This window comes from Camelus bactrianus, chromosome 21 (assembly GCF_048773025.1).
Source record: "Camelus bactrianus isolate YW-2024 breed Bactrian camel chromosome 21, ASM4877302v1, whole genome shotgun sequence".
Classification (NCBI taxonomy): Eukaryota; Metazoa; Chordata; class Mammalia; order Artiodactyla; family Camelidae; genus Camelus; species Camelus bactrianus.
The window spans coordinates 8,671,579-8,732,526 of NC_133559.1; the positions used below are offsets into that span (position 1 = coordinate 8,671,579).

At 51.1% G+C, this 60,948-nt stretch overlaps 1 protein-coding gene and 2 long non-coding RNA genes across 8 annotated transcripts in view; 1 reads left to right on the forward strand and 2 right to left on the reverse strand.

Annotated features, from left to right (window-relative positions):
• Positions 1–11,002, reverse strand: part of LOC141574365 (uncharacterized) — a 24,937-nt gene extending 13,935 nt beyond the window's left edge. The window contains exons 1-2 of the long non-coding RNA XR_012501335.1: positions 8,608–11,002; positions 4,529–4,642 (exon numbers count right to left, since the gene is read on the reverse strand). This is a non-coding gene — a long non-coding RNA (uncharacterized LOC141574365). The remainder of the gene's footprint in view (positions 1–4,528; positions 4,643–8,607) is intronic.
• A 3,913-nt stretch (positions 11,003–14,915) lies between these two features.
• Positions 14,916–47,841, reverse strand: MEF2D (myocyte enhancer factor 2D). 6 transcript variants are annotated; one of them, XM_074349581.1, is made up of 12 exons: positions 47,559–47,841; positions 31,121–31,307; positions 30,355–30,558; positions 28,586–28,720; positions 27,538–27,748; positions 27,323–27,379; positions 25,530–25,720; positions 25,008–25,028; positions 23,655–23,784; positions 19,910–20,147; positions 19,146–19,452; positions 14,916–18,812 (listed from the first exon to the last, which is right to left on the reverse strand). In XM_074349581.1, the coding sequence occupies exons 2-12, from the start codon at positions 31,172–31,174 to the stop codon at positions 18,801–18,803; spliced, it is 1,560 nt and encodes a 519-aa protein (XP_074205682.1). In that variant the 5' UTR covers positions 31,175–31,307; positions 47,559–47,841; the 3' UTR covers positions 14,916–18,800. The 6 variants fall into 6 exon arrangements, with proteins under 6 accessions (XP_074205682.1, XP_074205679.1, XP_074205681.1 ...); XM_074349578.1 differs by lacking the exon at positions 28,586–28,720 and adding an exon at positions 28,777–28,914 and having other exon boundaries at positions 47,559–47,835; XM_074349580.1 differs by lacking the exons at positions 28,586–28,720; positions 47,559–47,841 and adding exons at positions 28,777–28,914; positions 47,363–47,385.
• A 136-nt stretch (positions 47,842–47,977) lies between these two features.
• LOC123616578 (uncharacterized) lies at positions 47,978–49,236 on the forward strand. The gene is made up of 2 exons (XR_006724579.2): positions 47,978–48,156; positions 48,754–49,236. It is a non-coding gene; the product is annotated as an uncharacterized LOC123616578 (long non-coding RNA).
• The last annotated feature ends 11,712 nt before the right edge of the window (positions 49,237–60,948 follow it).

A 60,948-nucleotide genomic window follows, 5' to 3' on the forward strand; every position in this document is an offset into this window, starting at 1 on the left:
ACCTTGCCCCAGCCCATTTTTGGTCTCTTTCTCTCTAGTCTCTTCGAGTTTCTCCCACCTGTGACTGTAGGGAAATAATTTTTGAAATCTAACTTTCATTCCTCCCTTGGCAGAACTGTGGGGAAGACGACACGAAAATCCACATAAACACTAATTTGATTCCATCTAAAAGTCATTTCTTCTATAGGCTTTTCACGTTTATTCTCTTATTTGTTATTACTCCATTGCCAAAAGGGGCTTCATAAATGGCGGAGAGAGAGGCTTAGGAGGAGCCTCGTGGGAAGTTTATGGCTGAACCAGGAGGAATATGTACGTGCAAATCGGCTCCAGGAATTAGATCACACAAGTCACATATTAAAAGGTGATAACTGCCATAGAAAATAACTGAAATATAAAGCAGGGTAAGGGATTGAGGGGTGGGGCCTCATCAAGAAGGTAGCATTTAAACAAAGACTTACAGGAGGTGAGAGAATCATTCAAGAGGAAATCAGGAGGGAGTTCCACACACAAAGAATAGCCGGTCTCTTCCCACAGTTTCCTGTGTCTTGGCCACTATTCTCCCATTCTGTCTCTCAACCATTATTTCTAGCTGTTTTCTAACCTGCTCAAGAACCTAAAGGGGCTCCAGCAGCCTGTCTTATCCTCTGCAGGACAATCCCCAGCTCTGCTAAACAACTGCCATAGCTGCAAACACGCTCGGTCTTCAGAAGGGGCACCTGATTTACTTTAGAAAGGCAGCATACTGACAGAAACGACACAGACATCGGAGTCAGAAGATCTCAGTTTGAATCATCCCAGCTCTGCTGCTTACCAGCTAGATAATCTTGGGTCTGGATCCTCAACTCTGACTCCATCTTCCTCGTTTGTAAAACAGAGATCACGCCTACCTCACAAGACTGCTATGAAAATTCAGTGAGATAATACACAGCTCCTGGTGGGTGCTCTGTACAAACCACTGTGCTAGACAGAGCAGGTACTGTGCCCCAGTGCTATAGAGAAGTCAGAAAGTGTTTGCTCAGGAAATTTAACAGCAACATGTAAAGCACTTAAACATTTAAGGACGCAATGTTAGTTTCCCAGTTATAAGATTTGTTCATTTGGCAAGAGTCACTGGATACCTCTCTGTACAAAGCACTAAGAGACACAAAGGGGAATGAAGTGTATGCCCTGGTTAAAGAGTGACTACAAGGAGAGAAACTATCGGCATTCATAGTAGGACATGATATGTGCTCAGAAAACTAGATAGAAATTCTATAGAGAGAGCAAAAGAACATTCAGTTGGTGTAATGTGGAATCAGGAAGGTTTCGCTAAGTAAGTAGCATGAACTGGATGGGCCCTGAAGGATGGATAGGACCCGAACATGCAGAATGTAGGAAAAAAAATAGAGAATGGGAGAGATGGTGCTTGATGGTATTGCATATCAATAAGAGCTGAACATTTAGGTAACCATAAGCTCATTATGAGGCAATACCATTGTGTAACCGTTAAAAGCTAATGTGGTCTTTGGCTCTGTGAGGGGAAGAATCACATCCAGATGAAGAAAAATGAAGAATGTTACTATTCTTTGAACTGGCTTCATCTGAAGTGCTGAGAAGAGGATTAGCCAAAAACAGTGAGGGGGCTCTGTGATATGTAAGGGGTGTGACCATGGGCAGGGTACTTCACCTGTCCCATCTCGGTTTCCTTATCAGTAAACAAAGTGTGAATGATATTTACTGCACAGTAAATGAGGGTTAAATGAGATTACATGAAAACCCCTATTAAAGTACCCGGCACATGGAAAATACAAGACATGTTATCTGTCTTGAACTATTTAATGGGCCATCATGTACAAGAGGGGCAGACTAATCAGTGAATGGAAATAAGGAAACAGACTAGGGTTGGCATGAAGAAGAACGTACAAATGACCAGAAAAGGCCAAATATAGAGAATGTTTGGATAAGAATGGGCTACCCATCAAAGATACAGAAGAAAGGATTTCTGTTTTGGATAAGTGATTGAACTAGTTGTTTCTAACTTTCCTTTCAATGCCAAGATTCTAACACAAAGCAGTGGATGTATCAGTTTAAATTTAAAACCATAAGCTTCCTTAAAAGCTCCCTGAAGGCAGGCATCATGCCCACTTGGTTCACTTCTCTATCAAGTGCCCAGAAGAGTGTAAGTCATATAGCAGGCATTTGATGAAAGTTTGTTGAATGAATGAGTGAATAAATGAGAGTTCTGTTTCAAGGGTTTTATACGTATTATTATAAAGACAGTAAGTGTTACAGTTCAAAGGAAAAGCATGTGAAGAAGTGAAGTCTGGAGGAAACAGGATGGACCAGAGAGTCATAGCCCATAGACAGAGAAAACAGGATAAGACAGTGGTCTTGGTTCTATTATGCTAAAGGAAACTGGGAGAGGCATCACTGGGCTGCACATCCACGGATGGCTGCTAAAATAGGAAGTAGAACAGAGCAACAGGGGAAATGGAAATGATATAAAATGATATAATTTTGTCTTAGAATTACAAAACCAAGCAGAGTGAAGCTAAGGAGAGGGCAGTGTCTTTACAGTGGGACTAGGTTCATGATACAGAAGACTTGTATTATTGTGGCAAAAGTGGCATGATCAACACCCTATTTTGTACCACGGTAGCTTTTTAGGGTTTCCTGGCTGACATGGGGGTTTACTTAATGGCCCCTGGCTTTTGGTAGAGCCTTCTTTGCTGTAGCAAAGGACCACTACTTGATGGAAGGATAAAATGAAGAGTTTCCATTAACTACATGCCTGATTTCTGCTTTGCCTTTGTTTTGCTGAGAAATGCTACGGGCTCTCAATCTATGGAGAGATCTATGGAGAAATTGGGGGAAGAGATGTCTGAGGTGTCCTGAGGCAAGAATGGATGAGGCATTAACTTCCTCAGGGTACCATTATTTGATTAAATTTAGAAAAAAAAAAAAAAAAGATCCTGCCACCAGTTCTTTCCCGAATCAGTCTAGATTGGGAGCTCTATCGCAATGCCTCTAATGAACCTAACCCAGATTCCTCATGCAGGGTTCCAAATTTTCCTTTTTTTATGACCCTTTGAGAGCTGGAAAACTCCAACCCCAGAGGCTATTTGAAAACAACTCTAGGTAATAAATATTTGGCTCTCCCTAGATTTTCTCTTCCCTGCCTCCTTCAGTGCCTTTACCATTACAGGGTGTCACCATTCGAAAGAATGTAGGTAAAGGAAAGGAAAAGGTGCTCAAAGTCAGGGGAATACAGATGAGGTGCCCCTGCTCATCTCTTGGTTTGTTGCCTTGTACTGCCACCTAGTGTCCCCAATCCTTAAATACCTTACCCTTTGGAGGGACCACATTTCATTCATTCATTCAACTCATTCAGATTCATTTATACATTCATTCTTTTACTCACTGATTCGCTTAACCTTTTAGCAAAAATACGCTAAGCCTTCCCTCTGGCCAATTATGGAACAAGTCACTCCATCCCTCCTTTTGTTTCTAGGTATCCCCAGACAGTTCCCTCTCTGCTCTTTTCTCCCTGTTAAAAGAGGCTCCAGGCTTTCTCTGGATATTCCAGATAAACTCCAATCCCTCTTGCTATGGCTCAAATCCATTCCTTTTTGTTAGCAGAAGTAGAGAAACAGTGCTCTATAATTCCTTCCTAACAATGAGTCTCCAATCTGAGGCACTAGGTTGATGGAAGGGAAGAGTGTAGACCTCAAAGACAGAGGAAGGGAGAGATGACACAGTATGAGATTAGACAAAGGTGTGGCCCTTTTGGCGTGTTATAGTTAATAGTGTCAACATATGTCAGGATACGTGATTGTTACAGCAACATAGGGAAGCTCACAGAGCAGGTATTAGCATGCTCATTTCACAGGTGAGGAAGCTGATGCTAAAGAAACTCAAGAAGTTAGCTAATTAGTGGCAAAGCTGGGTGAGTCGCAGGTCTGCTGGCTCCCATCTAGGGTTTGTTCCTTTAGAGCAGGCCATCTGAAAGAAGAGAATGGAAATGTAGAACTAGAGAGCCCCATGGACATCTGGAGGAGGAGGGGACAGGGAGAGGAGGGGACAGGGAGATGGCAGTGGTGGCATTACAAAATAGCACACTACACAGCAACATGCCCTAGAAGGGAGTGTATGTGGTCAGGAGACTCAGGGAGTTTATGTGACAGGCTTTTTCCTTCAGGAGAGTTGGAACTCTTTCTTTGGCATAAATGCTCCTCCTGGTGGCCATGCCAGGCTATGGCAATATCCTCCTCCACAAAGCAGGAGAGTGAGGAGAGAGAAAGGAAGAGAGGGCTGGAGGGGCTGACCTGGGCCAGGAAGAGAAGCTAGGAAGTAATGTCATTTAATCTGCGCTGATGTGGACTTCCAGAAAGGCAGGCATGTTCATACTAAAGTATAAATAGATAAAGACTATTTTGAATGTGTTTTATATATTCCTATATTTTAAGCTCTTAATCTTTTTTAGGCACTGTTCTAAGGGCTTTACTTGCATTATATCAACTCCGCACAAGTCTATGAGGTAAATACTCACAGAGACTCCAAGAGGCTAAGCGACATGTGCTGAGTCCAGTAAGTGGTGGGACCAGGGCTGACTCCAAAGCCTGGAACACTGCTTCCCTCTACCCCAAATTCGGTATGGAACTGACTGCAAAAGTAAGCACAGTTTATTTATATCAGAATCCAATGGGAGAAAATGATCTTTCTTCTTAGGGATATCTCTGATCTATTCCTGTTTCCAGGAATCACTCTCTCCTACAAGGCCACTCAGTTCAGAAACACAGCACAACAGCTCACCTGACAGAGCCTGGAATGTGGAAGTTGAAGGATTAACAAGAATAAGCTAAGTGTTTATTTGATTGGTTCAAATCAGCCAACCTAAAATTTATACACAGCACGTGACTACTTTGGACACTGCCTAGTGGAGGGGGATAAGGTGAGATACAAAGTTAGCTAAGAAATAGTCCATATCCTTTGAGAATGTAAGAGACTAGTTGGGAAGACAAACATTACAAAAATATCTCTGAGACTAGGAGAAAATATGATAAAGAAAAGCAAAAAATACTAAGCGCAGGGGTTGGAAAGGTTGAAGGTCTCTTTAGAGGATTTGAAGGGGTTTTATGTAGGAGGTGGCATCTGAACTGGGCTTTAAGTGTGGGTAGGATTTCAACCGACACATATGAGACGGGAGTTTAAATAAGGAAGAAAAGAATTAAAGAGGGAAGCAATTGCAAAAACAAAGACTGGGTCAGGAGTGCAGGACACATTCTGAACATGAAGGCTCATGTTCTTAGCTAGACAGAATATCAGTTCACACAGGGCACTGGTAGGATGAAAGGCTGGCATTAGAGGGTGGAGAGCCTTGGATGCCAAGCTAAAGGGTTAGACCTTCATTCAGCACCAAGAGCCATTTAGGATTTTTATTTGCAAGGGGTGATATGTTTAAAACTATGCTTTGGAATGAAATCTGTCGGTGATAGTTGAAAAGGGTTTGTTAATTTACAGACAAAAAAAAAACAAAGGCTGACTGAAGGAGTTGGTGGGCAGATGAAAGGGGCAGATGTACAGTGAACATGCAGAGATACATGGAAACTGGCTGGTACAGAGGAGCAGGGAGAGATTATGTGGTGAAATACCACACAGGCTTTAGCACTAACTAGGCTCATTGAATACCACCACTTTCTAGTAGTTGTCTCATCTGTAACGATGGGAATAGTAAATCAGCCTGACACAATGATTGTAAAAGGACTGGATTTGTGTATGGAAAGCACCTGGCATATAGCAGGGTGGAAGCTATAGATTATGATTTTGAACATGATGACTAGAAGTGTGGTGATGGCATTAACTGAAATGGGAAACAGGATGGGAGAGCAGCTTTCTCTGTGTGGGGAGGGGAAGGGGAAGGGGTTGTTGGCTCACAAATTCAGTTTGGGACTTGTGAAATCTGAGGAATCACATCCAGGTAAAACTGTCTAACAGGCAACTCTATCATTTGGGTCTGGAATTCAAGATACCACTGAAGCCCCACAAATAGGCGAAAAAGCCCAAAGAGAGAGGGGAGAGAGAGAAGAGGTGAGGGTTGAGGCACACAAAAATTTGGAGGCCATGAAGAATCACAGGCACTCTCTTGGAGAGGAGAATCAGGAGAGGGCAAAACCACAAAGCCGGAAGGCGGCCTCAGGATGGAGGGCATGGGCCTGCATCACAAGCTACTAAGAAGTGAAGGAAGAGGACAGAGACCAAGACGTTAATGTGGCTTTGAGGTTGTTTGGAACCTTGAAGGCTGCAGTTTCAGGAGAGAAAAAGGGACTGGAACACATAATTCAAGAGGTGAAAGGTAAATGAGAGTCAATAGACACTTCTTGGTTACTCTTTGGAAAAGTCTGATGTGAAAAAATAATACCTTCTTTGAGAGGGTAAAAAGGTTCATGGTACTCTTTTTTTTTTTTTTTCTTGTATAGGAGAGATTTAAGTATATTTGCTGGCAGAGGGAAGAAGTTATTATTCTAGTAGTGGGAGATAATGTTGACATAAGGCAAAGGTTCTAGGAGAGGAGGGAAGGGCAGGAGTGCTTTTCTAGGGTCAGCTTCAAGGAGGGAGAAAAAACAACTTCTCAGAAACAAGACTTTAGGAAAAGAAGGAGATAAGGGAAAACAATAAAGAGTCACCAAAAACATATTTTGGAAGAACATTCAGAATAGCCTAGAAGCCACTGTGCATGAGAACAGCAAAAGTGAGGCTAGAGGTTTAAGAAAAGGGCAGATGGTCAAGAACTATCTCTACAGGAAATGTGGTGTCACTCTTATGTAAATTACTTGCAACTCAATATTATAAAATCATTGAGTACTGGAGCTGGAAAGGAATTTAGAGATCAGATAGTTCAATCGCCCCAATCCATAGAACATAGGTGGATAACAGACTTCTATAACTCAAGAGAACTTTAAAGATTAACTAGCTTAATGTATAAATAAGGAAATTTAGGTCTCAGATTAAATAATGCTCTATTTCACTACACAATTCCGTACAATTCAAGACACATCTACTGAGCTCCTACTTTGTGCAAGACACCATGGGGGAATATAAACTTGAGTAAGGGAGGGTTCCTTCTCTCAAGTAACTCACTTCTAGCACATGCACACAAAATAAAATGTGGTAAGTCCTAGAACGGAGAAAGAACATAATGTTATGGGACAACAGAGGACAACAAATTCCAGTGATGGGTATCTGTATATTTAACTATATGAGCAAATCTAACTAGATCTTGAAAAGAGGATAGGGAACATTCTTCTTTTTAGTTCCTGTTGTGTTTTCTTTACTATCTGAGAATACAGACTCAGACAGGTTAAGTGACTTGTCTAAGGTGACCCTGTTAATTAAAAGCAAGCCCAGGTCTAGAAAACAGTCCAGTGCTCTTTCTCTTACATCTCAGTGTGTCTTCAGCCCTTATTTCTCTTGAGCACTATCCTGTATTATCAACTCTCTGCTAGGCATTTCTAAATGAATATCCAGTTCCTTGTTTCACTTAGTCAGTAGCATTCTTCCAGCTGGGATGGATCAACATCTTGTAGCCACATGCAACATACAACAATATACATAACAACAACTACAACCCACCTCAAACTTATTCTGGCAATAGGTCCTATTAATTTGTCCCTCTAAATGTGTCTCCTTTATCCAGGCCTTTCTATGGAGACCACTTCCACTACCCCAGTGGAAAGCATTATTTTAACATGGTTTTGCCTTCAGTCCCTGATAAACTCATAGCACTTTAAAAGTTGACAAGAATCTTAGAGGTTATCTATATTCAACTTTTACCTAGAGAATCACTTCTGTGGTACTCTTAACCATGACAATGATCAGCCAGCTTCTGTGCAGGTATTCAACAACTACCAGGGCAGTTCATTTCACTACTAGACACCCAAGTAATCACTCACTCAGCAAATGTTTACTGATCATGTTCCCTGTCCCAGGCACAGTGTTTAGCACATTGGAGATTTAGCTGCACAGGGCTCCCCACAGGACTTCTGCATTCCTACCTTTCCTATCTTTGTTCACTGGCCTCAAGTAACTTTCAGTTGAATTTCTTCATCTCTAATATGAAGATAACAACTATCTTGAAGGGTTGTTGTGAGACTCACCTGGTAGAACACGTGTACAAATGCTCTGGAAACCAAGTGTAATACAGGTAAGGATTTCCCCCCTCTTTCCAACTATGTAACGCATTTGCGGGGGCAGAGGAGATGATTCCGCTATCATCTTTTAAATTATATTTTATACATGCAAAAGAAGAATTGTTATATGTGTATTATAACATAAAATATAATGAATACCTACGAATCTACCATTTAACCCAGTAACTAGAACATTACCAATCACATCCACTATTCTTCCCTACCCCATCCCCAAACTCTCTCCAAGGTAACTACTAATGAATTTTGTGTTTATCACCCCTCTGCTTTTTAAAACGTTTTATCATATATATCTAAACAATATAGTTTCATTTTGCTTCGTTTTGAAATTTATGAAAATGGTTTCAATTATTTGCAGTGTTCTGGGATTTCTATTATCATTCAACAACACGTTCGTTAAGATTGTCAATCCAATTATACATACTTTGAAGTTGCATCTCCTTCACGCAGCCTCTTCAGATCAGAAGAGCACAAAGGGACCTTTCCAGCTCTGAACGCCTCTAATTGACATTGTCTGTCTTTAAAATGGGTCTGAAATTTTACCTTCACTTTTCCTATATCTTAAGTGCCATCACCTCAACTAGACATAAACTTGGAGAGCAGGGAGGCAGCTTATCATGGTAGGAGAGCACTGAACGGGCGGCCTGGGTTCCAGTCTCGGTATCACCCCCTCAGGCAGTGTCCTTGGCCTCGTCCCTTCCTGAGCGGATTCCACTTCTTTCTTTACTTTAGCCTAACTGGAGGGTATCTTTGTGAGGAACTCCTGTGACAGTGAATACAACGCGCTTCACAGACTGCGAATTAATATTCACGTCACCGTTGGCCCACAGTTTCCAGAGAGGCCTCTGCACACAGGGCCAGGCCAGTGGATCTCTGCTGTGTCTGGGGACGGCCGTGTAGCCCCCGAGGGCAGCGGCTGGGATTCTTCCTTTCTTCGGGATCCTCGAGGCAGCGCCAGGTCGGGTTGCAGTGTTGACGAAAGCTAAACGTCTGGGGAAACTGCCAGGAGGCCAGAGGGCGCTACCTCCTCCTCGAATCGGGCAGGGAACGAGGCGGTTACATTTACGCATGCGCATCCCTTTCTCTAGGCCCTGGTGAGACCCAGCCAAAATTGGTGTGCTTGACTCTGGGTTTTTCCCATGTACGGGCTCAGACTCTTGTGTGCGCATGCGTCTTATCCAGGCTGCGGTTGGTTGATGACCCCATCCTTCATTGGAAGAGCCAATGGAGTGAGCCTCAAGGTCCACTTCCCGCCCTACGGTAGAGGCGCTGGGAGTGGATTTGGGTCTTTGTCCGCACCCATGCCGGTGTGGACCAACCCGTTGAGAAGTGTCTGGGTGGAGGCAACAGGCTTGGAAGTGTAGGCTCACCCGCTGCCGAAAGATGGCCTTATTTGCTGTGTCATAGCGGGCAGGGCAAATGAGGGAGGAAGGGGCTGGTGTAAAGGGCGGCGTGGTCAGCGCAGCTTCCGGCAGCGTCGGAAGGGGTAGTTGCCCGTCAACCATTTACTGAGTACCGACTGTATGCCAGACACTGCTCAAGGCGCTTTGGAACGGTGATTTCTGCTTCGATGGGAGCTTACAGTCTAGTGGGGCAGGTTAAACAAGTGGCTTTATTGCTTTGTACCTCCCTTCTTTCCCTTTGCCTTAGATGGAGATCCTTTTCTTCCCGAACCCTGTACCATTTCATCGTCCCCACCCAGTCATGGGTGGCAGCGCAGGGATTGGGCGCCAAGGCGCTAGGGCCAGCCTCCACTTCCAGCTGAGGGTGGTGACTGGGGGAGAGGACGGGCGCCGCGGTCTCGTGTGGGCGGAGGTAGGCAGGGCCCTTACTCTTCCCCTTCCCCCTCTGGCCCGCGGCGTCGTCACCTGCTTTTATTGGGCACGTGGCGGCTGAAGCGCAGTAAATAGGAGTGACTCTGGGCGGCCACGCTGCGAAGGCGGGGGCCGCATTTTTACAAGAGACCAAACTGCCCAAGTGAGGCCTAAGAGGTGTAAACACGTAGAAACGATTACAAAGCTAACGGGGGTAAAATGCAGATCAGTCCAACTGGAAGCAGTAAATCCTGGGCCCCCAGGCTGATCTGAACTAGATCTACCTGGGAACTGCGTGAGGCGCTGTGGAAAGAACCCGAGAGCCACCTCTTCCTATTGGGCCTCGAGTTAACTAACTGTGAAATAGAATAGGGGGCTGGATGCGCCCCCTTAGCCGGGCAATGACCCACAGTGATTGAAGTTTGCAATCAGAAACAAGCAGTCTGTATCGGCTGAGTAGGAGCCACTTTGGAGCCTGGGGTGGGGTCGCCTTATGTCCCTTTCACATCCGCTTGCTGTTCCTGAAACAAGTTTCCACAATCACAAGGCTGGAAAACTTACTCAGCCCATGGGACTGAGGGGTGAGTCACAAGAACATGAGCTACGGGGAACTGCCTGGCCTCTTTGGCTGGAACAATCAGATAGCACCCTTTGCCTCCCGCCTCCCAGAAGCCTCTTCTTTGATGGTAAGATCCCACTGGGTGCTAATTCTTCTGTGGAGTGATAACTAAACACAAGAAACTGAAACCCACACTCCTCAGCCCCGTTGGATCTGATGCTGGAAAGCAGAAGAGAAGCTGCAGAAAGTCACCACGCCCTTGAGAGAGAAAAAAAGTGCTTTGTAGTTTGTAGAACTCCACAGTTTACGAAGTGCACTTTCACATGCATTATCTCATTTGAGTCTGATTGAACACGTACTGCGCCAGGCACTGAGCCAGACATAAAAATGGGTGAGGTGGTGAATTTTTAAGAGGAGCTTTCAGTCCAGTTGTAGGAGAGAAAATAGATGCGAGTACCTACATTTTCAGGTAGAATGAAGTAGGAGCTATAAAGAAGGGGCAGATTCCTAAGACACCTTATAAGAGAGGATATCATAGCTAGCTGGGTAGGATGGGGGAACTCAGGAAAAGTATTATGGAGGGAAAGTTGTCAGAGTTAAAGCTTGAATGGTAAGAAAAATTTCAAAGATAGAAATATGGGTGTAGAGCAGTTTTTTGCCCATAGACCTTTTCTTAACCAAGTAAGCTCATCTATTTTCATGTCTTTGACAAGTAGCAGTAATAAAAATAATAACTAAGAAAGAATAAAAAGAAAAATTTAAAAAGATAACTAGCAGTGATTGAGCACTTGTTTTGATTAGGAATAGTTTTAAATGATTAATATGTATTGTTTATTTAAACTTCACAGCAACCCATTTTACATGGGAAGTGACTGAGGCGTGGAGAAGTTAAGTGCTCTCTAGGCTGATGTCTAATGAGTCTACTCGTATCTCTGTCCTAGGCTTTGTCGTGAGCCTCAGCTTCATCTGTCTAGCTGCCTATCAGATATTACTCTTGAATCTCCTCCAAGTATCTGGTAAAGAAGTGTCATCTTCTCTTATCAAGGAAACCAACGTCCTCTAGGGTTGCACTGGATCCACCACAGCTGACCCTGCAATTACCGCTGGGGAGCAAAGCACTCCTCCTTCCCCCTTTGATGCCCCAAAGAATGCACCAGCAAGCTTTCCTTTGTTCAAGGTTAGCACAATACCAGTGAATCAAGAAAGCTTTTAGTGAAGTTAGGAGATCACAGATAGGAAATACATTTCTGGTTCATCTGACCTACACACCACTACTATGCAGATGCAGCTTGGGGCCCTCTACATGAGTCTCTCCTTGCCACGCCCGCCAGCCTTCTTCCATTGGCCTTGGAGTGCCCACGTCCTGAGGATGACTTCTTCACGGGTGACCAGCACTGTGAATGGCTTCCCTCTTCAGGAAAACCTTCTCCCTACCCACGGGTGACCTCATCCTGCTGGCCTGGACATGATGACCATCTGTCAATACGATACAATGGCTGCCACATACACCTCCAGCTCAGTTCATTTAAAATCAAACTCAGCTCCTCCAGACAAACCTGGTGGCCTTGTCCGGAGCCACACCACCATCCAGTTAGTAGTCCAAGCATGAGATTGGGAGTCATTGACCCTCCTTCCTTTCCTTCCTCCTCTACCCTACTAGGCAGTTTCCAAGTCCTGTTATTCTACCTCTTAAATATTTACTAAATTCATCCTCTCACTTGTAAAGGATCCTGACTGGGCCTCCATTCCGCATTCCTTCCAGCTGGTTTGCAGCATTACTTGTCAGAGGGAGTTTGTACTGGCAGGAGCTTTCTGAAATGAAATCTGATCAAGTCCCTCCTCTACTTAAAATCCTTTGGTGATCAAATATCTCCTGCAGAATAAAATCCAAATTATGGCAATCAAGGCCCTTCACAGTGAGGCTTCTGCCTACCTCTTCAATGTTATCTGCTATTCTTTTGACCCACACCACAGTATTTGATTTCCTGAATGCACTGTTCTCTCTCCATACCTGACATCCTTCCTGTACCTGCTACCAGGAATGCCTTCCCTGCCGGCATTTGTACTTATCTCCAAAATCCAGCTTGAACACCTCTCCTAAGAAGCCTCCCTTGATCTGTACTGTTCAGATATGGGTGTGCCCCACCTCTGACCCCACAGTCCACTTTCATCCTTCCTGTGTGCCATTTAACCCAGCCTGCTGAGTCAGTGCCAACTGTTGGTTCACTTGTCTCTTGTCTGCACTCAGCTGTGAGCTGAGGGCAGGAGCTGTCTTGTTCCTCGCAGTATCTCCAACACCTAACAAAGGGTTTCACACAGAACAAGTGCTTAATAAAAGTTTGTTGCATTTCAGATAGAAGGATGGCATGAGTGAAGATGCAAAGGGTCCAAAGAAATGGAGTGCGCTGCCTGGTTGGCTTAGAGGCCAAAGGATGTGCAGTGGAGACACATGGACTAAGCCTGAAAAAGAGGTTGTGTTGGTTCTTTGAAGGCCCTGGGAGCCCTGCCAAGGAGTTTGGGCTTATTTGGTGGGCGGTGGAGAACCAGGAGGTGTTAGATGACCAGCACTGTGCCAAAGATGAGAGGAGGGATTGGAGAAGGGGAAGGCTGGGGTTAGAGAAAACAGGCAGCTATTAGCTCTGTCTTGCAGTTGATGAAACAGTGGCTTGGACAGACTGTGACTACCCAAGGCCACACAGCTGCTAAGCAGCAGAACTTGGGGTTGAACTAGTTTTAGACTATGCCACGTCCAGAGATCTTTGTACCACACCACGGCGCGTATGCAGTAGATGGGGCTTCAAGGCTGTCCCAGTGTGAATGGACACTCCATTAGTCACGATGGGGTAGGTTATATTGCAGACACAATACTAAAATCTCTGTGGCTTAACACACTGCACTTATTTTCTATTCACATGAAGACCACTGTGGTGCTAGACAACGCCTTAAGGCAGCTTAGCAATCCAGGCTGCTTTGATGTGCTTCCACAGTTTCCACGACAGGGCAAGAGCACTTGGAGAATCACATCCCAGCTTTATTTTGGAAGTGACACACATTACTTCCAACATAGTCCGTTGGCCAGAACTAGTCTAATGACCTCACTTGACTACACAGGGACTGGGAAATAGAGTCTTCTGTATGTCCAGGAAGGGGAAGAGGACAGGAAACATTTATGGGCAATAGTAATGCCTATGCAGGACATCAGGGGCCAGTGCCTATAGAAAAGGAGAGTGCAGGCCGAACAGTCTGAGGAGCAGCTATGGGATATACAAAGGAGAGAGGCTTTGCTCAGGATTTGTGTGTTTGGTCAAAGCTGCTCTGGTCATAGGCAGCCAGCAGAGGAGCCTCATCTGGAGGATGGTGTCTTCTTAACCCCTTCCCGCTCAGCATCTTCCACCTCTGCTCCAGCTATGGGAGAAGGCAAAGACTGTAATGATCTTGGGAGGCAGGTGGGACTGGCACAGATCACCGCAGTCTGCAGATGAGGAACCCAAGGAACAAAGACTTTCTGTGATGTGCCCGACCCCCAGAGGCTCTTGCAGCAGCCTGCGTATGTAGCAAGCAAAGTACAAACCGTACATTGCGGACTTCAGGCATCTGTAGCCCTGTCTCTGTCAATTGTATACAGGCCCCTCGTACTCCATCTTTGCTTCTGCAGCACCCAGCTTGGGCCTGGGACAGAGGAGAGGCCAAACCCTGTTAGTAGTGAGCCAAGTCCTCCCTATGCACTTCCCTCCACAGGCCCTGCATCTGGCCCACAGCACAGCCGTGCAGGGCAGGGGGATGCGGGAGTAAGAGCCACCAGGCCTGGCAGAAGGGCACCAGGTCAGGGAACCCTGAGATATGGGGAGGGCAGGGAGAGGCTCCCTGGCACTGTTAAAGCACTTCAAAAGGGAGGGGCAGGGCAAATATCCCTGCTGGAGGGAACACTGTGGGGGCCGTGAAGGTGGAATCCATCTGTGCCTAATCCATAGTGCCAGGGCAAGTTTCTGCTGCTGAAGTTTTTTCAGTAGTTGAAGGTCCTCTATCACACTATTCGTTCTCCACCACACACCCCATCCTGTTCCTGACCTGTTCCTGGCCTTGAGTGGTATTTCTGCTTTTCTTGTGTCCCAGGATCCTTCCTCTGGCTTCTAACCAGACAATCCTCCTTAGTCCTGGAGCTGACTCTGCTTCTGACAGAACAGCTGGAAGAAATTCTCACCTGAAAACCCCACCTCAAACATCTCAAAGTGCCTACCTGGCAGGCTAACCATCATTGTTTCCTGCTGAGGTGAAGCTCTGGCCTCTCAACATGGCAGGGCCACACAGTCCTTCCTTCCCCACCTCAGCCAATCGCACCAAAGAAACCAGAGCCCAAGCCAAAGTATCAGAAACGTGTATTTTTTTTTTCTTTTAATAGTAAACCTCTTTACAACAAATATAGTGAAAAGAGTTTTCAAACAAAACTCATAAGAATCTCGAGGACTTTGTCTTTTCTTATTGTGTAGAATACTAAGAAAGCATCACCATACAGCACGAAAAGAAATATTGAAAACAAATCAACAGCCACACACTTAGACTCGCCCTGCCCAGGACCCAGGAGGAGCCCCAGGAGTGTGGGTGATTGTCGGGCTTGGGGGATGGGGCCCCTCCATGGCCTGTCCCCCACTCCCTCTCCCCTCTCTTCCCTCTGGGACTTGAATGGGGAAGACAGAGAGAATCCAGATTCTCCAAATAACATTCCAGCCCCCCTCCCCCCCATACAAATCCCACTCCTACCAACTGCTTAGGGGGTGGAGGGAGGTGGCAAGAGGGGAGATGAGGTGTTCCCAGGCTCCATGTCTCCTCCCCACCATGAAAGCCTAAACTCACCCCTCACCCCACCCCAAGGGATTCCAAAGAGTCAGTTAAAAATATATAGATATAGATATTTCTAGATACACTTTTACATCATTTCTGTCTCTCCAAACAAATAAATAATCAGCAAGAGAAGGTGCATTACTTCCTTCCTGTCCAAGGTGTGGAGGGCTGGATAAGGGTCAGGGGTCAGTCGGCTGGATTGAGTGCACTGCTCAGGGGAGGAGAAATGTTGTGTTCCACTGGGGGCTGTGTGTGTGTGCGTGTGTGTGTGTGTGGGGTCCTCTTGCCCACTGTCCCTGAAAACTGTGGGAAACCTGGGGAGGGGAGGGGCATTGGATGACTCCAGTGATTACTTTGGCAAATGCCCAGATTTTTGGAGGAAGGAGTGGGTGGAGGCAAATTTGGCTTGTGAGAGGAAGAAGAAGTAAAATCCCCACTTGAGGTCTGGATTCCCAGGGACCCATTCATCTGGCTGGCCAGGAGCCCCCACCCCCAAGAGAAACCCTGGGACACTGAATTGCAGAAATGTCACATATTCATTCACAGGCCACCCTTGCCCCCAGGGATAGGGGAAAAAGGACACACACACATCCACACATGGTAATCAAAAGCCAGGTTTGCCATTACAAAGCAGAGGGCAAAACTGGTGAATATTGCACCATGAACTGCAGGGGCCTCACCCCCACCCCATGTTTAATGGTGGCCAAACCCAGCCTAGGAAGGTGGGCAGACTGCGGGTATAGCCTGAGAACGGAAGGCCAGTCCTTCAACATTTATTGAGCACCTATCATTCACCTTTCACCCACTCAGCATTTATTGAGCGCCGGCTATGTGCCAGGCACTGGGCAAGGCTCTAGGAATGCACACATGCATGCACAAGACTACACCCTGGCTTCTTTCAAGGCCCTGATCAAGTCTCATTGATTCTTGAAACTACCTCTAGGAACCTGCAGGAAGACTGGACATGCTATGTGCCCAATCAGCAGGTGGGGGTAAGCTGGCAGGAAGGATCACTGCCTAGGTGGGGAAAAAGCTTTAGGGAGGAAGAGGAACTTTTGAGTGTCACCCTGAAAGCAGGGCTGGGGTCAGGGGAAGAGGGTGCTCCAGGAAAGGGAGCTGTGTCTAAAGGGGTGGGGATTGGGTGGACAATTGTGCGTGGAACCCTGGGAGAGGTAGGGCTGTAGGGAGAAGCAAAGAGAGCCAACTGCCAGATCCTCCCTAACTGCAGTATAAACATATTAGAGCTGAGGGTGGGAACACGTGATGGAGCAGGGAAGAAAAGAGTGGGGCTCAGGAGGGAAAATCATGGAGCTGGAAGCCAGGGCTGTGTGGCTGCAAGAGCCACCTGTCCCTCTGTAAACACACCCAGGCGCACGTGCACACAGACACGCCCTCAGAGCTCAGTTCATACAGATTCACATACGTGCCCAGACGGGCTCAGAGACACACAAAGGTACACTCGTGCAACCATACACACACACATAAATACAAAGGTACACCCAGACACATAAATACCAGATGCCCTCATAAACACACCTGGGTACCTGTGCGGTCACCCGCACCCCTCTGCTTCTGGTTTCCTTCCCTACATCGAGTGCTGGAATACTGCAAGTGGCTGGATCATAGAGGTGGGCAAAGACAGTCACTTATCACAAAACCGGGCCTTGTCTAACTCTATTTTCCCACCGGGATGAAACCCCAAGGGAGAACTGCACCCCTTGGGCAGAGGAGCTGGGCTTGTGTGAAGAAGTGGGGCAGGCCCCAGTCTGCCTGCCCAAGTCACCCCAGGCCAGGCCCCTTAGGGCAGGGGGTGGTGGTGGATCGTGGGCTGGGGGCCTGCCCCCTCCAGTTTGATCTGTGATCCAGCCTGAGGTCTCAGGCCCCCACGCTTTGGCTGCCCCCACTGTGGAGGCAGCAGACAGGGTGGACTCGGGGGAGGGGAGGGGAGCAAGAACAACAGCAGAAGAATCTCGTCTGTACAGTACGGGCCGTTTGAGTCATTATTATTACAATATACTTTGACAAAAATAGAATCTCATTTCATATCAATACAACAACAACAAAAAAACAGTTTCCTGGACTGTTACACTGCTAACGTTTTCCAAAGGTTGCTATTTACAATTACAGTAGCCAAGAGGGAAGGTGGGATGCGGCCTGGGGGTGGTGGGACAGGAGGTAGCAAGACAATGAGGGCGCCAAGAGCAGGGAGGTGGGGTCAGGAGCGGAAGGAGCTGGGAGGAAGGCTGGGGAGAGGGGCCAAGGAGGAAAGAAGGAAGGCTTTCTTCAGACCTCCTCCGTCCCCTCTATCCACCCTCACACACCACCCCAATGTCCACTCCGCTGGGGATGTGTACGTGCAAGGAAGAGCAAGTCCCCTCACTCACACTTGTCCCTGGATGCAAAGGATGCAGTCCTCAGGCATCTCGGGGTGCCCAAGGCCGGTTCTTGCTAAGCCACCTCACTCTCCCCTGTTCTCCCTGCACTTTATGGCCAGCTTTACAGGGCTGGTGTCAACTGAGGGATGGGGAGCTATTGCACTGTATTATCTTAGAGAAAACGCTGGGGAAGGGAGGAAGCCCCGATTCACCCCTAGCCCCAGCGCTTCTGCCCCTCCTCAGCCCTCTCCTCATGGCTCTCTGTCTTTTTCTCCAATGTGCTTCATAGAGGCCCCCACCTCAAACCCCTCCCGATCAAGCCTCAGATTCCCAGGCAGCCTTCCCAGCCCAAAAGCTTGGCCAGCACCCCCACATGTTGGAGGTGCAGCTCACATGAGAATTAGAATTAGTGAGAGTGTGTTGTGTGTGCGCAGGGGCCTCTGGGGCCCAGGCTTAGGTACTCTGCCCCTTGTGCCTGTGGCCACAGAACAGCCCAGAAGCAGAGACTCTTCAGAACCTCTGCCTCACATTCCCCCTGAAACACAAACCCACCCATCAAGCCAACTTTGGGGTTTCAGTCTATTGTAAGGGGTTTTTGTTGTTTGGTAGTTTTTTTGGTTATTTCTCTCTATCTGGGGGATGGGGTGGGAGGGCTCCGCATGCAGGGCTCGGCACCTGTCCTTTCCCAAGGCCTATCGGGCCCCCCACCCCCTCCTGCAGCATATGTGTACAACGTGCAAAGTGTCCCCCCCTTCCCGCAAAAAAGAGCTCCCCCAGCCAGTGAAAATGGCAGGGGGTGCAGAAAGAGGGGATGGGAGCATCCCCCTCTCCAAAGCGAGAATCCAAATTAAAAAAAATATAATAATAATAATAATAATATAATAATTATACACAAATGTAACCGTCAACAGGACACGGAGCACAAGAAAGGAAGTGGGGGTCGAGCGGGAGGAGCCCAGGACAGGGAGGGGTGGGCGGTGAGATTGTCAACTCTTCATCAGGGAGGCTGAGAGGAGGGGAGTGGGAATCGTCACTTTAATGTCTGTGAAGAGAGGAGATGGAGAAGGGGGTGTGAGGGGTGGCCCAGGCTATGGGGTATGTGCCCCCCACGCCCCTCTCCCCATAGGGCCAGGATTCTAGTGGCAGGGCCAGCTGGGAGGGGAGGAAGTCATTGAGCGGAAAGACTGATGCTGGAGGGATGGTAGGTGGGCCTTTGGCAGGGGTAAAAGGGTGTCGGTGCTGCCCTGAAGGGCTGCTGAAAGGGCTAGCTGGCCACAAGGCCTCCGAGGTGGGAGATAAGACAGGCTGGGGGGCATATGGGGCAGTCCCTGGGTGTAGCAGACAATGGCAGACAGGAGGGGTAACGCTACAGTACCCAGGTATCGAGCCGCATCCTCTTCACAGCTGAGCCCTCAGCCTCAGGCTCTGGGGCTGGGCGCAGCAAGCCCAGCGTGGGCCCGAAGTCCCCCCGTCCATCATCCCGGTCCCCTGTCTCATAGGAGCCCCCAGCCGGGCTGCTGAGACCGTCGCCAGGCTCAGAGCGGGTAGCCGGAAACACAGCTGGAGGGGGAGGCGCAGGGCTGCGCTCACGGCTTGGGGACACTGGTTCCGACTTGATGCTGATGTGGGGATGGGTGGTGACTGTGAGAGCAGCACCCACGTGGGGCAGGGGGCTGCCCGGGCTGGAGAGAGGCAATGGGCATGGGGTAGAGGGGACAGAAACAGAGGAGGTGAGTGACAGAAAAAGTGATGGGAGGTCACAAGACAGAGAGGACATAGGATGAGAAGATGAAGGACGGGGGTGGGAGGAGACAAGTGGATGGAGACAGAGGGACCAGAAGAGAGAGAGGGCCAAGTGAAGGGGAAAGAAAGGAAATAAGTCATATTAGCTGTCTTTCCATCTGAGGTCCTCTTCTGCTGCCCGGGGACCCCCACCCCATTCCTACTCCAGGGCTGGCTGGGGGAAGGGCTCAGGGTGGGTCTCCCAGGCCTGTACAGGGGACTCCAGGGCTGCCTCTTAGTGGCTCACGTGCTGTCCACTGATGACAGACAGCCTCAAAGAGTCCCTGCTCTTAAGAGGCCCCTCCTTTTCCCAGCCCTCAGCTCTCCCTTCCCATTCGCAGGCCCCCGAGGACTCACATCAGGCTGCTGAGAGACACAGGGACCAGGTGGGGCTGCTGCTGCGGCGGCGGCTGCTGCGGTGGCTGGGGCGGCTGGGGCTGCGGCTGCGGCTGCGGCTGGGGCTGCGGAGGCTGTGGCTGGGGCGGCTGCTGGGGCTGTTGTGGCTGTTGCCAGGCGGTGACGTTGCCTAGCGACAGCCCCCCAGGCGAACTGAAGGCTGGTAAGGAGGAGAGCTCTGCACTGGTCAACTGGTAATCTGCGTGGGGAAGGGGAAAAGCGAGGATGAGCCTCCTGCCATGGGAGAGGGAGGACCAAGGCTCCCACAGGGAGCCGCCTCCACGAGGACTGTCAAGATGGGGAAGCTGTTAATGACAGATGTGAATAATTAAATAAAACCATACAAATTCAGTGAAGATGGCACTCAAAGAAACACAAGTCTTAATAACCACGAAGTGCTGTTTTTTAACAGGATGTAAAGAGAGGTGGTTTTTTAAAATGTGTTTAACTTTTTTTTTAAAGCCATGTGTAGGTATCACTTTTAGAACATCAATTTAAAAAAAGAAGAGGGGAAAAGGTAGATACAGAAAGTCTAATATATATCTAACTGTCGTCTCTTCAACTGCCAAGTCTTCAAATGCCTTTCTGAGATGGAGGGGAGTCATGAGGAACACTAGGTGTTCACCATTCCACCTTCCGCAAAGTCCCCAAGTCTCCTAAAGACTGCCAACATGTAAAACAGGTAGCAGCAAGGGTTTGAGTTGCCCCCCCACGCCTGCCCCAGAGGGCCTGAGAGAGCAGAGGCCTGCAGTGCAGCTGGCCGAACTGCTGGCAGATTTCCCCATGAGGTGGCGCTTGCTGTTTTCTAAAATTTCTGTCTTAGTGAAGAAACCGTGATGTTTGTACTGTCATAGAACAAACAGAACCATGAAATGTTTCACAATTTACACAGCTCTGTTGTTTCATGCTGCATCCTGTTTGGGACAGTTCAGAAAATGTCCTCCCTGAGGAACACAGGCCGACCGCACCATGGTGTGAGGAGGGCCGGCCGTCCCAGCTCCACAGCAGCAGCTCTCACTCAAGGGGGCGCCTGCCCCTCTGTCTTTATGCAGGGGAGACAGGATTATCTGTGCAACAGAACAGTAAAGTTAAGGGGATGAGCAATGGGGTCACACTTCCTGGCTACCTCCACTTACAGGCCATGTGACCTTGGGCGAGCTGCTTACTCTCTGTCTATAAACTGGAGCCACTAATCCTGCCTGCATCACACAGCTGTTGTGAGGACTGAGTGAGTTAATACACAGGAGTATGTAGAACAGTGTCTGGCACAGAGTGAATATTCAAAAGATTTACCTGCTGTTATTCTTAATGTACAAATGAGGGGGGAAATGCAGCCTCAAGTTTGAGGAATTCACCCCAGGTCACAGAGAAAGCCAATGGCAGAGCTAAGACAAGACCCCAGGCCTCTTTATTACCTTTCAGTCTCACCCTACAGATGGCCCAGGGTTGCCTCTGGTCTCATAACAATGTTAGCCAGAAGCTTTGAGATACTTATATTTAAAAAGCAGACCAAGGGCAGACAGGGACCTCTGGGACCAACTATTTACAACACTCATAAACAAGGGAGCCAACCCAGAATGGTGCAGTGCCCTGACAAGTCCTTCAGCCAGTGAATGGTAGAGATTCAGCCCCCAGGCCTGCACTTTCCCGCCAGTCTCCAGCCCTGTCTACCTGGAAGCCTGGCTCCCTGGCAGCCTTGCTTCCTCCTAGACAGAGAAGCATGGCCCACAGGCCGCCTGGCAGCCCCCTCAGCCTGCTCCTAGAACAACCACAGCCAGACCTCTGCAGCCAGTGTCAACAAGGGGCCAGGCCTGCCCCTTACCCATGACATTCCCATAGACAGATCACCCCCAGCCAGAAATCGAACTGGGGCCAAGGACTGTAAATAGTGAACAACTAAACAACAATGTGTTCACTGGGGTTTTGTTTATATATGGAGGGTCACCTGAAAACACCTGCTGTTTAAACTGAGGTCTGCTGAACTACCCCTGCAGTAAGAGAGCCCATGGTTTCTGAGAGGATGTGAGAAAGCCCACATACTTCCCCGCAGGGCTCCAAGGCCAGGCCCAGGGTCAGAATCTGCTTTTACACCAGACTGACAAACAGAGTCTAAAGTCTGGCCTTGCTGAGTGCCTGTCCTAGGTTCACTGACACTGCCTAACCTCCCTCCTGCTTCAGAGACTGATGGGAGACCTGAGAAGATGGCAGAAAACCACCACCATGGGATGCCCAAATAAACAACAGCTCCTGAAAAGTGGTCTGCACTGCCCTCTGCCAAACGCCCCGCCGGCCCTCAGGGAGCCAGCTTTCCTAGCCAGGCCCCAGAGCCCCACCTGGCAGAACTGGAAGGGCCTCAGAGCCTTCCTGTCCACCCACAGCTCTTACAGATGAGAACACTTACACGGGTGCAGCCATCTGAGGCAGTCTTCTCTGAAGCTGCCTAAGGACATGATAACCTGGCAGTGGGTACACACATGGGAACACACACAAGGGACAAGGGACTTTACAGACACCTGGGTGATAAAATCTGGACACCGACACACATACCAGAGTCTGGCCCCTTGACACGAGACAGTTCCTCCAGCCCTTACCTGCACAGAGAGGCTTTCCTACACACAGGACTGGGTTCTGGGTTTTCACACACAGGGAAGTAGTGGGATTTTGTGGACATTTATACTGGTGTCTGGGACCTAGCATGGTTCAATTCTGGAAGAGGGGCTTAGGCAGTGGGGAGAAGTTGAGGGGTCTTTTGGTCTAGCCAGATCTCACCACAGAACAGCCCTGATGCAAGCCATTCACAGGTAAGAGAAACTGGGGAACGTCAGAGGCCTCTTCGGTGGGCAATAGACAAGGTTCCCAGCCACATAAATGCTCTGAAACAAGGTGACATGGCATTTCTCCACTGGGAAGTCCTTCCTGACACTGTAGCTTAGAATGCAGGCAAGGATGGCTGAGAGTGTCACAGACTGTTCCTGGGAGGGTGTGAGTGGGTGACAGAGGTCAGGACAGCCCTGCGGACCCAGGACAACCCAAGCACTGGGTGTCCTTTCTCAATTCTTCTACCCAGAGACCTCTCCCATGTCTCCAAGTGAGTCTTCACCTTCAGATCCTCCTCCCCCACCTTCATCAGACTCCCTCCTCCACCCCGCCTTGGAGCCCCTACTTGGCTTCCCAGGAAACTGGATAACTCTTCCCAACCATGCCTCCTCTTGGGCCTCCTCAGCTTATCCTTCTCTCTCAGCCCTCATACCTCTCCTCTAGGAAGCCCTGCTGACCTGAGCATGCTCCCCTCCCCACTCCCCAACCCTGGTTGTCCTGAACCATCCAGCTGCTCCATCCACCTCAAACAGGAAGCTCCCCAGGAACAGGGCCTTCTTCTCCATTAGGTCCCGTATGAAAAATAAGGGATACCCATACCCACTTAAGTTTGAATTTCAGACAAAACAATGCATAACTTTTTTAGCATAAGTGTATCTTTGAGACATACTAAAAAACAATTACTCATTTTGTCTGAAATTCAAATTTAAGCAGGAATTCTATGTTAGTATTTGCTAAATAAATGGCAACTTTAACTAGAAGAGAGCTCCCCCAAATTAATGGCCTTCCTCAGATTGGGGCATCCCCCAGGGAATATCTCATGTTCCCTCTCTGGTCCCTCCCCTGACCCAAGGCCAACTGCACGCAACCACGTCACATGAGAACTTACCTGTGTTGTAGGCGGTGGGCATGGAAGAGAAGGGGAGGCCCTGGCTGAGTAAACTTGGTGTTGCCACCGAAACCACTGGGGTGGTGAGCGAGTGGGTAGACTGGGAGACCCCAAGGCGTTGGGCATTATTCTACAGGAGAAAACAGTCTGTCAAGAGGTAGAAGATGGATGGGCTGCTTTACCCCGGCCTCCCATTCCAAGGACAAGCTGGGGTCCCTGAAACCCAAGGCCCAGATGGGATGCCTCAGCATGGAGGCCGCCGTAGATACACAAACACACTGATGCACTCAGACACACTGAGATCCACAGAGAGAACATGCACACAAAGATTCACTCACACCTACACACATGCAGAGAGGAAAGTACATATGCTGGCCCTGTGGCCCCAAATCAACGATGAGCCCATCTCCATTCTTCTCCTGGCTGGTCCCTCTAGAGGCCACCCCCCAACCGTCACACTGCAGCACACGCCCTGGTAGAAGCGTGCTGGCATCTGTGAGGGGAATGCGGGGCCTGGCGTGGCGTGTGCCTGCGTGTATGCACACACGTGTGTGGGGCTGTCAGCTCCATCTGCTGCTGAGTCACTTGTTTATTCCAACTCCACGCTGGGGCCGAAACTGCCGCCGTGTTGGCCGCCAAAGCCTGCTTGCCTTTTCCAGCCTCTCTGGCCTCCCATCAGGGAGTTGGGGAGGGAGGAGCCCCCGCCCCACTCCTGGCTGAGGGTGAGTATATAAGTGTGTGCATGTGTGAGAAAGAGCGGCTGTAGATGTCTCTGGTGCCTGTGAGATGTGCTGTGTGCATGAGGGAGCAGAAGGAGTCAGAGGGAGGTGGGGAAGCCCCTGACCAAGGACAATTCTGGCCTTGCCTTGGGCCTCAGCTTCCCCTGGAAAACTGAGTTTCCTGTCTGGCTGGTACCCCACCTAAGGAGGTCCCTGTCCGGGGTGTGCCTGAGTAGAGACAGAGGGCAAGTGCAGTGCAACCCCTGGTCCCAAGGCCTAATCCAGGCATCCTGGGACACATCAAGATGGGACCTCGGAGGCCTGGGGCAGGCCCACTCCCCTTGTACACACACATACACAGATAAAGGTCTGTCTGCATGAACTCAACATCACACAAAGACATCCATGGACACCCAGGTACACACACATGCATGTCCAAACCCTCACCCCCTGCCCCGTTCACCTCTGTATCCCACTTGGCACTGAACACAGCTCCTGGCAGACCAACAAATAAACAAACAACACACACAGGCGAAAGGACAAAGGCACACACACTCTCCATGCTGGGGGACTGCAGAGCAAGGGGCTGACCCAGGATTCAAAGCCACAGCAAACATCTCATAGCCTCACTTACCAGATCTAAATGGTCCTCAGTCTGGGAGCAGAAATAAAACCAAGGGGATGGTTCAGTCTCTGGCCTCCACTCTCCCTTCACACCCCTGCCCCCACAGCCATCCCATCTATCCCTGTATCAGAGTAGAATGGCTCTCCAGCCTAGGACAGAGCTCTTCACTGTCCTTACTCATTTCCAGAAGATGCTATATCCCAATGCCCACCAGTTAGAAAACCCTCACAGTCTACGCCTCACCCCTCTGCTGTAATGGCAAATCCCTCCTATCATCCTATCATCATCACAGAACCTTCTCTCCCACCTCCTGTTCCTTTCACTGCCCTTGAGGCTGGTACTTCGGTGTTCCAACCTCTTGTAAGGCCCTTTGGGAGGGAAGAGCTCATGAAAAGCCGTGATTCCATGGTCTCTCTTGGGAAGTCTTAATTGCTGGTTTACTTCCATCTCTCCTGTTAGAGGCTAGCTCTTTCCTCCCTCCTCACTTCCCCATTCCCTAGCCCCGGCCCCTCAGTCCAGACACCCACTCACCAAGTGATGCATTAACCCCTTTCCTCCCTGGGAAGTGATGACCCTCAGGTCAGGCTTGCGGCTGGGGGCTCCAAGCTGGGCGCTGTGGGTGGGCGGGGGCGGAGACTTGGCAGGGATGACCTTGTTTAGGCTGTTGCCATTGGCCACAGGGAGGAGGCCAGGGGAAGCCCGAGCACTGACATAGCCATTCCCTGAAGAGGTAAAGAGATGAAGGGAAAAGGGAAAACAGACCACCAATGAGCCCTAGTAACTGCCCCATACCAGTACTCCTGTCACACAGAACTTCTCAAATCATGCTTAGGCTTTGAGTAAGTGCTGAGGTCTCTAATTTTCCCCTAAAACCACCGTGTCTTGGAAGTAAGGGAGAATATCCCTTACTCCCCAATCAGCAGGTTCATCTCCCTGCCTCTAAGCCATATGTGATGGGGCTGGGTGGCAGGAGCTGGTGTCCAACAATAAGAAGTCCAGCACCTGCCCCTGACTGGGCCCCCAGTGACCCAGCCTGGTAAAGGGTGGCAGCCTAGAAGCTGAGTCTCAGTGAGGATCCTGGTCACACCGCAAATCCACCACTCAGATCACCTTCACCTTGAGCTGGGGATGCTATGATTTGGATGAGCACATGACAAGATGCCTGTAGTTCTGGGGAAGATGAACCACTTACTCGTGGTAGTGGTGTTACTGGCACGGGGGGACTGATGACAAAGCCACTACCATAATTAGACTGGTAGTAACAAGCAGGATAATCATCTTTCACATCTGTTCCACACTCCATAACCAACACAGGGCCTTCACATGCGTACGGCCTTATTTAATCCTCACACTAACCCTGCAAGACGGACAGGACATATATTGTTAGCCCTATTCACAGAAGAGGAAACAAGGCCTGGCTGGCAGAGGTGTGATGACTTACCCAGGGCCACACAACCACATTCTCCATGCTGGGCTTGAGGGCCTATAAATATCACTATTTCCTTAAGGTCTTAGGCATTTCTCTGGCCCTTTCCTTAGAGGGAGGAGTATTCACCCATTCCCCCACCTTCCTGCCCCCATATGCAACTACTGCCAAGGACGTAGTGCAAGGTGCCCAGGCCAAGCTGGGGAATTCTAAAGCCCAGAGATGTAGGGGTGACCACAGTCAGTAGTATCACCTTGCTCTGTCCCCTGAGAGCACACTGCTGCCCTGGAAGTGTGTGGCTGCCTCCATCCCAATTCCCAGATCACTCTGGGAATGGCAAGAATGTCAGGGTGACGTCAATGGTGACATTCGAAGTCAGAGTCACCAGCCGGACAACGGCGCAGGGAAAGAGGGACTGTCAGCTCTGCTGGGGGTGGGGGAACATGGGGAAGCAGCCTTTCTTCTGTGGCTCATAGACGGGTGCTCACCGGTACATATTTAATGTCTGGGTTATTTCCATAAGGGTGAGAACGTCTGTGTGTGTGAGTCTGTGCCTCTTGTCTGTCAGCAACGCCAGATATTTGGATCCTCCAGATCTTAACCACACACCCCCACTCAGCTGGAAAAATCTGGATCTTCTTCTCCAACTAGAAATGTCGGTCAATTCTCATAATTTGCCCAGAATTCCCTGAGCCTACATCTTTGCTGATCATCTACATCAATCACTGCTACAGACAAAAAAAATCAAGGGGCTTAAAGAAATCTTCAGACTGTATAGCCAACTCAGGCCCTAAGATCTTCCTCCCCTCTAGTCTAGGTCCCTCTTGGTCCCTGGACCCGAGGCCACCGAGAAGGCAGACCCTGGCCCACCTCCAGGCAGAAGGGTAGCTGCACTCACCAACAGGGCTGGGGCAGGCTCCATTAGCACTGTTGAGGTCTCCCCCCAGCATGGCCCCTGGAGGAAAAAGAGAACCATGAGCTGACAGAACACCCCCTTCCAGAGTGAGTCCTGGGGACTGAACAGGCAGGGGAGTCATAGCCCCTTCCCTCAGAAGCCACATAATTGGGAGAATGCTGTGGTGGCTGAAGGGAAACAGTCACCAGCCCACTTACCTGCACTGGCTGGCCGCTGGGGCAGGCCGGGAGACACACTGTTCCTCTGTAGTGCTGGCTGCTGGGGGGACAGGAGCCGTGGGTCCGTGAGGGATGACGTCACCAGGGAAGGGGTGACCAGGGAGCCGCTGGGATTGCTGAACTGCAGTGAGCTCTGATTGGACACGGGCACCGTGACAGGCATGGCAAAGTTGGGGGCCGGGACAGCTGACTAGACAGAAAATGGAGAGGCAAGGTCAGGCCAGGGTGACCCCTTACCCTGGACCCACTCACCTGGGAGCACAGGCCAGGGTTCCTCTAGTCTCTGGTCTGGGCATCCTAGGGCCAGCAGCTCGGGCTTTCTGCCCTGGGCCCTCATGGGGTCATGCCTATCACTCCCACCAAGGAAGTACATTGGTGGGAGTGCTTTGGGATCCACCTCTGGCCCAGAAGGCTCTGCTCACTGAAGACAGACCCAGGGACACCTGGAACCCCCCTAGCGGAGGTGGGTTAGTCCTCAGCCAGGCAGGACACACAGGGAGCAAGTTAGAGGCCCTGGGTACAGACCCAAACTCACACACACAGCTGTTAAAGGCGTGCGCATGGGTCAGGGCGTCACCTGGCTTGTTTCTCACCCGTCTGGCCTGCTGCAGAAGGTGCTCACCCCGCCTCACTGCCTTCACCTGCAGCAGTCTCTGCCTCCCCTCATCAATGCTAGCAAGTCTCCTCGGCTGGGGGTGCCAGAGCAGGCCCAAGGGGACTCTCCCCCAAAAAGACCTGGACAAGAGCACATTCTCTACTTTCCTGTTGTCTAAGGAGCTCACATCATCTACACACTTCTTGCTGGTGAGGGGAACACTCCAGGCCTTTCCCGGCTTATGCTCCATCCAAGATGAGTCTCAGCAAGTGTCTCGGGTTTATCATGACCAAGGTCAGAGGTTCCTCAGTGGTCACCAATAGCCCCAGCATGGCTTGAGCGGAACACCCATCAGAGGCAGCCGAGGGCCGGGGCAGGGCGCGAAGCCACACCATGCACCACAGGGAGGCTCTCCTCCATGCGACTACTCACGGCCAGTCTATAACTCTGCATCATTTTATCAAACTCCTCGTCTATCTTTTTATATTTCTCTTCCGTCTGGGGGGTCAGGGCAAACACCTCGTCCACCTCAGGGCTCTCACATTCCCTGTGCTTCTTGTGCAGCGCCTGGGGGGAAGGGGCCGGAAGGGGGGGCCAACAGAGAGAGAGTGAGTGGGGCTCACCCCGTAGCGCCGGAAGAGCCCGTCCAGCTCCTCGCTGGCGCGCCGGTACTTGTCCTCCAGCAGGGGGCTCTGTTCCAGCGAGTCCTCCCCGTCGGGCTCCGGGCTGTCGCAGCCGTTGAAGCCCTTCTTCCTCAGGGTCTGTAACCGCACCACTTCCATCAGCAGGGGTGAGGGTCCTCCCCCACCCACCTCCCTGATGTTCCTTCCAGTCCTCTCCTAAGGCTCCCCTACTTTCCCCAACCTCCTTCCTCAGGGTTCCCAGCATCTCCCCTGCCCTCTCCCTCAGTGTCACCCTCCCCTCCTGGGGCACAGTGTGACTGTGGCTGGTGGGGGAGGCATCAGAATACCAGGGTCACGTGGAAGCTGGGCAAAACCCAGGGAATGCACTGGCACAGAGACGCATGCTTCCAAGGTGACAGGTGGGGAGAGGGATTTCTGGGGGATGGGCTGAGGGACTGGTGCCCTAAGCCAGCCCCTGCCTGACCACCCTTAGGTAAGCCCCAGCCAGAAGGCACAGAGCATTCCCCAGGGGATGGCAGTCAGGGCTGACTTTGCCCAGCTCAATCCCTGGGCTCTGCTTAGAAGAAGGGGAGAAGAACAGAAATGGAAAGAGGGAGAAGAGAAAGAGAGAACGGCAAAGCATTTCTTTGCACTTACTGAGTTCCTACTATGTACAACCTTGTAGGCTGTCCTTGCCCAGAGGTCAGAGCTTCTCACATGCATCCACACAAAGTAGGGTATGAACACCTAGCGGGCCTGAGGGAGACCCCAAAGCTGCCCTCTCCGTGCTCAAAACATCTTCACAGATGCTTTATTCGTCTTTAAAATGAATACATTTCTTTTCTAGTCAATAGTAAATCTGTTTTCTTTAATATAAAAATAAAGGAATTTCCTCTACATCTGGTAGGTTTAAGTCTCGCTCCAGGAAGGCAGGCCTGTGGCTTACCAGGCAACCTCTTCATCGGCACAGGTCCCATACCCCTAGTTTAAGAAGCAGGAACTGGGCTGGTTCATTCAATTCACCCTTCAAAGCAGGCACTGGCCCCATTTCGTGGAGGTGGGCACCAAGGCTGCCCAAGGCCACATGGCCAGTAAAGGCCACAGCTGGGTTCCAAGGCCCATGTCCTTTAACAGTTCACAATGTTGGCTCTCTTTGAAACAGAAAATAGAGCCACAGGGACCCACAAAGGGACAGAGAAAGAGCAGGGGGGATGGAAACGAAGAGGGAGATAGAGAAAGGAAGAGTCAGATGCAGAACCATACCAAAAAATGGAGAAGGAAGGAAAGAGAGAGAATTTGAGAGAAGATAGGGCAAAGGTGTTATGTTGCACCTGACAGCCACGAAGAAAGGGTCTCAGAAATGGGTGGGCAGCCCTGACATCTACCTCACTGCCCCTCCTTCCTTCTTGAGCCCAGGATTTGTGTGAGGATGTGGGTTTATGTGTGTGTGTGCACAGGTGAGGGGCTTCGAGGGGCAGGTGTACACATGTGTGTGCACGGGTAGCCCTGAAATGCAGGCTGCATAGGCACGTGATGTGCAGCTGCAGGCAGGGGTGGGGTCGGTGTGCGTGGGCCCACCTCGATGATGTCGGCGTTGGTGCGGCTCTCATGCGGCTCATTGTACTCCGTGTACTTGAGCAGCACCTTGTCCATGTCCGTGCTGGCATACTGGAACAGCTTGTTGGAGTGGTTGAAGATGATGAGCGCTATCTCGCAGTCACAGAGCACGCTGAGCTCGTATGCCTTCTTCATCAGCCCAAACTTCCTCTTGGTGAATGTCACCTGTAGGTGGGCAAGTGGGCGGCCAGGTCTGGCTCAGTCAAGGCCTCCCCAGGAGCCCCAGCCTACAGGCAGCTGAACATAGCCCCTTCCTCAAGGTGACACAGCCCTGTTCTCAGGAGCCCCTGATCTAGGGAAGGAACAGGCCAGCATCTTTCTGCCAACACATGGCTAAGACATTGCCCAGAGCCAACTCACTGAAGGCAGAGGATTTAGATGGACAGAACTTCACACCTCTGAGCTGGGGGCTATAAACAGGTCAGGGAAGGAGAATAGAAGGGCTTCCCAGCTCTTCCCTTAGGGGAAGGATTCATCTTGGGAAAGGGAACTGCCTGGGCGTGGCCAGGGGCTTGCATATTGCACATGATGGGGACACAGGTCTGCCTGGGAGTTCTAGGACACAGGGTTCTAAGAGCTGCAGGGAGACGGGGGTTTCTCTTCTCCCAACTCAGCCCTTGCCCTTCCATAACAGACTCCAGAGACTTCTTCCAGGAAGCCTTCTTGGAGTAGCTGGAAGGAGTGCTCCTGCCCTCATGCACTCTGTGAGGCTCCAAGAGACCCTCACCTGTCGGTTCCGCTCATCGGTGATTCGCTGGATCTGAATCTTTTTCCTCCCCATCTTCTCCGGGGATCCTCAGTGCCGGGGAGGGGATCGCTGGGTGGCGGGTCTCCGGATGCCTTACACTTTGATCATGAACGACTTCGGACCAGCATTCAGTTCATGGTCTGCAGGACACCTTCTACACAGCCTCCTGGTAGGGGAGGGTCACAAGAGAACGGGTGAGCCCTGGCAACCCTCAGCCCTGCTCCTTAGGCACATGGGCCAGGCTAATAGCACCCCTATGAGAGGCTGGCAGCATGTAAGTCCCATGATCAAAATGAGGAAATGGTGATGACCCGAGGTGATGGCATGCCACCTCCAGGCACAAGCTGGAATTCACTCAGGGCCCAGGACTCTGGTCCAGGCTCTTTCCACACCATCACTGTTGTCCTCAGGGTCTAGGTCAGACAGGGAATATACAGGGAGCTCCCTGGCTTCTAAGGGTCTGGGTCTTAGGGAATACCCGACCCTCTCTCTTCTCCCCAGAGCCTACCTGGAGTAGAACACCTGAGCCTGCCAGCTGCCCCACTGGCCTAGGATGATGGTTCCTGTACAGAGCCTGGTGTACAGAGTGTGCTGAGCGAACACCTGCTCAGGCTGTGAACAGCTAGCACAGGAACAGGGTACCTAGCACCAGAATGGGAGTGTGCTTGCACCCCTGGCTAAGGAACATATCAGAGCGGAGTTCCTTATACCTGATACCTGACTCGTGGAACCCAGGAGCCTGGAGTCCCAAGGGAGGGTCTGGGCTGCAGAACCCCTTTCTCCCCTTAACCAGGGCTCCTCCACACCAATCCGTTTTACTCAGTGGGCCTTGCCTAAAATTCTGGTTTGAAGAAAGTATTCTGCTGCTCTAAACAAACAAACAGACAAACAAACAAACAAACTACCCCTCTAGACCAGAGGTCGGCAAGTTTTCTCTGTAAAAGGCCGAACAGTAAGTATTTCAGGCCTTGGAGGCTACAAGCTCTCTGTTGTAACTGCTCATCTCTGCCACCGCGGCATGAAAGTACCTGTAGACGACATGTTTAAAAGATCAGTGTGGCTGTGCCCTCAATGAAACTACGTTAACAAGAACGGGCATGGCCAGATCTGGCCTATGGGTCACAGTTTGCCAACTCCTGCCAAACTGTAGCTCTAGAGGAATGGGCTATGCCTAGAACCCAAGGCTCAGTCTAAGACCAGTGCTTCCCAACCGTATTCAACCTGAAGCATGCAGAGAAAATACAGAACCACTGACATACAGGAAAGAGGCCGCTGGCCAGCAAGGGAATGCAGGCACCAGGTGGAGGGGTCCCTGTATCAGTACACCAATAAACCAGTCATGGCCCACTGGCTGAAGAGCTCCAATTCTAGAGCCAGGAAGGAAAATGGCATCCCTGCACTGCACAACATGAAGTTTTGTGGGACAGATGGCAGCCCAGCCTCAGCCAAGGAAGGTGTGGGCAGTGCCTAAACAGGCTGGGTGAGCCCCCAAGGACTGAAGGGCCCAGGACGGAAGTATGAGATGACCCCCAGTGCCCTTCTGGCTCTGTGAGTCCAGAGAAGGAATGGTGGGAGATGGTGGAGGGGGCAGTGAGCGTGGGGCCCATGCTTTCTAGAGCCACTCTGACAGGGTCCTGTGAGAAGCCTGGGCCACAGACTCCCAGCCCTCCCTTTCACAGTTCCCTTTCCATGTATCTCCTGCCAGAGACCTCCCACTGCAGAGTCCACAGGGGTGGGGTCTCACCTCCCACCACCTAACCCGGGGACAGAGGCACCTCCAACTGCAAACCGCCTGCCCAGCCCCTGTTCCCAGTGTGGCTGCTCAGCTTCCCTGAAGCCTTAAAACATCCGCTCAACTGCAGCCACCAAGGTTCCACAGTAGGTGCCAAAAGTTAGCTTTCGCATCCTGGCCACAGAGGGAAGGAGAGAGGGGAGGCAGGGGCTCGTGGGCTTGAAAGGAGTCAGGAACATCCCTCCCTACCCTCTCCATACCAGGACTTTCCCTCAGACGTTCCCTGGCCTAGCTGGAAAGAGAGCCTCTGCTCCACCCAAGTATCTTCAGAAAACAATGTCATTCCTTCCCCACTCCTAGAAGGACCTTCTACCCTTCTTTCTCTCTCCCCAGAGAGGAATCCCAAAACCCTCTTCCTTACCCTCGAGGTGTTCAATGGCCTCCTACTGTCCACCCTCACACATGCCCTAGGAATCACGAACACCAGTAGAGCCAACCCCAAGTTGGCTGAGCTGACACCTGGCCCAGAACCAGCTCCAGCTACCCCATCCCTTGCCTGTGACCCCAATCTCTGCCAAACACCCACTGCAAAGGCTCTAGCCCAAGGATTCCAGCTCCCTTGCCTCCCAGTGCAATCCAAAGGCTGTATTTTCCAGAGCTGCAGTGGTATGGGCTTGGCAGGGAAGGTGGAGAAGGCACATTGAGGGCGAGGGAGGGCTAAGAAGAAAGCTTTTTAAATGGGATTCTCTGGCCTGGTCTTGAAAACCCCCATCTAAATTGGTAAATGCAGTCACTATTGTCCTCCTCTGACTTACAGGGTCTATCTTCCATCCCTCTCCCATTTTACTATCTTCTTCTCACCACTTTTTGTTCATCAGCAAATCTTTGCTGAGATGTAAACTCCACCAGCTTATGGCCAATGGTATCTCTTCCTTCAGGGTGGGAGAGATCCCTCTCTTTGCTCTCATAATCCTCAGAAAAGTCATTCTTACAATCTAACTTCATTCTTCTGGTTCTCCCAAATACTGACTCCCAGGGTACTCTTCTTTCTAGCACTTATCAAGATTGTAAATAATTACAAGTCTGTGCCTCTATTTAATGCCTGGCTCCCCTATGAGACTGAAGTTCCATGAAGGCAGAACCACATGTGTCTTCTTCACTGCTCTATCCCCTGTAAGGAGGGGCTCAGGAAATGTCTGTTGAAAGGAAGAAAGAATTGTTCCATCGCTGTGACCCTGTGAGAAGTCCTTCCTGTGGTCTAACTTCCATCAGTCCTGCTGTAAGACCAGCTCCTCTCATGCCATCCTCTGTGGAGAGAGAATTCTTCCTCTCCCAGCTGTGCCTGCAGCTTGTCTGTTTGGACGCCACCTACCCTCCAACCACCCCTGCCGCTCCAGTCCTCAATCCTCCCCACCCTCGGGTTGGCTGGTACAGAGGGTGAGACTCTAAAGTCTTCTAAGGAGCAGCCCTGAGCACATGGAGATGGAGAGGATGGAGTTGCTTAGGCAACAGTCGCCTGGCAACCAGCTCCCTGGCTGATCTCCTACACCGCCCCCCCCACCCCCGCCTCATGCTGGGGGAGCTGGGATGCGAGAGGGATCAGGGCTGAGAAGACAGGGAAGTCACAGAGACCCACTGAGCATCCTCTGACAGAGGAAAGTCAGGGTTAAAAAGACCAGGCCTCATCTATCCCCAGTCTCTGCCAAGGTAGCCCAAAGCAATTTTTATAATTCCATGTTCCCACAGCCCCTTCCCCATTGTCACTCCTACCTCTGGGCCAACACTGCCAGAGGACGAGATGCCCCTACCCTGGGCAGTCCTTCCTCCTATCTATCCAGGAGCCCTCCTACAAGGCAGGCTCAGTCTGTACTAATCCCTTTCCCCTTCTGCTAGCCATTCTACATTGCTGCAGTGTCTTGGAAAGCCCAGGACACAAGAACACGAACTCATCCCTTACTTTGGAAGAAGGGGTGGCTGGGGCCTGGGTGGGCACAATGAACCCTAAACTGACCCCATCCAAGGTATGAAGGCCTATCCTGTCCAAGCTTCCTTCCTACCCAATTAGGGAGATTTTAATGAACACCTGGACCTCCTTAATTAGCCCTCTGCCTAATTACCTAGCCAACTGCCAGGAGCCAGAAGCCTGGGCATCTGTTCTCCAGATGTGAGCCTTTTCTTTCTCGCCTGGCTTGGCCCCATTCCTCTTTTTTTCCAGCTTGCTCCTCCTCTAGGAAGCCCTCCCAGATGACCTGGGTTTTGGCTGCTTCTCCTGGAGCCCAAAGGCTTGGAAGGACTTAGGGCTACCATGGAGACAAGGGGTTATCCAGGATGGCCTTCCTGCTCTGATGGCCTCAGGGCCCACTAAATCCTGACCTCAGGCCACAGCTATGACTCCTTGGGCTGGCAGCATCTGTGTCACTGAAAGTACCCCCTCAAAGGCTCTGGCTGTTTCTGATTCTGATTCACCCACTCAAAATAGTGCTGGCAGGACAGGATTGGGCAGGGTGGACCTCCTCAGGGGTGGGGAGTGGAGGAAGGCAGAGTTAGGGCCTCCCTCAACAGAGACAGAAGGAGCAAAGAGGGAGGGAAGATGGCAGCTGGGCTGAGCCCCAGGGAGGCAGGCGCAGACCCACTGTCTGTGGAGAAGGGTGGTTGAAGAGAAGTCTCTGCAAATGTAGAGCAGAGAGGACACAGGGCAGGAGGCTCATCTGACAACACTCTTGACGATGAGAGGCTGAGTGAGGGGACCAGAAGCAGTAGGGGATCCAGAAGGACCCCATGGACAGCCATTTTTCCCAGCTGGGTTATGAACCCAATAGGAACATATGGGTTGTATTTACATGTAAATGAAGTGCGAATAATATATAAAATGTATCCTAAAGGGGGTCTTGGTTTGGAGGGGGCAAAGCAGAAGTAACAGGCTCCTGCCTCCCCCAGTGTAACACCTCTGGGTACCTGAGCAATATTCAAACCATTCTCGGGTTTCAGAATGATGCTATCTCAGTTCCTGTGTGAGGGTGGCCTGGGGCCAGTGGGAGGAGTGGGGGGAGCGGTCAGAGAGGCCTCCTGGAGCTGCAGTTGCAACAGAGCTGCCCTTCCTGGGGGAGCTTCAAGAGAAGTGTCTGCCAATGGCTGGCCTCAATCTCCTCTCTCCTGCTGTTGTCAGGGGAGTACCTACCTCCCCTTCTCCCCTACACCCTTCCAACCATATCCATCCTCTGTCCCAGTGGCCCAGAGGCTCAGAGGAACCGCAGAGCATCTGCTTTCAGAGCTGCCACACCAGTGTAAGTCAAAACGGAGCAGCTGCCCAGAGAGGCTGAGTGAGCAGCCCTCGTCACAGAGCAATGGGCTTCAAACCCTGTTCTCACATACAGTGAGAAAGGCAACTCTCATTAAGCAGGCCCTTCATCCCTTCCTTCCAGGCTGCTCAGGGCTGCAGGCTGTGACTGGAGGGGAAGGCAGGAGGCGCTGGAGACAGCTGTCATACCTTCTCCCGCCCCTTCCCTGTGGCTGGGCTGCAGGGCATGAAATAAGCAGCAGGCGCTGGGGGAGGGGGTGACAATCCAATCCACCTGTCACCCCCACAGTCAGGCGGCCTCAAGCAGCTTGCTCACTAACGAGGGAGCAGGCGTGGGTGAGGCAGACACAGAGGAGGGTGGCAGAGGAGGACAGACACACAGACACAAGAAAGGAGACAGAAAAATAGGTAGAAAGGCTGAGAGGAAAGCAGCGTGGGGCAAAGGCAGACAAACAGAGGGCCAGAGGAGACGGGAGAGGCAGGAGACCAGAGAGAGACAAAGATTCAGAGAGAAGCAGGTAGAGGACAAGAGGCCGGTTCAACAACCGCTTGCAGGATCCTGATGCTAGGCCAGGCGCGTGGGCATAACTCGACAGGACTCCATCCCTGCCCTCTGAAAACTTGCAGTCCCGCCAAGAGTCAGACAAGGGCAGGGCAGGTCCCACCTAGGGCAAGGGCAGGGAGAGGCAAGGGGGCCCTCAGGAACCTGGACTGGGCCCAGACCCAGCCCAGGATGGAGCATCTTGGCTCTTGAGGCTTTGGCTAAGTCCAGGCTGTGGGCAGGCAGGCCCTGCAAGTAGGCAGAAGTGAGCACAAGGCTCAGGGGCTGTTTCAATCCCCTGAGTACTGTCTCCATCTACATACCCCCACCCCAGGGCTCACAACCTTCCTAGTCACTCTCTCTGAACTGCAGGCCCTTTAAGCAGAGACACACTGAGGAGCTCTGGAAGATGGGGGGAAGGTGAACTCAGTGACCACCAAGAGATGGGACCCAGGCAAGAGACTCAAGGGGTCTGCTATCCCTGGGGTGTACATGGGGAGCCCTTCTTTCACAAACACTGTACTAGCTCCAAAGTGGGGGGCACTACACCCCCCGCCAAAGTCTGAGCAAAGGCAGTGCCAGGGTCTCACACTGCCCCTCTCCCACAGCCCAGTTCTCACACCCCCAACCGTTCTCCGCCCGCTGCTCTCTGGTTCCTCTCTGGTCTCTACTCTGTCTGCCCCCTCCCTGCTCCCCTCTCCCACATGGCATCCTCTTTTCATTCACCCTGGAGTTCTCAGTCTGCTCTCAAAGGTGCAGGCAGGTCCACATCCCCATCCTCCTCTTCCTCCCGTCAAAGTTCCACTTGGCAGGCTAGCTACCCAAACCCCTGGTTCCCACCATCTTCCCCTCCCTCAGGGACTCCCCTCCTCCAGCCCAGCAGCCTCAGGGTTGGGCAGGGGCTATTTTTAGCCTGGGCACTGAGCTAATTTTAACTCACCGACAAGGGACCTGGGGGTGGGCTGTCAGGCCTGGGGGAGGGGGGAAGGATCAGTCCAAGAAAGCTGGACCTGGGGCAGGGGTGGTCTCAGGTCCTAGTCGCCCTAGGAACACAAGCGGAGGCAAACACCACAGCTTCAGCTTAAGGGACAAGAATAGATTTGCCAAGAGGGGCACCTAGTGTGGGGAGCAGGGCTGGGAGCCCTCCCTCAGCTTCCGCTGGGCAACTCTCCCGCGCCCCACCCTAGGCTTCCCACCCTCCTCTCCTTGGCAAACCTCCTGGGATGGGGTCATCCTGTTCTCTGCCCAGGAGATGCCACTCCAGTGAGGGTCTGTCTCCTGAGCCACCTCCACTGCTTCCCCACCCCAGCTTGTCCTTCCTGTAGTCTAGCTCTCATCCTTCCTGTAGCAGCTGTGAGGCTGTGTGGCTCCCTGCAGACAGCAGCCCCCCACCCCCCAACCTCCAGCACTTCCCACCCCAGCTTCGGCCGTCTGGTGGCCTCCAGGCTGGCTCCTAGGAACTACCCCAATCCCCACAAGTTCCTAAAGCCACTCAGCCTGACCTCAGGAAGAATCTGGGGTAACAGGAGATTGAGATTTAGTAGAAAGGGGTAGATGAGGTAGGGAAATGAACAGCTCAGGGAAATATGAGGACTATGGGTCGTAATTCTGGATGCCTGGGTTCTAGTCCCTGCTCTGGCCCTAACTCACTGTGTGATCTTGAATAAGTCACTGCCCTCTCCAGGGTTCACCCTACGGGCCAGTGCAGTGGGTAGGTGGAGTGGAGTAGGTACCGAAGTGTCTTCCAGTCTAGACATTCTGTTCCTATGCTCTTCGTATAGATGCAAAAGGAAGAGAGGTCAGGATTGACTGATTCCATGGAGAGGTAACAGAAGAAATGGCCTGGTTAGGTCCACTGTCCTGTAGCTTAGGAGGGGAGGGCAATGTGGAGGACAGAAGAGAGGAGGAACAGGCCTGATGAAGATGGAGGTGCTTTCTGAGCGATAACCCGCATAACAGATAGCCACAGGTTGACAGAGGTTAATGGTCAGCCAGGGTGGGTGCCAGGCAGGGCACACAGGCCCTGGCAGCAGAGGTTCTGCTATCCCAATCCCCTCACACACTTGGAATGCCTATCAGACCCAGGGTTTGGGGTCCTGCTTCTGGTTAGAGTAGTGACTGGCCCAAGGTCACTGTCATGGTCATTAGTGGGGCCAGCTTTGCAATCTGAGCCTGAGCCTTCCTTCATTCTCCACCCAGCAGGCCGATCAGTAATGACTCACTTCTGCTCATTTGCATGGGGATTTGCATAGTGTCTCTGACCTTATTCCATCAAGTTCTACTTCTCATTCCAGTACTTAGGCCACCCCTATCCAGCATCTCTAGGCACTTCGGGACCCCAAGTGGAGTTACTGGCACTTCAGGTCTCCAGTCCCATCTTTCTCGCCCAGAAAACATTCCTGAATTGATCCACTGGTATTATATAGAGCTTTCAATCCAACTGAGTCCTCCATTCTTGTCCAGGTCCCCTGTCCAGGCCGGGATTTGAGGGGAGAAGGTGTAATTATGAGGAACAAGTAAGAACTCCAGCTAGAGTAATTTCATACGATTCATGCGGTAGTGTGATGGCTCCGAAACTGCCTGGGGGTTCTCCAGGAGAAAAACCCTATTCCTATCTGTAGTGCCAAGGCGGGGGGCAACAGGAGGATGGAGGTGGATTGTCCTTTACCTCTACCCCTGTTTCTAAAATCCATCCCCAAGAGTGCAAAGCCAGAGAAAATGGCCTCGTACAGCAGGCAAGATAGATGTAAGACTTCAAAGAGGACTTCCCAGGGCTAAGTCTTTGGACTCAAAGTAGTCTCTGGGGCTCAAGTTTGCTTTGTTAGAAGTTACCCGACCAAGTATGGGCAACTGGTAACATTAGGGAAGGCATGGCGGCTCCAGAATTATAGTCCAACCAATGCGAGCTAGAAGACAACCAATCCCCTGCCTACCTTGAAGAGGTCAAACTGACCTCTCTTTGTTCATTGTAATATCTACACTTCCAGCCACACCTTCTGAAATAATGAAGCCAAAGCAGTGGTCTCCTATCCTGGGAAGTCTTTCCTGCTATCTAACCACCATCCCTCCCACTGTAGCCAACCCTTCCCCTGCAACCTAAGCCCATTCCAGTCATCTAGATGAGAGGGGTGGACAGGGGCCCCTGGCCATCCAAAGCCTCAGCTGAGGAGAGGTAGGGCGGTTGGGACGGTTAGTGTGTCACCTTCCACCTCCCCACCCAACTTCCCTCTGGGGTCTCAGGAGACAGAAGTGAAAGTGGCAGCTGGGGCCTTGGGGGCGGGTCAGTTTGAGAGCCGTTGGGACGAGCATAATGCCACCAGTGCTGGGTCTGGGCTGCCTGCCACTGCAGCAGGCAGGCTGATGGTTAGATCAGGAGAGGGACTGCCCATGGAAATGAGGGCTTGAAGTAATTATGGAATATGGGCCCCTGGCCAAAAGAAGAGCAAACTGAAGAGAAAAAAGTAGAGAAAAGCAGGCAGCAGACAGTCTCAGAAGGGCACTCTCTTCCAGGGCATTGGTTTGACCCTTTTTTTTTTTTTTTTTTTTTAATTTGACCCTTGTTTAAAGCAGCAAGATCCTATTTTTCCAACCACAGAGCAGGGCTGCTCTGGCTGAAGCAAATGAAGGATGTCTAGGTCCTGACTGCTGGGATGTGAGGACAAGGAGAGAGGGGAGGGGGCCTGAGGCCTGAACCCTCAGACTGGACAGCACCAATTCCGACAGGAAGGGAAGGTGGAGGATCAGAAGTGTCCACCTACAATTACAGACAGCCCCTCATCCCATCCCCATCCCAAAGAGGCCAATCCAATCAGGGAAAGCAAATCCTCCTAGAGACATCATGACCTCGGGAAGCCACCAAGGATTTAAAGGGGCCGCACAGGGTGATGGCTAGGTCTCCTTCTGACTCGAAGGACAGTCCTCTAAGCCCCTGGCAAGGGAGGGCAGGCAGTGCGGCTGCGTGGCCCTGCGGAGGCAGCCAGCCAGGCAGCTCTTACAGGATTAGCTTGCTGCTTTCAGGAAAGGTGCCAGGTGAGGCTAAGATGCCCAGCCAGATGGGCCCCCCCTGCCCCGCCCCGCCACACTAGCAGGCAGTGCAGTTGGTGGGGAGTACCCACACACATCTATGCAAATACTTGCCCCCAGATTTGTTCATGCCCTTCACCAATACTTAGTTTCTTGCCCTTTCATGAAGATACTGTGCAAAGACCCCTCTGATTTCTGCCAGGTAGGATCAGGGTCCCTGTCTACCCAGCTTTCTCTGCCATTCCTATGATCAGGAGCTATCAACCTTCCTCTGAGTGGGAAATCCTGCCTGTTGTCTATTCTCAATCCCTCTGCTACACTTTACAACCAGGGCCCCACCCCAGGGAGCAGGTGAGGAGGCCAAGGGGTTCCTCCTCTCTGCTCACTGTCAGCTCCCCACCCTCTGGGCTGACAGGTGGGGGAGACAAGAGGGAACAGCTGGGCCAGGACACCTGTCCCCACCCAGTCAGCCCGGGCCCCATGGGCCTGCCACGGGTATGCGTAGGGAGTCAGCAGAGAAGCAGGCAGCTGTGGGGGATGGAGGAAAGGGGCTCAGAGGTCAAGGAGAGATGTGACTGGGAAGGCCTGAAGCACCCCCTTCAAGCTCAGCCCTTCCTCCTGGTCTACCCGCCCCCCCAATTAATATATACCCTCTTTAAAGGTTCGAGGTCATTTGCTCCATCCCCTTGCCTCCATGTTACTTGACCTAACTGCAGTGGGAAGACTACAAAAAGAGACCAACCCCTCCTCTCCCCACCCACACCCACCGTATGTTTTCCCTTGAGGTTTGAGGATGAGCTCTCATTCCTTGTTCTCCAACTCTCAATCCTAAGGATTTGCTGGCAGTCTTAGGGGCAGGAAAATCATGAGGAGTAAGTAAGCATGCAGCCAGAGGGCTCTGGTAAGACTCGGGGGTGAAATGTGGAAGGGGTAGGTTCTGAGACAAGGAGACAGCTGGATGGAGGGCAGGGCTAGGCTCAGCTTCCCAAGCCCATCTAGGGTCAGACTGGGCCTAGGCCTGGAAGTCCTCTCAAGGCCTCCTCAGTGCCCCTCACCTCAAGTCCCCACCCGGGACCCTGCCTGCCCCTACCCCACCTTCTGGGCAGCTGCCTTAGCAGGTACGTCCTGGGCCAGGTTGGAGCTAATGTCTGGAAGAAAGGATGTAGCCACTTTCTAAGCACTCACTCTGTGTTTGCATACTACACGTTTTCCCACAGAGCCTCCTTCCTTTCCCAGAGGCGGCATCTCTGTTTCACAGAGATGGAAACCAACCCAGAGATGGACAGAAACTTGCCCAAGGTCACCAGGAGTAAGTGACAAGAGGTGAGCTGACTGCTGAGCACAGCGCTTCCCCTCACAACCTGGACTGCGAGCAGGCAAGGTCTCCCTCCCTGGGAGTAACAGTAACATTTCCGGGGCAGTTCCCTAATATCTGAGCCTGGGAGGCTCAAGTTAGCCATGCCTCTTGCCTTCATACAAGCCCAAGACTCTTGTGGCTCAAGTCTTTCCAGATCTAGTCTCTCTCCTCATCCATTTCATATGGCAGCCCAAGGGGGTACAAATGGGTACCCAAAAGGGTTCTCTAAGTGTTACTCATTCCTGCCCTCATGCCCCTGCTTTGGAGGCTTTCTCCCATGGCACTCAATCAGAATACAAAACTTTTGGAGGGAACCAAGGATGCCCCCCATCAACTTGCCACCAAACCCTAATCCTCTGCCCTCCTGCCAGGGAATCCTACTGAGTTCGTTCTCCCCTTCAATGCATCCTCCTCCTCTCAGGTCTCCCTAAGCCTCCCTTTTCCACTGCGCCTCTTGCAGGGCAGGATCTTTCCCTTAACCTCAGACAAAAGCCCTAACACTTCCTAAGTGGGAAAGCTTGAGCAAGTCACTTATCTCTGACTCAGTCTCCCCAATTATTGAAAAAAAAAAAAGCGTGGAGAGAAATAAATGAGTCTTCCTATGTTTCCATATCCAGCACAGAGGCTGGCACACAGGGACATGACAAATGAGAAGTTTCCTTCCTCCAATCCCCAGGGATCTCAAAAGTTTTAGGTTTTGGTCTTCAAAGTAAATTGGAAAATAGGGTGAGAGGGGCACTGCCTGAGGGTATAGTACTCTTGACCAGGGGACAAAAAAGCTCCTTCTCTGTATGCTTCCCTGGTCTCTCCAACTCCTATGGGAGTGGCCAGAGCATCCAGCCAGAGGCACCAGGCCAAGGTCAGTGACCAGGCCTAGAGCCCAGAGCCTCCTGGGAGGGTGAGTTTAAATGAGTAAATATGGTCCCGCCTGGGTGAGGCCAGCAATAGGCCAGAGCTCCAGACAAGCCCCTCCTTTCCCAGCCTACAGCAGAGGGGAGAGACATCAGACAGCAAGCCCAACTGTCTCCCCCACCCCCAGGCTATCAGGGTTCTGTGCAGAGTCAGTGAACACACTCCCTGTCTCCATGCCAGGCAGGACCAGCCAGAAGCATGGCTAGGCTCCCAAGAAGGGGAGGTTGTGTCCATAGCCTCAAGAAAAGGAAAAATCAGATGCAAAAGGTCTTAAGGATCACCCAGGCCAAGGACTGGCCCCAAAATGCTTGCAGGCTCAAATGCAACCTTGATACCTCAGAATGGCCTTGCTCATCAGGATGAGTGGGAAGGGCAACAGAGACCAGTGACAAACCACCAAAACACCCAGGTGCTCTGCTCACCGCAAGGCTAGGTGAAACTCCTATACATCTGGAAAGCTGACTTACCCAAGGACATGCAGTTAGTGTGACAGGCAAAGGCAGGCTGTGCCAGGGCCACAGAGAGGGTTAAATGGTGGTGAGGGTGGAGTGTAGTGTTGCAAGGGGCAGTGATGGAAGTCAGCCAGGGCTCCCCAACTCACACGCCATGCTCTAGGTCCAACTCAATCCCTCTTGCTCTGCCTTCTTGCCTCTAGTCCCCTCAACCTGTCCCTAGTCTCCAATCTTTTAATCATCTTTGCCTTTCACTACCCCCACCCCTAACAAAGTGCAGCTGCTCCATGGGTGTCTACACACCATTGTGTGTCTACACACCCGTGTGTGTATGCAATGTACACCTCCATGCATGTGAGCCACTAAATGCTGTGGACCTGCCAGGTGCATCTGGGCACGTCAGTCTGCACAAGAGCCCTACGTATTCCCACTGCCAAGGGAAAGGGGCCCAAAGGCGAGCCAGCCACAGCTCTGGGACAAACTCTTCAGGATACTTTCAGGCCCAGGCAGCAGGGGAGAAGAGAAAACAAATACTCCAGGAGCCAAACAGCACCATCCCTACTAGGCCAAAGTTAAGGCCTCTCAGCAGAGCCACCAAGAGTCACTGGAGGAGAAAGTGCTTTGAGATCCTCATCTTTCCCAGGCCAAGTTCAAACTCACTCTCTCTCCCCCCATCTACCTGCACTGATAAGTTCTTCCTGAAGTCTAAGGTTCATTCTGCCTGCTGCAGTTGTGGACAGACAGGGGGACATTAACCACAACACAGAAAGGTGTTCAGCTCTCAGAACAAAACTACTAGTACCTAACACCTCCTCCATACTCCATGAGTAAGTTACCAAGCTGGGACAGAAGGACAGACGGTTGGCCGGACTCCGGTCCCATGACTGGCTCATAAAAGCCACCAGCGATTACAGTGATGCTGAGGCTATGCTGGCCCCATCACCATCTCCTTCCCTGTAAAAGGGAGATAATTGCCTCAAACCAGTTGGCCTCAGAGAGCCTGGAGAGTCCCAGCCATGATCCCGAGGGGTGGAGAACCTCTCACCACAGTGCCACAAGACCCAGAACCTGACCCCTGATGATGGGTTCGAGGCCCATGTCTGACCCTCATATCCACTTATGGAACCCAGGTAAACACCAAGAGACTTGTTCCCCAGAGATCGAGGCTTCTATTATCCATCCCCCACCAACTCCCTTTCTCCAGTAAGGCCACCACCCTCTGGACTAGAGGGTCAGAGGAGCAGAGAGCCTGGCTCTGAATACAAATAGGAAAATGCTGGACCCACCCATTTGTCCCTGACTCCTCTTTCCCCCACAGAGGTACAGAAAGTTTTGAACACAAGGCCCACCCACACCAGTCAGGGTCAACACTGAGATTCTGGACCAAAAGTCAACTGGGGAGGGCAGGGGGCCCAGCTGGCCAGAAGGAGACTGAAACGATAAGCAGAGGGCATGGCCTCTCTAAGGGCACAAGGGCCAGGGATACCCACAGCAGAACCTTCCCAGAGCATGGTCAGAGAAGAGGGGTGGGAGGGGCTAGGTCACAATCAATGAGGGCCTAATCACAAGGCCTCCTCTTTCCCATCCCACTCAGGGGGCCAGGAAGCCTCCCCCAGCCTCCTAGCTACTGGTCCTCCAGCCTCAACCTGAGAGATCTACCCTCCACCTTCTCCACCATCACCCCTCCCAGGAAAGACCCAGTAAAGATTTAAAGGAAAAAAAGAAAAAAAAAACCCTTCTGGAGATATTATGTAACAGCAGCCAGAAAGACTATCATATCTCCCAGCCTATGAGAAGAGCCAGAAGCTAAGAGGGGCAGAGCTGGGAAGTCCAGGCTCCTCCAGTCCAGGGACAGCAGGTACAGAGTTGGGTGAACAACAGGCAGCCCCCACCACCCTCCCAAGTCCTCCACTACTCTGTTCCAGGCACTGGGTACAGCAGACAGAAGCTCTAGCCCAACCTCCCATGCCCATCGCCAAATAAGAGGGTCTTGCTTGTCCCCTCAGACCAGGGCCTCCAAAGGGAAGGATTGTGTTTTTCTTCCTATAATCTCTCCCTAGTATGAAACTGTGTCTGAAAAGAGTGGTGGTTGGACTAAAGTTCCGACAGAGATTTGCTGTGTGACCTCAGACAAAAAATACTCAACCTCTCTGATCTCTAAAGGACTGTGAGTGAAAGCTCCTCCTTTTCCCAGAGAAACCAGAGACCCTCCCCTTACAAATGCATATTCACACTTACACAAACACACACACACACACACACACACGCGCACACGCACACACACACACACACACAAACACATACGGGCTGTGTTGGGGGAAGGTGGGCAGGGGAGTTACAACAAACAGAATATGACCACCAAGACCCAAGGGTCCAAATGCCTGTACTGGGGCAAGTGGGGAAAGAGCTACATATGAGCTCCAGTGATCCCCCCATCACCCAATATAAACGGGTCCTCAGCCACCCTCACACTGATCCCACCCCACCCCACCCCCATCTCCTGCCTAACACACTGGGAAACCACAGGAAGGAAATTCATTCCCAGGCAGGCCGTGGGAGCTGGGACAGCCAGGCTAGGTCCTGGGGCGGGTGTGACCCGGCAGCCACAAGCGAGTGGACATCTGTGAACACTGACATGTGCCTTTTCAATGCTCTCCTTGACTACTAAGAATTCTCTGTTGGGGGTTTGGAGAGGAGTGGGAGGTGGACAGCTCCCTAACTTCAAAACACCCAATCTCATGCAGGCCTGGGCTCCCCTGCTATCTAGAGGCCAGAGCAGCCCAAGGTCACCGCCCCAGACGGTAAACTTCCCATAGTCCAGGTTGGCCCCCGAATTGCCTAGGAGACCCACTGAGGTGATGGGGGTAGGTGCAGGGGAGGGCCACCCCCAAACCAAAGAAACCAGGCCTACAAGGAGACCTCTAAAGGGGGGCTGGGCACTGGGAAGGGGGACACAGGACCCACCCACTGTCCCCTCCCCCAACCCAGCAACAATGCAATGCTTAAAGGGAGGCAGAAAGAGCCTCCCACTCAAAGGATAAACCCAGGATAACCTAGTCAGTGGCTCCAAGCCTGCCTACACTCGAGAGCCCTCCTTTCATAAGGAGAGACCTCAGGAGGCTGCTAAGAGACAATCCTGAATTACTAGGGGAAGATAGACCCTGTAAGACCAAATCTGACAAGAAAGGGTCTGGCACTGGAGTGAGAGACTAAATTCATCTTAGCCTCCTTGGCCCTCCCTCCCGCAACGCCCCCCCAACAATTCTCCAGACCCCCAACTCCCAGCCCAGTTCAGCCTGCGAGAGAGGTGGAGAGAGGGACTAGAAAAGTCTTGCCCAGATGTTGAACAGCTGCAAACTTCTGGCCGGGGGTTCTCCAGCTGGGGTTGCTGACAAACCAGATCAGGTCTCGAAACGGGCTAGGAGGTCCCAAGGAAGGGTCCTGCGTGCCCACCTCCGTGGTGACTTCGCGTTCCAACTCCACAGGCACCGGGCAAACCCGGGCCCCGGACACACACACACTCACACACCCCAACCCACCACCCCGGTGTCATCTGAACAACATCCCCCCTCCCTCCCCCGCTTCCCAAACAGCTGCGGCTCCCCCCGCCCCCACCCTCCCGCCGCCCTCCCAGGCCCCCTTCTGCACCATTTCGGGCCAAGGAGGAGGGAACAGGCGGCGTGAGGAGAGAGAGGGAGGGAGGGCCGGCTGTTAAAATGTCAGTCGCTCCCGGCTGTCACCAGAGACCCCCTGAGGATGGCGCCCCTTCCCAGACCACTCGGAGGCTGCCGTAACCCCGGACACCAATAGACCGGCGAGACCACAAGCCGCCCGTCCCCACCCCGACCCCAACACCCCCGGGAATTACAGCCCACTCCACTTGTCCCTCACAGCCGACTCCCTCACCCAAACAGTCCCCCATGTAATCTCCCACCAACGCCACACGAAAACACAGCCTGCTCAGCGAGTTCCTCCCAGCCCAAGAGGCCACCCCATCCCACCCCTCAGGGGGACGGTCTAGACCACCCTCCACCCCAAACCCAGGACGGGGTGGGGGAGGGGGCCTCTTAAAGCGGCAGGCACATTATTTTTCTCTACTCACCGCCCCGCTGAGGGTAGGGGGGTGTAACGGTTGGGAGAGGGTAGCCCTCGCCCCTGGTCCGGGGAATCTTCAGCACCTGGAAGCCGCAGCTCCGGGCGGGGGGAATAATAAATGAGGCCGGCGTCGGCGCGGGCCCTGGGCGGCGCCGGGGGGCCAGGGCCCCCGTCGTGGGCGCGGGGGCGGGCAGGCAGGCGGCGAGCTGGCGGGGGACCGGAGCCGAGCGCCCGAGCCGCCTCGGCTGTTGTTGATATTTTGCTTCCTTCCTCCTTTCGGGCTCCAAAGGTAACTCCTCCAGCCCCCGGGAGTCGAGGCCGACGTAGGCACAGCTCAGCCTAGCTTGAGGGGTGGGGGAAATGAGGGTGATGGACAGGCGGGGGGGCCAATGGGAGGAAACCGTGGGGGCGACAGGGCGGGGCTGAAGCAGGGGCGGTCCCGGGGACGTGGCCCCGCCCCTAGTTTCCCTCGGGCCGGCCGGGCCGGGCCGGGCCGGGTCTGCCCGCACTCCACCGCCCTCCCAAGCTAGGCTGCGGCGCTGGGAGCGGCAGATCCCTCCGCCAGCCAGGAGGGAGGGAGGAAGCAACAGAGCAAGGCAAAGTAGGTAGGCGAGACCCAGAGGCCTCTAAAGGGATCGGCCCGCGCCCGCGATGCCCTTTTCCAGCTCGCTCGACGGCCGCCTAGCACTGCTGCCACCATGCGCTCGAGGAGGTCTTTCTGGGGAGGCTCCGCGGGCTGCGAGCATACTCTCCCGTACACACACGCTACCTCGACAGCTCCCCCCGAACCCCCACGCCTCAGGAGAGTTGGGAGGTGGGAATCTAAGTAGATAAATTCAGGGTAGACACCAAGTATTGAAAAGATTCCATCTTCCTCACTTAGTGTGTGCCGAAGCCCCACTTAAAGGAACATATTCATTTCTGAGGGTTACCTGGAGAGCTCTTTTGCTCCCCCTACCTGTGACAGGCCCCCCTCCCCTCCCTGGGCCTGGCTCGGCAGACGCCCAACAATTTAAAGCGACAGCTCATAGTTCGTGGGTGACCTAATCCCCAGTGCCTGCGGGCCCCAGAGCACTTACTGCCAAGGGGGGCAATTTAAAGGGGCGTGACCCTAATTTCCCCCAGCACAGGAAACGCCCAAAAGTATCTTATTAAAGAAGCAGTATTTACTTAGAAAAATTCTTAATTCCTGTTTGCTCCAGGGTGTGGTGACTCCTGCCCTACAAGAGTGTGGGTGCCATGGCTACTGGACAACCGACCCACCAGACTTCTCCAGCATCCTAATTACCTCCAAGAACCTGGAGCTTGAGGAAATGATGGAATCTGGCTTAGATCTCAAAGAACCTTGCAGAACAGAAGGGCACTCAGTTCTTCACACACCCTGATTTCTATATGGCTGGGTCTGATTTACTGGACAGACTCAATTCTAGGTTAAGAGCTGAAGAGACTAATATATAAAGGAGACAACATGTCATGGTGATTAGAAGTATCACCTTTGGAGTAGTCAAGCTACCTTAGTTCAAATCCTTTTTCCACCATTTAATAACTGGGAACTCAGGCACATTACTTAACTTCCCTGTACCTCATGATCCTCATGGGTCAAATGGAGATGATAATGGTACCTAACTCATAAATTTGGTATGAAGATTAAATTAGTTCATATAAGTAAATTGCTTTGAAGAGTACCTCATGTTGCATTGTAATAACTCAAGGACCGGACTGCCAAGACCACTTTAGGCCCATTATCCCATACTAGCCTCAAAGGAGGCAAGTTCAGTGGAATTGCTTCGCAAATAGGTAGAAGGCTTATCTTGTATGTCCTAAGACAGGAAGCCAGCAGGCTTCTATTTCCTTGGCCTCAGTTTCCAACCGCTCCACCTGACCCTTCCTTCAGTAAACATGATTTAAACAGTGTCCTACTTTGTCCCCAAACGTTTTGTCCCCACTTTGTCCAAATGTTTGTCCCCACTTTGTCTCAGTTCCCCATTAGAGCTGAGAGATGGGGCCCCAGCAGATGTCAGTCTTTTCTGCCAGGCAGGGCTAGCTTCCTGGAAGGACCTCCAGGTAGGCAGGGGGAGCCCATCTGTCCCATCCCCAAGGGCTCTGAGAAGAACAGAGCCTTGTGCCAGGCCTGGGGCTGTGGCAATAGCAGGATGGGAAAGTGCCCCCCCTCCCTCAAGTGGGGAACCTCCCCTCACTTGTGGCCTCTATTTTTAGTGCTTCCCCAGGCTCTAGCTGGAGAAACCGTTTAGTCATCAGGGTGTTTATTTTCCGGCTGTTTCCGACGTCGGGAAAGCAGAATGTTGAGACTGGAGAGATCCAGGGCTGCTGGAAAAGACTTCTTAGGAACAGGCCTGGGAACTCAGCCTTCAGACCAATGGGTCCCAGATTACAGGAAAAAACCAAAGTGAGCAGGGGGCAGACTGGCCCCCAAGAGACCAAGAGAGCTGGGTTTTCAGACTGCCTTCAGTTTTGAGGCTCTCCAAGTCAGAGACCCTTCTGGCCCCAGCTCTACTTGACGGGTTCTCTCCAAAAACATCAGCAACCCCAGAACAAATTCTTTCCCAGGGCTGTTTCCCAGAAACCCCCTCCCCAACCTCCTATAGATTTGCGTGGTGACCAACCACAGCTCCAGCCAATCTCAAGCCCGAGGCAGACTTGCCAGGGCTGCAATTGGCCAGCAGGTCCCCCTTGCCTTGGAATGTTGGGTCCTTAACAAAAGAATGAGGAAGGAAGGTGAGTCACCTGGGAGGGTGTTAAAGGGACAGAAGGAACAGGAGAGAGGAAGGAGGGGTGAGAAGAGCTCAGTGGGGAGATGGAGTGTCTTGGAACTGAGGTGCTGAAATGATAATCAACTAGAAAAGGGTAGGAGAGGCTGACATTACAAGTGGGGTAGGATTTAATTTATTTATTTGTTTGTTTGTTTGTTTATAGAGAGAACTTCATGGGAAAGGAAAAGTAACATGTGAGGGCTTGATTTCTATGGAGGACTAAGAAAGGATCTAGGGAGTATTACTGGAAGTAAGACTATAACAAAGACTTCTTGAAAGTGACTCACTACTTCTTTTTCTTCTTGCCCCTGGACTACCCATCCCCGGATCCGCTAGGTGGAAAATGCCTGAGCAGGCTCAGATGCCTGGGTCATTCTTCCTTTTCCCCCTCTGACTACCAACTCATCTTTCCTAAAGAAGAGTCATCTAATCTTGCTATAAAATCCCCTAGGAGTCAAACAGATACCACCAAAATTCTAAAAAGTGTGCATAAACTCCTCTGTACAGTATCACCTTCATAAATTTATATGACAAAGGGACATCAACAGCTCCCTTTATTCACACCTCCCCAGGCAGCCCTAATCCAACTTAATGTGGAATGGTCTTCCTCATCCCCAAGGGCTGCTTCTCTCCTGACTGTTGTTCCATAACTATGGGAAGCCATTACTGCTGTTCAGCCTCTCTGGCTGCTTGGTTAACCCCTCTTGCCTTCGCCACAGTTAGCTGGACAATCTCCATCTTCACCTCCATCCGTGTCATCCCTTCCTTTGGACTGAACATTCTTCCTCCCAGTTTTCTGGTAATTCCAGCAAAGACCCCCAATCTCTCTTCACATCTTCCACCTTGCTTGTGAGAAGGGCCAGCACATATATTGGTGATCCTTCTGTGTATACCTTCTCCTTGTGGACCTGTGTGTCATCCTGTACCTCTGCTTCTGTATTCTCTACACTGTGTATCTATCTCATCAGTGCATGCAGCCTTGTGCTGACATTTTTGGTCTTCATCAGATTTTGAACTCCTTGAGGGCAGCAGTTTAACTCAATGTTGAGTTTTCAGGGTCTTGTAGGGCCTGGCATGGAATGCACTCAACAAATGTCTGTTCTATGAGTGAGTGAGTGAGTGTATGTGTGTATGTGTGTGTAGCTATGTTAAGATTATAAAAACTTTACTGAACACCTCTATTTGTCTATTGATAACTGTGCTAGTCCAGGGATGGAGCTCCCATCTGGGACCAGAACAAGTCCCACTCTGGGCGGGGGCAGGGTGCTGGGCAGAGTTAAGCAGAGAGGTGTCCAAGGCTGTGCTGGCAGAGCTGTGCCCCAGGCTTAGTGGCAGGGTGCCTGGGGCCAGGCCCGGGGCAAAGGGCAGACGCCCCACCCTAGAACTGAAGGGGGCAGGGAAGGGGTGCCAAACCGGGTCCTGGGTCAGTGCCCCCCCACACCCCACGAGTTCCCGGCCCCCGGCTGGGCAGGATGTGGTGGCAGCTGCAGGAGGGTGGGCAGGATGTGGGGGTGGGGGCAGCTGAAACGAAGCCTGACAGCCTTCTCCCCAGCTCCTCCCTTCTTCCCTTTCCCCACCCCCCCACCTCTCCAGGTCACGTGGTTCCAGCCCGGGCACCGACGGACTATTTCCCCCTTTTCGCGGAAGGACATAATTGATATCGCAAACTCGAGTCACCACCTACTTTAGGCGTACCACGCCTTTTTCTTGCCCCATAGCGCAAGACGGAAAGTTTGCCACACACACATTTCTTTAAATCCTTGATCACTAACCCTGGAGTGGCCCCTTTAAATGCAAATAAACCGCCCTCTCGCTCTCGTCCCCCACCCCCATCCCAACTTCTCTCCTCGTGCCCAGACTCCGCCAGCTGCCATTGACGTCACGCGTGCGTCAGCGTCGCCAGCCCAACCAGACGGCACGTGGGGGGAAGAAGGTGGCTTTAAAGGGCCAGACACTTTCGGCCTGCCGGGTTACTGCTGTGAGATTTGGCCTTGAAAAGGAGGAATGAAATGGGAGGTGGGGAAATCTGTTGAAACAGAAAGAAATGCAGGATAGACGTTAGGAAGGACTTACCAGAGTAGGACGGCCAGGCCTTTCCTCTAGATTCCCCTGAAGTTTGGGTATTTGCCCCTGGGAGAGAAACCCAGGAGGAGCAAGAACTCCGAGGTTTAGGAGACTTGGCATTTAGGACTCACCCGATAATAACTGCAGCCTTTCCTCTATCCCTGCCCAGTATGTCCTTAGCGCAAGGACTTCATTGACTTCGCTATTCTCAGCACCAAGCTCGAAGGACGTAATAGATACTCAATTTAAGTATTTGTAGAATGAATGGAGTACAGTACAAAAGCCACCTCTCTGGGGAGGCTTTCCCTGACTGCCCCACCCAGCCACGCATAGCACATACCCAAAGCTCAGACAATCTCACTCTGTTTTTGAACACCCACAGCATTTAATGAACTTGCATCTTCCTTCCATGCATTAGCGACCACATGGGCAGTGGTTAAGAGCACAGAATTTAGAGTCCTGTAAACATAGGTTCCAATTCCATTTATATAGTTTACAAGCTGAGTGACTTTGGGCAGGTCTCTTCATTCTTAGTTCTAAAAACTGTCAAATGGGGCTAATGCTACTTAGACCATAGACTTGTTACAAGGATTAAATGGGACAATTTTTGCGAAACTCCTGTATGTTATCTAATCCATAGTAAGTGCTCAGAAATGGTGGGAAGAAGGTTTTAAGATGGCCGTTTCACCCACTAAACTTCAAGTTTTGACAGCAAGGAGCTTGCCATACTAGTTTATTCCCAGCACCAGCACCAACACAATGTAAGGCTTATAGCTGGTGCTTTAAAAATGCTTGTTAAATGAATAGACATGAATGAATAAATGGTTTCAATATTTACTGAAATCTGACTTCTAAACCGACCCCTGAAATTGTTACCCAAAGAAAGAAAACATTACATCGGCCCCCCTCTGTGCCCCAGGTTTTAAACTCTGTGGTAGATAGAGCCTCAAGGTAGAGTTGGGATGAGGCCCTAATCTCTGTGGTGGAACCAAAAGTATTATGCAAACAACCCACACATGATTGGTCTGCAATGGAGACCTGAAGGGGGCCTCCCCACCCCTCCCATTCCTAGCTCAGCAGCTAAAACCCTGTCCCAGCAAACCCAGGCTGGGCTTCTGCCAGGGTCAGAGGACACTGTGGCGCTAGAAGAGGGGAGCTTCTTGCCCCCTCAGAGTTTCTCAGCCCAGACACTAATCCATCTTTGGCCTCTTCTCTGGAGCCTAGTCTGTCCCCCCAGCCAACTCCTCTCCCCAGCCTCCCTCCCATCCCCCACCCCAACCTTCACTCCCGCCCCAGCTTCCCAGTTGTTATAGTGGGAGGCGAGGGGTCACAAGACCTCCTATCACCTGATTCCAGCTCCTTGGCCAGAGGAGCAGTAGCCACCTCGTCCTGGTTCAGCCTGTCTTGAAGCTGCTTATCGATCTGATTTTCAATATCTGTTACCATCTCTGAAGTAGAAGGGCTGACAGACAACAGAAGGGACTTCCTGACAAGGGAGGAGCTATGAGCAGAAGATAATGAGAGCCCTCTCTTTCCTTGAAGACCAAGAAACAGTGATGAGACCCTCCTCTGGCTGAGAGCAACCCTGTCAACCCCAGAAACCCTGGGGGTGTGGGTGGGTTTCCCCCACAGGAATCTCCCATCGGCCTTCATGCTGGCTCCGCCCCTGCATGGGTGGGGTGCCGCCCAGGAGCACTCTGTGTTCCAGAAAACCCCAAAATAACCCGCCTTAGCTGTCCGGCTGCTATTTCTGTGCATCTTGTTTAATTATTCAAACCCAAGTTGGGGAGTGAACTATAAAAAGCTCTCCTACTTGGGGACCCAGGAGAGCTGGGAGACTGGCCAGGTTGCAATAGCACCATACCGCAGGGTTTGGGTGAGGTCACTCGGTCCGGCCTCCTGCCTGAAAGTTCCATCTGCTGTTTGCTGGCTTCCTCTGCTAGAAGACAGAATCCAGGCCTCTCTCCCTAAACTTCCCTCATGCCCTCATTTCAGCATCCCTCCAACCCTGCCTTGCCTGGGAGCTGGGCTCCACCCCATCTCCCTGTACTCTGGAAGTGTTTCCTCTCAGTCATCTGTCTCTGCTGACTGCTTCCTAGTCCTAGTTCTTAACCCACAGGTAATATTGTCAGACCTAAACATCAGGGACTGAGGGAGGTGGGGTGGCAGGGAGTGTAGGTAAAGAGATCAGCTCAGGTAGAGGGGAGGGTATAGCTCAAAGAGCTAGAGCGCATGGTTTTATGAATGAGGTCCTGGGTTCAATCCCTACTGCCTCCTCTAAAAATAAGTAAACCTAATTACCTCCCTTGCCCCCCCCCCAAAAAAAACTTAAAAAAAAAAAAACTTTCATTGTTGCAGGGAGGGTATAGCACAGTGGTAGAACGCATGCTTAGCATGCATGAGGTCCTGGGTTCAATCCCCAGTACCTCCAACAAACAAATCTACCCCCCCAAAACAAAACAAAAAAGAGATCAGCTCAGGTGGACACAGACAGGGAGAAAGACACCATGTCCCAGGAGGGCAGTCTATCAGCTGGGGGCTGGGAAGCACTGTTCTGGGTGTGGCAGGTTCCCGCCCACGGCAGGTGCTGAGCCTCTTCAGGAGCGTCTCTTGGGGACTCTGACCTTGTATCTGATGGGATGGAGGCAGAAGGAAGGACTTTCTTTCTTTTCTGGACGTAGTCCTTTCCTAGCTAGCCAGAAGTCCAATGTCAGTTTCCATTGAAACTGAAGCCCAGGGCAGGCTGAGTGCAGAAAGCAGGATTCCCCTGGGGGCCATTTCTGAGACCTCTCCCACCACAGGCCCTTCCTAGAATGGTGGTAACAAAAGGTGTGGTCATGGTTGCTAGGGCAACATAGGTTCCTCACTGTGACTGACCTTTGGAGATGGGGAGTGAGGGGACTGGTGTTAGTAAAAAGGAGACTGACAGTTACAAAGTCTGAGCAGGAGGGGCTGAAAGAGAGCCTGGGACAGACACAGAGACCCCAGAGACAGACACATGTGGATGCAGAGTTACAGGATGACAAAGGACAAGGGACTTCGAGCTGCAAGAGAGGAAGAGACCACATGGGGCAGATCCAGAGACCCAGAGCAGAGAGAGCACAGCAGTGGGTGAGACTCCCAGTGTGGGAGAGGAAACCAGCAGCCTGGCAGACGCTGGGGACAGGGAACCATGGCAGGACTTCCCGAGAGTCAGTGTGGGACCTGAGTGTTAAAAAAGAACCTTGGTTTCACACTTGGGCCTGTTTGGAGGCTTGTTCCCACACGTTCCCTGTCAGCAGCAGCAGCATCTCCTGTCAGGTCCAGCCTGGCTTTCCCTGCTGAGGCTGCTACTAGAACTACAAGAGGAGGTTGCTGAAGTAGGGGGAAGAGGCACGCCGTTGCTAAGCAACCAGTGGATGTGTACCTGGCGGGCATAGGAGGGGTCTCTGGCACTGTTTGTAGGGGGGCAGGGGAGGCAGGAAGACAGTAAAGGAACAGGGTGGACAAAGCTCAAGTCTCCCTCTCCCATCCTCCTCATAACAGTGACAGAGGAAGGATGTCACTAACTTGTCACTCCATAAGTGTGTTAATGAGTGTGTAAGTGTGTGGTCCTTCTCCAGGATGCTGTGATTGTGTGTGTGCTTGCCCGTGTGGTACTCATCAGACTATCTCTTGAGGGCTGGTGGGGGTGGGGACAGGTACTAGGGGACAAAAGACCAAGTTAAGCATTTTTCATTGGGTGATAGAAGGGATCAAGGACTTGCCCTGTCCGCTAAAAGGTAGGAGCTTCTGCAGAAATGCAAAGGCCAGAGGGTAGAAGCTTGGCAGGAGATGGAATGGGAGGAGAAGCTGGTTGGAACCTGGACTCTCGGTCAGACAGAGGCTACAGAGAGGAGAGGCAGCCTGGCAGCAGGGTCCCTAACTCATCCTGGAAGTCTTAGTGTTCTCACAACTGAAGTTCTCCACTGTATTTCATTATCTTTATTCTATTCTTTTAAATTTGTTTTTAGCTGGGCTGGAGTTTGACAGAAATAAACATCAATAGGAAAGACTCCATTCTTTCTCCTTTGAGCCCTGTCACCCACCCAACCACACCTCTAACAGGTCTGTCAGGAAGCATCTCAGGGCTTCATGAAGTGTTGACACAGGGTTATAACCCCTCTTCTTCTGTCGCATCCCCCATCAGCTCAGCCCCCATCCAGAAAGAGCATCTTCAATCAACAAGCGTTTATTGAGCACCTATGACAGGGTGCTGGGGAAGTGATAAGGGGCAGGCACCGTGGTGGTCCACACCCAGCTCCTCCTGTGGAGTGCCAGCCTGCCCACTGGTGTCTCTGCAAACTCTGGTCCTCCCATCGTTCTCCACTCACACGTGTTACACGTGCTGGTTAATGACTTCTCGCGGTCTCTCCTGGCATGGTCTCCAAATTCCATGGGGAGTGGGATGTGCTTCAGCCCCCTCCTGCTCTCAGTAAGAGCTAGGAAGTTGCTCCATCTCACATACTCCAACTTGGCCTTGAGGGCTGTGTTGCTGGGAAGGCACAGGGGCCAACGAGAGGCCATTTAGTCCTGATCCACGAGAAAGTTAAAAAATTGAGGATAAAAAAGGTACAGGCTTGTTTAGTTTTCATTCCTGCTTTATGCCAGGCACTCTGAAAGGCATTAGATTCACTATTCTCATCATCGTATGGTAGCCCATCCGACAAAGAATTGTCGCCCTCTTTTTAGAGATGATGGAACTAAAGTTCAGAGGGGTGAAGGAACATGTTCATACTCATACAACAAGAAGTGGCTATGGGATTCCAACCCAGGCCTGCCTGTGCCCAGTCCGGGCTAAGGTTGAAAATGGTTTCACTATTGACAGGGACGAGAACCCTGACAACGAACCCTGACTACGTGGTCACAGGGACACTGGAGGGGCCCAGGACTCCACATGGAGTTCAGAAACCCCAGGGCGTAGTTAGGACTCGTAGTTAGGACTCTGCCGTCATGAATTCAGTTTTGAAAGTGCTAATGAGGAAGAAAGGGGCACTCAGAGACCCAGCATGGTCACACAGGGACCTTGGATTTAGAGTATGCCTGGGGAGAAGGCTGAGTCAGGCAGACCTAGGATCCAGTCCCAGGTCAGTCATTTCTAGCTGTGTGACTTTAGGTGAGTCACCGACCCTCTCTGAGCCTCAGTTTCCTCCCTGATAGCAAGAGGGTGATACTCACATAGCACTGTAAAGATTACAATAGATAACGTAAATAACATATGTATGTGCCTTGCAACACAGCCCCTCTCCTTCCATCCCTTGCAGAAAGAGAGGATCATGTGTAACCAAGGCCAGATTCCAGAGTTGTGCAAACCTGTTGGTACAGTGCCAGGATGCTCAAAGCCTGGCAGAGGTTTGGGGAACATCTTAGAGATTTTCCCTCTCTCTCTCTCTCTCATATCAGGTGGTGAGGGAAGGTCATGTTGGGAGCAAAAGTGTCAAGAAAGGGCCAAAGAATACTCATCTACTGGAGCAGGTGGAGTAGTGGTGACAGATGACAGAGGGAACACAATTCCCAACTCCTATTTTCTACCCATTTCTCTCCTGGAACAGATATTTAAAGTGGAAATGAGAGAACTGATGTTCTAAAAAGGTGAGAATCAAATCTATAGCCCATTTGCTCAGTGACTCCCTCTCTCCACCTTGTGAAGTTCAGCAGCGGCAGGGAGGCAACTTACACACGTGGTTGTGGTGGCATTGCCCCCGGTCTGTGAGGAATTCTGGAGAATAGAAGAGGTGCCAAAAGACTGGATGTGAAAATAGAAGATTCTAGTTTTTAGGAGGAGGGAAAGATAGATCTTCAAAACTCCAGGCTTGAACCCCCCAACCACCATTTTGGAAGGGGAGAGAAGAAAACAGGGGTCATCAGGAGCTAACTGGGGTTTGCCAAACCCTGACGGCCCAAGTGAGCCCGGGCGTCATCTGGGAGATGGTCAGAACTGCCAAGAATCTCAGCCCACTCCAGACCTACTAATCACAACTTGCATTTTAACAAGGTTCAGAGGTGATTCGAATGTACATTCAAGACTGAGAAGCAGGGGGGAGGGTATAGCTCAAGTGATAGAGCGCATGTTTAGCATTCACGAGGTCCACGCATGAGGTCCTGGGTTCAATCCCCAGTACCCCCTCTAAAAATAAATGAACCTAATTACCTCCCCCCAAAATAAAAAATTAATAATCCAATAATAAATTTTTTTTAAAGAAGACTGAGAAACAGTTCTCATTACAAGAAAACAGAATTGGAACTATGTCTGGTGATGTAACTAGACCGATGGTGCTGATCATTTTACAATGTATACAAAATTGAATTATTATGTTGTACACCTGAAACTGACATAATGTTATAGGTCAATTATACCTCAAAAAAAAAAGAAAGAAAAAGAAGGAAGGAAAGAAAGAAAGAAAGGAAGGAAGGAAGGAAGGAAGGAAGGAAGGAAAGAAAGAAAGAAAGAAAGAAAGAAAGAAAGAAAGAAAGAAAGAAAGAAAGAAAGAAAGAAAGAAAGAAAGAAAGAAAGAAAGAAAGAAAGAAAGAAAGAGAAAGAAAGAAAGAAAGGAAAGACAAGACTGAGAGTCACTGCTGTGACCTGTTCTTGGACCCCGTGTTAGGTGAGTGATTTTTATGTGTCATCAAAAGCTAGGAATTCCTTCAAGAGTCTCCCCTCCAGGGAGGTTAGTGAGGAGAGGCGCTGTCTGGGACCAAACGGCTTCGTTCACTTGTTTTACACAGTGGGCTTCCACGTACACTTTCCTTTGAAGAAGCGGGCCACAGCAAAAAGATATTTGAAAATCCTTTATGCTCTGTTACGGAATATCTATGCTAGGGAATGCAGAACAGTCTTACAAAACATGGAGCGGATCTGTGCCCACTGACATACAACAGTCTCAGAGATAAATCGCTCAATGAAAAAGCAAGTCCCAGAGCAATCTATGTGATAGCAGGCCATTAATGCAAATAAGCATGTATGGGAATGTGTGTGTTAATCAATCATCTAATGGTTAGTGCTTTTTTCATTCAGGGTCTCACTCTGTTGCACTCTAACAGGGGTTAGGGTGAAAGCTTTCTCACATGTCTGTCACCTGGGCTGGGAACACTCAAGCACGTGAGGTCCAGAAAAGCTAGGATCCTTTCTCTCTCTAATCTTCTTTGTGGTCTCTCCGGCATGGGGGCTTCTGGGTAGCCAGGCTTCTTCCAACATGGCATAGGGCTCTAGAAGTGTGTATCCTAACACAGAGAGCCAAGGGGAATTAATATTGCTTCCCATGACCTTGCCTTGGGCATCACCTAGGATCGCTTCCATCACATGTTAGTGAAGCAGGCACAGAGGTCTGTCCAGGTTGCAGGGTAGAGGACAGAGCCTCCACCTGATGGGGCGTGGCAAGGTTTTAGAAGAGCATGTGGAATGGGAAATGTTGTCGTAGCCATTTTTGGACAATACATTCTGCCACAAAAAGTTCATATATGCAAGTGCAAATATGTAGAAAGAGGGTCAGGAAGGATCCATAACAAACTGTCAATAAACCTTACCTCTGGTGGAGGTGGAGTACAGATGTATTTGACCTTTGTAGGTTTTACTTGAGTCTTTTATATTGAGATGCAATATACATTATTTCATTTGCTTAATGAAAAGGAAGCAAAGTGAAGAAAAAAGAGAAAACAAGTTAAAACTTTGCTGAAAGCTTTTTATAATAAAATTGTTTAATAGATTGGTGCTTCTGGGAAATGTATAATGCCTCTGAATTTCCTGAAAGCATTTAATTAGGTTGATTATAACATATTTTAAATAAGATGCAGAAAAGTGGGCAATATTATTATTATTTTTCCCACTTTATTAATATATAATTGACATATAATATTGTATGAGTTTAAGGTGTACAGTGTGATGATTTGATACCTGTATCTGTTGCTAAACGGTTACCACAATAGGGTTAGTTACCTCCATCAACCTTACACAATTATCATTTGTGTGTGTGTGGTGAGAACATTTAAGATCTACTCTCAGCAACTTCTAAATGTACAGTATTGTTAACTATAGTCACCATGCTCTATGTTAGATCCCAGAATTTATTCCTCTTATAACTGGAAATCTGTATCCTTTGACCAACATCACCCCACCCCAGCCCTCACCATGGATAGCATCATTCATTCATTTAACAAATACTTACTGAATACCTACTGTGTGTTAATTGAACAGCTATATCCAGAACATGAGTCCATTTTGAGGGATATCTCTGGTAGTTCCATCCACTGCGTCATCCCTTCTCACACTTTTATCTGGAAAGAGAAAAGCAGGCTTGGCAAGGAGTGGCATCCTGGTGTAAAAAGACTTCAATATATTAGATAAAAATGGTGAAAATGTTCAGCCCCACTCATCCAGTTATCTATTGCTCTGTAACAAATCACCTGAAAACTTAGTGGCTTAAAACAATGTTACTATTATGATTATGGTTCTGGGCTTGACTGAGCTCAGCCCAGCAGTTCTGTCTTAGGGTCTTTCACGGGTTTGCAGACAGACAGTGGCTGGAGTCTTCCCAAAGGCTTCCTCAC

Bases quoted from the DNA above. Each gene is read 5' to 3' on its own strand.
- MEF2D (XM_074349578.1), bottom strand. From the start codon at position 31,174: ATGGGGAGGAAAAAGATTCAGATCCAGCGAATCACCGATGAGCGGAAC. The intron at 28,915-30,354 runs GTGGGCCCACGC...GTGCGGTTACAG, and splicing joins CCAACGCCGACATCATCGAG to ACCCTGAGGAAGAAGGGCTT. The intron at 20,148-23,654 runs GTAAGTTCTCAT...TTCCCCACGCAG, and splicing joins GCCCACCGCCTACAACACAG to ATTACCAGTTGACCAGTGCA.